We start from the raw sequence: 72,089 nt of genomic DNA, 5'->3' as shown, positions 1-72,089 counted from the left end.
AGCAGATTGCCAGGTCTCTCTCCTGAGGGGCCACTGAGTGAGTTCAAACCTCCAACCTTTCTATTAGCCATCAATTGCTAAATCGTTACACTACCAGGGCTCCTTTTGAGCCATATATTGTTTTACAAAAACTTAAATCCAATATGTCTTTCTTTTTAATCTGGAGATTTTTACTTAAAGACTGGATTTCTGGCTTCTTTTGGAAAATAAGAAATTTAGCAACAGCAGGCCACATCCCACATTACAGTGATCAGCTGAGTCTGAGTAGCCATGCCCTCTTTAGATACTGTATGCCTTTCCCAGTTCACATCGTCCCCATCATTCCCAGCCACTGCCCTACCCTGAAAGTTACATGCCATCTGTCACCCTGCCAGCATGCTATTTCTTATAGTAGAAACGTGTTTCATATCAAAATGAGAAAATAAAAGGACTGAGTGTCCATTCACACCCAGCCCATTTCACTTACTTAGGTCACTTTAAGCATTTGTGTTTGTGTTGCCCATTATAAGCCACCCTCAGATAAAACAAAGGCCTGTTTATATTTTAAAATTAGGGGGCACTTTGTAAGAGAGGAGCCTTGGTGGCACAGTGGTTAAGAGCTATGGCTGCTAACCAAAAGACCGGCAGTTGGAATCTATAAGCCACTCCTTAGAAACCCTACAGGGCAGTTTTACTCTGTCCTATATATATATTTTTTTTTATAGGGTCCTATGAGTTGGAATCGACTTGATGGCAACATTTTTTTTTTTTTTTGGATTTTGTAGGAAAACTGTAGTTCAGAACCCATGTGCACTCTCCTTCTCCCAAACAACAACCTCCCCCCCTCAAAACCAGTGTTTCTGAAACTAACTTCCTTTCTTAATTTACTTAACCTGGCTGAACTTTTGCTGGGGCGGAGGTCTCCAGCTGGAGCTGCCATTCTTTTAGCCTTCTCCTAGGTTCCCTTCAGTCCATGTCCCTCGGACAAGATTTGGAATCATTTTCCTATCTTCTGTCAACCTTTGCTTAGGTCATGGGTCTACAAAGTGCCTTGGGTGCATGCCAATGGGGTGCAGGAAGATGTTAGCTTTTCTATTTTTATCTTATAAAAAGAAAGAAATTAAGGCTAACAGGCACATAACATACAGCTTGACACATGTATCCTCATGCTATCCACATGCCAGGCTGTTCTGGGTCTAGGGACCCTCACTCATTGTCTATTTCAGTACATTGTAATGTATTGCAGTTCACATTAGTCAAGTTGATGAAGTGGTTGCCCAAGGCTTAGGGGCAGAAATGGGACCAAAGTCCACATCTTAGATGAGTAAGTCCTAATATACTATGTTGAGTCTTTCCACTTTGGGGGGTAACTATCATTTTCTCGCAGTTTTTTCAAAGGCTGTATTTTTCCCTTTCCCCTAGGAAGCTGCTGCTTTGTGCTTTCCAGTAAACAGCCTCATCTTCTAGTTTTTATTAGTTTAGAAAGATTTCTAGATATACAAATCCTTCTAGGAACCGCCCCTGTCTCTTCTGACCAGATCTGATAAGATTCCTTTTAAGGTTTCCTCCTCCTTCTTCTTAAGAAACTATTGTTTTGCTTTGTGTTCAGACAGAAACCCTAGCTTCACTAAATGTTCTTGGTCAAGTCATTTAACCTCATAAAGCTTGGGGTTTCTTTTCTAGAAAAAAATACTAATTTTGTAAGGTAATTGAGGGATTTCGTGAAGTATCTAGCACAATCACAACAATAACAACAACAACAATAAAATGGTTATTATAACCAGGCAAGATTTATCTGCTATGGTATTCTAGTATTCCTTTTATTTAGCCTTGGACATTTACCTTGTTCCCAGAATAAGAGAGAGAGAGAGAGAGAGAGAAACAGAGAGAGAAATTGGTTGATTGATTTAGACTGAGTCTAAAGAATACAGAAATACTTCTAAATATCCAGCTCTTACCTGATCAGTCATTAAAAGATTATAAAGGGTTCAGAATGGCTCTTTTCCCTGGTGGTTAAATTCTAGAGGCATTCAAATAGAATGTTAAACTTAGATTCTAGCTCCCACCTCCTGGACTTGCATCTTATTTCCTCGACAGCGCACTTAAAAGAAAGAAAGCAATGAGCAATGGAATGTCTGGGGCTGATTTTGGACACAGGAGATAAACTCCAAGTGTCTAAACTTGCACATGTATCTCCCTATATCTCTTTCTAATCTTCATAGTACAAGTACATTCCTTGGGTTTATCCCCACTCGATCTCTTCCATTTCCCCACTGAGCACGGACCAGACTCTACATCAGCCATACCATCAATAATGGGATGAATTCCATCGTGCATTTCGGTGGGGTGTCATTTGTCAACTGGAATAAGGGCTTCAATTGTGAGGGTGAAGCCCTTAATATAGATAGGCAACTCCTGGCTCTCAACGCCTCACTCTTGCCTTGTGCCTGATACCCCAGCCCAGCTAGCTAGGTGTCAGAGGTAACATTCCTCTTGGAGGGTTCAATACCCTCAGTTGTGACACTTGACTAGACCTGATGACTTCCGTGATTTATCTCTGTCTATTGAGGAAGGTGAGATTTTAAGCTTATGGGAGCGGGGTGGAGGTGGGGAGGGGGAGCAATCAATTGGATGTCATTTAGCACTCACAAAGAAATAGATTGAATGTCACCTTATTTGTTTTAATTCCTGCTACTCCACAATGAACAGCACCCTCTGGCTGGTCTTCTTGCTTTCCTGGACCTCATTTGCACTTACTTGTAAGTGATTTTACTTTTTATTGTGAAATATATCATCCACAGAAAGAGTGTATAAAGCATACATGCGCATGTTAAAGAAACAGTTGTAGAGCAAATATGGAAGCTCTCGCCTCTCGTTATGAAATAATAGAATACTGTGACTACCACAATGCTCACTCTGTGACTGCCCCTCCCCCAGATATAACCACTCTCCTGACTGTTGTGATAATCATTACCAAAAGTTCTATCATAGGCTATCCCTTCACAATGTAATTTAGTTTTGCCTGTCTTAGAATTTTACATAAATGGGCTAATACTGACTTTTTTGTGAGACTTGTTTTTTTCACTCCATATTGATATCTAGCTATAATTTGTTAATCTTCTCTGCTGTATAGAAAGCAATTGTATTACTTTATTATAACAATTTCCTACATCTATTCTACTGCCGGGGGCAGTGGTTTCTCCATATGTGCTTTGCTCAACTTCATTCTCCAAACATTGCCCAAGCCTACGAGACTCTCCTTTTTCTCCTATGTATTCATTTCCCCCAATATACTGAATATTGTTCTTCTTGTTTCTTCTTGAGACCCAAATTTGTGGCATACAATCACCATCAGTAAACCAAACCACCAAACCTGTTGCCATCGAGTTGATTTCGACTCATAGCAACCCTGTGGGACAGAGTAAAACTGCCCCATAGACTTTCCAAGAAGCACCTGGTGGATTTGAGCTGCCAGCGTTCTGGTTAGCAGCTGTAGCTCTTAACCACTACTCCACTCGTTTCCTCACCATCAGTAACCCAAAAACCCATCAGTAGGAGGTAGCAAATCCAAAATAAGATTTATGTATTAATAAGAAAAATATGATTTGCCTAACCCTAATCTGTCTCAGCACTTATGTTATCATTTTACAATGTCCACTTATCATTTTGATTATTAGAACAAATTTTGGGTGGGAAAACTCAACAGCTACTTCAAATAGGTAAATAGTGGGGTTTTCATCCTCCCCAAACTCTTCTTTCCAAATCCCTGTTTATATTTTAAATACTTATGGGTCATGTCCCTATTTCAAATTCATATTTGAAATTTTAATTTTTCTTAATCAAAATAAGTTCCTATAGTTCATGTGATCCTGAACTAAAAATAAAGTTATGGAATTTTTAGGAGATGATACCAAAAGTTTTCTAGATGATCTTTAAAATTGATGACTGATTCATATATATATATGCTGACTTGGGAAAAATAAAATAGAGCTCAAGAAATGATTCAAGCATCTAAGCTATTAAAATTCAGATGACAATTGACCCCAGTCTGCCAAATGCCAAAAGAAATAAATTGGAAAATGCTCGATGCCCATCTTCTTTCTGGAGGTTCCAAAATTTATGACTAAGTTATTTCTGTAAGTGTAGGCCCAGTTTCTGCTCTTCCCATAATGCTTAAAGCAATGCTGTCACTGTACTGGATTCAAAAGGTTTCATCTGTATTTTAAGCTATGGCTGCAATGATCTAAATTGGACTTAATAAAGTAAATATGGTGGAATAAATGAGATCCTAAGGATAAGACCTTAGAAACAGATACCTTCCTATGGCCACTTGAAATATGACAGAGGACCTATACCTCACATCATATGCAAAACTCTGTCCCAGGTGGATTCCACAGCCACGTGTGAAAGACAAAACTATAAAATTTCTAGGAGAATATTTTCATGACTTCGTGGTAGGAAAGGATTTCTTAAACAAAATGCAAAAAGCACAAATCAAAGGAACAGATTAATAAATATGACTGCTAAATTTAAGAACTTATTATCTTAAAACCGAACAATAGTTTATCTTACCTGGTAAAAAAAAAAAAAAAAAAAAGGTCTGCCTTGAGCATTATGCTCTTTTAAGAACTACCTATATGGGATCGAATCGACAACAGCAACTCAAAAGATTGGATAGGAACCTTAGGTGGCAGTGAGTTTATGTTAATGAGGGAGGAATAATTCAGAAAAGGAGGGTGAGAATGATTGTACAACTCAAAGAATATAATCAATGTCACTAAATTGTACGTGTAAAAACTGTTGAATTGGTGTATGTTTTGCTGTGTATATTTTCAACAACAACAAAATAAATAATACTTAGAAAAAAATTTAAGAATGTATGTTCATCAAAAGACCAAGGGAAAGACAAATAGCTCAAAATACAACCTACATGAAGAGAATGTTCTGCATCCTACTTTGGTGAGTAGCATCTGGGGTCTTAAAAGCTTGTAAGCAGCCATCTAAAATACTCCAATGGTCCCACCCCATCTGGAGCAAGGGAGAATGAAGAAAACCAAAGACAGAAGGGAAAGATTAGTCCAAAAGACTAATGAACCACAATTACACAGCCTATACCAGACTGAGTCTAGTTTACAACTAGATGGTGCCCAGCTACCACCACTAACTGCTCTGACAGGGATCACAATGGAGGGTCCCAGACAGAGCTGGAGAAAAATGTAGAACAAAGTTCTAACTCACAAAAAAAGACCAGAGTTACTGGTCTGACAGACACTGGAGAAACCCCTAGAGTATGGCCCTGGACACCCTTTTAATTCAGTACTGACGTCACTCCTGACGTTCACCCTTCATCCAAAGATTAGATAGGCCCATAAAACAAAATGAGACTAAATGGGCACACCAGCCCACAAGCAAGGACAAGAAGGCAAGAGGAGACAGGAAAGCTGGTAATGGGAAACCCAAGGTCAAGAAGGGGAGAGTGTTGACATGTCATGGGGTTGGCAACCAATATCACAAAACAATATGTGTATTAATTATTTATTGAGAAGCTAATTTGCTCTGTAAACCTTTATCTAAAGTACAATTGAAAAAAAAAAAAAACCTACAAAGGACCAGGTATCCACAATATATAAAGAACATTATGATTCACTTAAAAAAAGACAACCTAATAGAAAAATGGGCAAAAAAATGAATTTCACAGGAGCCAAAACAAAAGAACACAGACAACAAAATATACTCAATCTAATTGATAAACCAGGGAAGTGAAGATTAAAATCACAGTGAAATAACATTTATATCCACTAGACTGATCAAAATTTAAATGTCTGACAATACCAAGTGCTGATAAGAATGTAGAACTAAAGGAATTCTCATCCACTGCTGTTAGAATTAAAACTTGGTACAGTTACTTCATAAAACATTTTGGATTTCCTAGTAAATGTGAACAAACATAAAGACTATAACCTAGCAGTTGCTCTATTAGATATACACTAAGGTGTCTCTTGCACATGTATACACGGAGACATGTTTAAAAATATTTATAGTGGTATCGTGCTTAATAGTAAAAACCTGGGAATAATTTAACTGTCCATCATTGGTGAAATGGATAAATAATTGTGGGATATAGACACAACAGACCAGTATACAGAGTAAACCATAGCTATGTGCATTCATTTGGTCAAATCTCAAAAATCCAGTGTTGAGTAAAAAGAAATCAGTCATGAAAAAATACATATAATCTGACTTGATTTATATAAATTTCACAAACAGGCATGACCTAACAATGTATTGTTTAGTGATACATATGTTGATGGTAAAAACTGTAAAGGAACAGTTGATACAAATGTCAAAAGAGAGAGAGGTATAAATGGCAGGATCATAGAAAGCATCTGGGCTAAAATGGTGGTCTATTTCTTGACTTAGGTGATAAGTATGTAAAAATCTGTTTTATTATTGTTTTAAAACAACTCACATGCATTTTCATATACCTTTTCTTTTTCTCATATGCAATCACACATCCAGAAATTCTTTAAAAAAAAAAAAATAGAAGCAAAAAACCTGAATATAGCCATGTGTCCAGTAGAACTCTTGGTTGCAAGCAAAAGAATCTACTGCAAACAGTTCAAGCAAAAAACATGAGTTTTGTGAAGGATATTATGTGCTCACTGAATTTCTGGTAGAACCTGCCCAAATTATTCTGCTAGATGGTCCCGGTGGAGCTGCCACTTTAGCAACCACATGGTCGATATGCGGTTGGCTACACTGGCCAATGGGCATTGTTACTAGAGTCTTTGTCTCTGGAATTGCATGGCCATGCTCCCACCAGCATTGGAATGGATTTCTAGAGTGCCACCTTCTTTGTGACAGTAGTTTCAAAGTGATGGAAGCTAAGTCACAGGCTGGGCAAGTTGAATACGGTAAAACAGTGGGGCGGGAATATAAAAATTATGAAAGAGTTTCTCAAGTCAGAACAGTGATTACTTTAGAGGGGGTTTGACTGGGATGTTGGAATTGCTGTGCATCTTGATCTGGATTGTGGCTACAAAGGTGTGTGTGTGTGTGTCTGTATATGTATAAAATTTCATTGAGTGATACACTTTAGGCTTGCACACTTTACCATATGTATGTTATACCTCAAATAAAAAGTAAATTAAAGAAAACAACCTCAAAAATGCCTGGCACTGGTTTTACTGGCAAGCTTTTTTTAATTTTCAAAGAGTAGATATTTCTCAGGCTATATAACCTGTCACAGAGTTAGAAAAAGATAGAAAGTGACTGAATTAATTTTATGAAATTAGCATAATTCTGAAACTGAAACAACTGTTGACCAATTTCATTCAGGGATAAAGATTTTAAAATAATAAATAAATTATTAGCAGTACATTTCAATGGTGTACTGAAAATAAATCTTTCACAAGGACAATTCCAGGAAGGCAGAGATAGTTCACTTTTGAGAAATGTATAAAAAAAAAAAAATTTTTTTTTTTTTTTTTTACCGTACATGTCAGTAGATGTCAAACGGCATTCTACAGATTGCTGATTTTTGAAACGAATAAACAAACAATAAAGGTAGCTTTTCAAGATGAAAAAATATATGTAGGATCTTAGCCTGGGTTCTCTAGAGAAGCAAAACCAGCAAAGCACACAAATATATACAGACATTTATATCAAGGAAACAGCTCACGCTATTGTAGAGGCTAGAATGTCCCAAGTCAGAGAATCAGGATAAAGGTTTCTCCCAGTTCATGTAGCCGCAGGTGCTGGCGGACCCAAGACCAGCAGGTCAGGGGACCAGGCTCTGGCTCACAGGCTGTAAAGATCCACTAATCCCAAGATCTGGCAGGCAAGCCCTCAAGGCTTCACCTGATTCACATAGCTGCAGGGGCTGGCAAACCCAAGACTGGCAGGTCGGAGAGCAGGGCTCTTGCTCATGGGCTGTGAAGATCGAAGAATCCCAAGATTGGCAGGTAAACTGCTAGCTCAAGTCCCAAGAACTGGAGGTCAGACTAACAGGAGGCAGCTGCAGGACCCAGAGACGGCAAAAGCCAGAACGTCCACTTACATTCGGATGCAGGCCACAAACCCAAGGAAACTCCCTTTCAACTGACTGGCTACTCACAGCAGATCCCACTATGTGGGTGATCACATATAAGTACCGAGAATCATGGCGCAGCCAGGTTGACACACAATTTTAACCATGACGTGTAGTAAAATCAGGCAACTGAAAGGATGCCCACTATCATCACTATTGGTTGACGTTGCATCGATTAGAGATCCCAGAACAATGAGAGATAAAACAAAAATAAAAGTTGGAAAAGGGCCTATACACTATTGTAAATAATATAATTATATATGCTTAGAAAGCTAATGAGAATTAACTTCAAAGGGTCCTAAAATTCATTTTTTAGGTTTTCAGCAAAGAGAATAGAAGTTCAATGTGCTAAATAGCTGTTCTTTCAATCAGCTAAAAAAAAAAAAAAAGGAACGATTTCATTGCCCTACAAGCAGAAACATAAAATAATTTTAATAGAAATTATGTAGGGCTCATGTGACAAAATTATATCACTTTACTTATATAAAATCAGATTTGAGTAGAGAAACTCACCATGTTCCTGAATGGGCAAGCTAATTTTGCAAAGGTGTCTTTTCTTCCCTAGTTACCGTAATAAAACTAGAAGAAAGACAGGTGTGTGTAGCTTTGTAATGTGTCAACTTTACGTTTCTTGTTAAGAGTGGATAAGAGAGATTCTTAAGGGAGATTTGGAGGGTGGAAGTAAAGCAGCAGCCATTTGTAGCTCACATGCATTGTGAGTTATCTGCTGGATCATCTCAGGATGTAAGGTAGAACTCCAGCCTGCAACAGTTCATTCTACCTTCCCCTGAATCCTCTTTCAGCTGCTTTGACTCCTGGGCCATGTGTGTGTGTTTAGCCTCTTGACTAAAGGCTCTGGGGTATAGACATCCACATCGCCAAGGTCAGAGGCAACAAGAACTAGCACAGGTTTCACTATGTCCTTGTGGAGCTGTGGTTCCATCTTGTCCTTGCTCTTCCCTACTTTACCTTTCCTTCCCAACTGCCTGTCCCGTGATCTTTAAGTTCCAGCATCAGAGGCTGCTTAACCAGATCCTAAAATTGTATAAATCAAATCCCTGTAATAAATACTTTGTCTGTGTGAGTGTGTGTGTGTCTATCTTCTAGTGGTTCTGCTTCTGTGATTGAATCTTTGCTGATACAAGGTGAACATACCCGTGATCAAGAAGATAGCACAAGACCAGGCAACATTTTGTTCTGTTATACATAAGGTTGTCATGACTTGGAGCCAATTCAACAGCTACTAACAACCACAGCTGAGGAAGGATTGGTGTAAAGGACTTTTTAAAAGAATAATGGCAATGGAAGGAATCACGAAGTCTGAGAATTATGACTACATACAAATTAAAACTTCTGAATGTCACAAATAAATAAATCAATGTAAAAAGCCCATTGCCATTGAGTCGATTCCGGATCACAGCAACCCTAAAGGACTGCCCCATAGAGTTTCCAAGAAGCAGCTGGTGGATTCTAACTGCTAACCTCTTGGTTAGCAGCTGAGCTCTTAACCGCTGTGTCGCAATGAAAAAAACAGTAAAGAAGTTCTTGTGATGTGTGATAGATTAAAGCTTCAACATACTTAATAGAGAATTTCTATGAGAAATGTAATTAGCCATTCGACATATGAAATCAATATGGAATTACTTTATTTAAAGAAATACAAATTAAAATTTAAAAGTGGCTGCTAACCAAAAAGTCAGTGGTTCAAATCTACCACTCACTCCTTGGAAAGTCTATGCGGCAGTTCTGCTCTGTCTTATAGGGTCGCTATGATTGGAATCAACTCTACGGCAATAAGTTATATTGTGTTTTACATAATATACCAGTGATAACTTACCAAATTATTAAAAACCAAGGTCCAACCTCACATAATGATAGCGAGAAAGTAAATTGATACATGGTTTTCAGATGTCAATTTGGTCAGACATTTCAAGAGCCTTGGGGGAATTACTAATTCTGCTTCTAGAAACCTAACCTAAGAAAGTGCGAATATTTGAACAATTAATAATATACAGAAATGTTCATTGCAGTGCCACCTAAACTAACAAAGCATTGCACAACATAATTAAACCATGAATTAAAAAAAGAAAAAACCAAAAACCCACTGCTGTCAAGTTGATTCTGACTCATAGCGACCACATAGGTCAGAGAAGAACTTCCATAGGGTTTCCAAGGCTGAAAATCTTTATGGAGGGAAACTGCCACATCTTTCTCTCGCAGAGCCTCTGTGGTTTCCAACTGTTGACCTTTTGGTTGGCAGTCAAGCACTTTCACCTCTGTGCCACCAGGGATCCTTATTCATAAATAGGAGATTGATTAAATAAATTATAGTACATTTATAAGATGAAGTAATTAGTCTCTATTAAAAATTACATATTTGTTTTTTTAAAGGTTAAAAATTTTAATTAAAAAATTACGTATTTAAAATATTAAAATGAAGTAATGTCCATCCATAATATAATGCTATGTGAAAGGAAAGGCCTATATAACTTGGTAAAGTATGGGCCTTAGTTTGATTACAAATTATAAATCCACAGGAAAATATAAGACTGGAAGAAAAAATACATCAAAATATAAACGGTGATAATACAGAGGATTATGAATTATTTTTTTACTTTTGTCTTTTACTTATGTTTGATTTTCTCTTTTTTATATTTAAATGTTCTATTATATTAGTTTTATAATATAAAAATAGATGCTATTAGTATACTAAGTTGTTAAAAATGGTAGTCACTGGGTAATATAATTAGGGCCATGTTTCTGGTTTTAATTGCAGTTTTTAATGTATTAGCTTTATGCGTTTTTATAAAAATTGGCCTTTTCACATTATAGCCTCATCTCAAGGGTCAAGTGAACACTCTTGAAGATTCCCAACATTCTTGGAAAAAAAATGAGCTACCTGTCCTTTCCCTGAAGGTGTGAGATCTCTAAACTGGAAGATGATTAGAAATAGTTTAAACCTCATTAATAAAAACTGGTCGTAATTTCTCAGAATGACCTTTCCATGGTGAAATAGCTTTAATTGTTAGAAGTTCTCATCTAATTGCTTCCAACAAATGGTTCTAATTCTAGCCTCTTGGGCCACACAGAGTATATCTAATCCTTCCTTTATGTGCAAACCCTTCAAATATTTGAAAAGTTTTTATTTCCCCTGTGTCTTCTCGAGAGTAAATATCTCCATATTCTTCAACCATTTCTCATAGGTCATGATTTTGAGACTCCTCAACACAGAATGCTCCTTCGAAGTGAGGATGGTGAGACTATGTCTCACACATTTTGGATGTGTTATCAGGAGGGACCAGTCCCCGGAGGACATCATGCTTGGTAAAGTAAAGGGTCGGTGAAAAAGAGGAAGACCCTCAATGAGATGGATTGACACAGTGGCTGCAATAATGGGCTCAAACATACAATGATTGTGAGGATGGCACATGACTGGGTAGTGTTTTGTTCTGTTGTACATAAGGTTGCTATGAGTTAGAACCAATTCAATGACACCTAACAACAACAACCCAAATGCGATCCTTCAGACACATTCCCTTTTATCAGACAATCAACAAATGTGAAAACATTATTGACCATCCATGAAAACAGAAGAAAAGTCGATGGTAAGATTTCTTTTCAGATTCAGTACTATGTACCAAGGAAGAGTTTTTTTCTCTTTTAAAGGGTATATTTCCAGGAACTATTCTTCATTTTAAGTCAAGTACCCAGAATATTCTAGGTTAAGGACATACTTCACTGAATTATTTAGGTTATTCCTAGAAGCAGAGACTAGGCTCTGGAATCAGACTGTCCATGTTCAAATCCTTGCTCTACTTACTAGCTGTATGACCTTGAGCATGGTGTTTAAACTCTATGTCTCTGTTTTCCTTCTCTGTAAAATGGATGGTATTAATAGTAAACATCTCATATGTTATCCTTAAAAAGAATAATATATGTAAAGAACATAAGTCACAGTGCCAGGCACATGGTAAAATCTTGATAATTTTTAAAGTAAAACAGTTTATAAATGTTCTCAAAATCATTTATAAGTGTACTTCAAAGTAGATCTAAATGTGATCACAAATCAAAAGCATAATAGCCATTAACAGCAGTATTTGCAATATTTCACTTCCTAATCCTAAATGTATGAAGGAAATTCTGGTGGTGTAGCGGGTAAATGCTACCGCTGTTAACCAAAAGGTCAGCAGTTCGAATCCACCAGGTGCTCCTTGGAACTGTATTTTTACAAATTCAAGTCAATGGATACATAAATTTAGGATGAAGGACACAGATAAATAGGGCATGGAGAACAATTAGCTAGATATGGTATTCCAGGGGAGAAATGGTGACGGCTTAATTAAGGACAGTGGGGAGGAGGAGACAGTTTTATAACAATGAAAACTACCATTTCATTGAGTGCCTATCTTGAACCAAACACTATCTTGAAGAAGATAAGGAGGAGGAGGACTGAAAGGAAAGGGAAGGGAAAGGGAGGCGGGGAGGAGAGGGAAGAGAAAAGAGTGGGAAGAGAAGGGATGGGAAAGAGTGAGCGGTGGCTAACGTATATTGAGAGCAAAGCACTGTATTAAATGCTTTACGTGGATTGTTTCATTTAATGCCATAACCCTACGAAGTAGTTACTGGAAACAGAGAAGTTCAGTAGCTTGCCCAAGGCCATACAATTCATAATTGGCAAACAAGATTCAAACCCACTTCTTAACCGCTAAGTTATTGTTGAAAACAAAACAAAACAGTGTATGTGACTGTTTAGATAAGGGGAGTAAAAGGGCAGGGAAGGAAAGACCAACTTTCAATGTCTAAGTGACAGAATCAATGGTGGTAAGAAATATAGATTAGAATGGGATTGGGAGGTGGAATAAAAAGAGTAGAAAAATGATGTTTTGGGTGTTTAAACATCTTAAAGCAATAGCCATGATACTCTAAAGTAAAGAAAATTGAGACATTTAGGTTACAAGAAATCAATTTCCCATCACAAAAGAATGGAATGCTAAAGGCCAATAACATTTAAAAGACTGGGTAACATTTTCAGTTCTCCCTTTTACTTAATTTTGATTTCCGGGAAAATTTAAATGAAACGTGGAAGATAACGAAAACACTTTTTTTTCCAAGGTAATTTTTTAATTTGATAAATTTAGGAAGGGTCATGTTTGTCTCCATCTGGTAAAATAAAGTTTAGAAATGGCAAATAACTTCAACCATTATTTCCTTAAATTCATATACCATGGGAGACCTGGCAGGACCCAGCAGCACATTTTAGTCATGCCATGTTCACTCTCAGGAGATTCAGAGAGTCTGGCTGATGAGATTGCAATCCCCACCCTTTCTCCTCATTGATACACACCTGATTAAAAGCTACAGGATCAAAGAGCAAACCACTTACAGCAAAGTGCTGCAGACCCAAAAGCTCATCTGTGAATGGAATCACTTAAAACTATTTTAAAGGGTCATCACAAAGAGGGTGCTTATTTTTAGAAAAGAGTTTTCTTTTGATACAAAGAAAAATGTTGGCCATTTCCCTTATGTTTATAACAACATTCCAATTTAATCTTCAGTTTAAAAATTCTTTAATTATTGCACAACAGTACTTTGTTGGTTGCACAACACCCACATCTCTGTTTGACACTAAAATCTAGACTTTTCTATGAGGGTGTGTGTGTGTGTGAGGGTGTGTGTGTGTGTGTACACGCATGTGTTCTTTTTCTTTTGGGGAAGGATATATGTTAAAGCTATGGTTTAAAGTTTTAACTCTGTACTCAGGGGAAAGCTATAAACATGAATGATAGAAACAAAGTCTTAAAAAAGATTATATTGGTCCTTTTACTTTTTTTTTTTTTTTTTACCAATTTCATTATTATACATCCAAATTTTTTTTTCTGGTAGCAGCAATGGAGCTGGAAAGGAGCGTGGTGTTATGTAGGTATCATTTGACTTGTGTTATAAAAGTTTATTCTTCTCAGTGTCCTAGTTCTCTACCACTAAAAATCACCAACATGTACATACACATAAGGTCTTCAAAACAAAGTAACTACGAGGCGTTGGAATTTTCCTTAGGGTGATAATCAGAATCTTCACACCGAAAAAAGCTTTCCAACCTAAATTTCCTCTGTTGGTTATCATCAGTATCACTGAAAATCTGGAAGATTTTTGCCAAAACACACAACCGCATGTTTTTTGTCCAGGCATACATAAGAACCCAGCATAATTATTCTTGAATTAAAATCAAAAGCAAGTTTATAAAGAGATCTATGTTATTTTAAATGCTGAGGCCTGATTTGCTATTCTGTTGATAATCTTTGTTTACTTCACTTTTGTTTAGAGTCAAATTAAAAGTTAAAAGACAAAAAAAATCCACCAATTTAAATAAATTATAAAAAAAAAACCACTGCATACTACTTCATACCTTTATATGCCTTTGGCTTTTCTATTTTGAGCAAATACATTGGTCTAATACAGTATAACTTTTAAAATTTTTTTTCCTTGTCTTGTTGTTTTATAAAATGTAAGGGTAAACTTTTAAAACAAACAAGCAAATAAACAAAAAACAAAAGGAGTTTGTTCACTCCTAGAAGACAGAAAAAAAACACTGGGTGAATTTAAAACACACACACACACATTACTTTTTCTTCTCTACAATTTAGTCATTATAACAGAATATAACTTTCAAACACACAAAACCTCGAGTCTCCTGGTGCATCTTGTATTACCATCTCTTGTTCCATTGGCATTCCTACATTGGAGCAGAGTGTTCTTAGGATAATTTAGCCAAAAAAAAAAAAAAAAAAGCTACAGATCTTCTTTATTGTCTATTCAAATATCCAGAGATGCTGAAAGAAGTTTTTACTTTTTTTTCTCTTAAAGCTCTAGAAGGAAGCAAAATGTTTTGTTTCATTTTTTTCCTGTGATGAATGGTGCTTCACCTAAACTCTTATTCTGTTATTTCGGTGAGAGAATGTATTATCTAATAAAAGAAATAATTTTGTTAGCATGTGACTATGTATCTTCTTTATTTTATAATCAACTGTTCTTCTCAAAGTTCCTTAAGCCATTAATGGTTAGACAAATCAAGGCTGCCAAATGATCAACTGAGTAAAACCAAAGAACAATGTCCAACTTATATTACAGGGTTAAATGAAGGGGTTACAGGTGAATGTTGAGTAAAAGTGAAAATATAAAGCAAATAAGAGACATTATAATTGAGTGTTGATGAAATCTCGTTTGAGTCTACAAATCCTCAAAGATCTAGGCCTCAAATCCCAGGGCAAGGTAGTTACTGCCAGACAGCTAAGAACATTGTCTAACTTTGCTATCCAGTAAAACATGTGGTGTACTGGTTTTGGAGAGTTCTAGATAATTTCTGAATCAATGAGATTACCCACATTTCACCCAGTATTCTCTAGGACTTATTATACAAACTTACTAACAGAAATTTATTTTCTAAGTAAAAATGATAACCAACGTTGCAATATTCAAGTTTGTCACGGCCTCTTAATTTTTGTTCCTATCAGATACTGTTGACACTGACAGCAGCACGTGGTGCCAATGTACTGACCTCTGACTATAGACAAAGATAAAGCTGATCTGCCATGAAGGGATTCATACTTTATGTTTTGTTTTGTTTTAGAACATTGTGATGATTTTCAGCTGATTTCTTTTCAGGTCTCCCTCACAGCCAATGACACGCATTTAGGAAATAGTTGACAAAGGTTCAAGATGCAAATCTGTACTAGGAATGAAGAAATCCTAACTGGCTTATGGAGAGATGGACCAAGAGCTCCGGCCTGATTAGGCAAACGAGCAAAGACACAGCTAACCATGTGCTTCCTTTCTGTGCAGACCATTTATCTTTAAAACGAAGTGAGAAGTTGCTTACTTCCTCACAGTAGAGGAAGTCAGAGGGACTCACAGCAAACTTCTGTCAGAATGCTGCTTTAATAGTCCCCAAACATCACCTGTCTACTTGAATGACTCAGTGACTAATGAACTAGTGAATATCTACTAAGTATCTACTACAATGCCTACTGGTTGGGGAGTACAAAGATGAACAAATCCTGGTTACCGTGCTTAAAGGGCAAAGTAGAAGGCAAGAAAAAAAAATCCCCAAATAATGCAGGCCAGTAGTGTTTTATTCCTCTAGGAGAGCTGCCAGATTTCAAGTCCTGATTAAATAAGAGTGTCTTTCCATGATGCAATTGTTTTGTCTTTTTTTTTTTCAGGGCATTCTGCATACAAGCCATTCCTCTGGTCCTCAAAACAGCCACCGACAAATGTGGAATCTTAGACATGTACCTTTAAGCAATTTTACTTAAATTTTATACACACAGAGGGGAGCCCTGGTGCGCAGTGGTTAAGCGTTCAGCTGCTAAGCAAAAGGTCAGCAATTCGAATCCACCAGCTGCTCCCCGGAAATTCTATGGAGCAGTTCTACCCTGTCCTGTAAGGTCACTATGAATTGGAGTCAACTGGACCACAACGGTTTTTTTTATACACACATAAGCATACTTACCTTATTTACCTGGAATTGTGCCTAAGTGGCCAAGCTTTTCCCGGTTGAAAATGTTAACTTCTAACAACATTCTCCTCACCCCTAAATTGTCCTCAAAACACTTAAAAACAAAATTAATCAATCTGGCATTGTTCTCCCAGTCTCATCAGACTAAATGGAAGTCAGCACAAGAGTCACAGTTTTAGAACCAAAATAGGAGATGCCTTAGATTAATGTTATTTCTTGCAGATTCTAAAAGTCAAACAGTTTATTAAATACATGAGATGAAAAATTAACAAAACATAACAGTGTTTGTGCTACCTCTCCAGGAAGTTAGCACTTTCCCAGAGGATGGCTTGATCTCTGAAAGAATTAAAACTGCATGGGAGTAAATTATGCATGGGAAACACACAAAACGGTTTACCAGTGAGCTATTTTCTCTAACTGTCTAATTAAAGCCTCATTGGCAGCTTTAAACAGTTCACTCTAGCAGATAGTTTGGCCCTGAACTTGGCTACTTTTCTTACGCTAGTCTTTACTGCTCAGTGTTTTACTACTGGAGGCAGTAGTGGACTAGTGGTAGAATTCTTGCCTTCCCTACCAGAAACCCAGGTTCAATTCCCAGCCAATGCACCTCAAATGCAGCCACTACCCATTTGTCAGCGCAGGCATGTGTGTTGGTGTGATGCTGAACAGGTTCAACATAGCTTCCAGACTAAGACCAACTAGAAAGGCCTGTGATCTATGGAAATTGGACATCTTTTCATTTTGTTGTGCATCGGGTCCCTATGAATTGAACACCAACTCAACTGCAGTTAATGGTTTTACTACTGGCCTTTATTGCTGAGGTGGGCCTGGCTTAGGCTTTTAGTTGCTCCTGTGTAAGCAGGGTCACTATAATAAAAATTTACTTGCCAAATGACCTCTTCAAGGTACCTGAAGATATTTGAGGCTACCTTTATCACTTTCCTTTGTCCACACATCCATCTGCTGGAAAGCAAAACAGCAGCCATACGCAGGGATCACAACAGATGTTGTCAAATCTGGAAGTCAACAGCTTTGTATGCTGTCCAGTTGTTTCCCTGGTCACTGGGAAGTTGAGAGCAAGGAAAACATCTGAAATCATTAGTGGATCTGGCACTCTCCATTTTTACTTCCAGCATTACCAAGACAGAGCCATGGCCAAGAAGATGAATTTAGAGACTTTTCATAAATTATATACCCTGATGATTTTAACAAATCTTTGAATTATGTAAAAATTTTTTTTAATGTATCTTGATAGCGGCACTTCGTAAGTCTGTGTTTTCACATAAATTAGTACTTACTATATTGTATTATGTGGAAACCCTGGTGGCGTAGTGGTTAAGTGCAAATGGCTGCTTGGTCGTCAGTTTGAATCCGCCAGGAGCTCCTTGGAAACTCTATGGGGCAGTTCTACTCTATTCTATAGGGTCACTGTGAGTCAGAATCCACTCGACGGCAGTGGGTTTGGTTTTTTGGTTTATATTGTATTATGTTTGTGTGTCTGTGCCCCAGACTTAAATTGTGAACTCATGGAAAGAAGGGCTGTGGCAGTCTCTTGTTTTGAATCTCAAGTAGCCAGGCACACAAAGCAGTTAATATTGCCATTAGACATATTAGGAAATCAGAATAAGCAGCAAATAATTTTGCTCAAAATCACCTGACAATAGCAGAATGAGAGTTAAGGCTTTTTGACAGGTATGTTTATTTTTCAGCCTATATTTCCCCTTCAAAACCACATTTCCCCCCATATATACCATTCTGAACAACAATCATTCGCTCATTCCATCATTCCATAATTTACTGATGGCCTAATGTGAACCAGGCATTAGAGTCTGTAGTGAACAAGACAAATATCATCCCTAAACAAATGAAAATGACAGTCAAGAACAGATAGTAACAAATTAACTATAAAATTAATAATGTAACTACAAGTGGGATTAATGAGACTAACACCATAACTGAAGAACCCAGTCTGGGGTTAAGGGAAGTACTGTTTGAGAGAAGAAATACCAAGTTTTCCTTGACATCTGAATTGAGTTTGTAGGATAAATAAAAAACGAAGCACATGTGTGCATAACTTTTGCATCAGCTAAATATGTATATTTAGGAGGATTGGTCATGATGTATAATGTCTTTCTTACTCTGCAGCAGTCAGAAGAGCTTGAAGCCACTGTTGTGGAACACTGAGAGCAAGACAGCATGACTTGATACTGTCATAAAGTGAGCCTGGTGCAGCAAGCAGATGCCAAATAATGAGAGCCACATTACGGATTAAGTCATTCGGCTAAGAACAATGGGGAGCCACTGCCGGATTTTAACCAGAGGAAAAAAACAATCAGATTTAAATTTGAAAAGATCACTCTAATTCTATAATACAGAGAATGGGGTGGGGAGTAGGCCAAGAATAGTTACAGTGAGACTAGTTCAGAAGCTATTGTACTCATTTAAATGACAGATGATAGCTTGGCAAGAATGGTGGCAGAGAAGTCAAAACACAAAATATATTTTAAAAACACAAGTGGGCATTGAAAGTATGATAAGAACAAAATAAGACTGTGAAAGATGAAAATATAATTGAAAGGCGAAATTTCAATGGATAGTTAAGAGCAAATTGGACACAGCTGAAGAGATCATTAGTGAGTGCAAGACAGAGTTGAAGAAATTACCCAAAATGCTGTGCAGCACAGATGAGAGATGAAAAATATCAAAGGAGTGAAGTTCTTCTGGAGTGAGGAAAACAAAACCTGAAGAACCAGGGAGAAGAAATATCCAAAGACAGAATTTTCCAGAATTACTGAAAGATAAAATTCATCTTCAGAATAAAGGCCCAGTCAATCCCAATCAGTATAAATAAAAATTCAATTTAGATATGACATAGTGAAAGTCCAGAATATCAATAAAAAGGAGATCCTAAAAGCAACCGAAGAAAAAAGTCAAATTACAAAAAGAATGAGCAAGAGAAGTGGTATTGTATAAAACAATGTCTTAATTTTTGAGTTTATAAACAAAAACGATAGAATACGGACAACAATAACATAAGCTGGGAGGGATATGATTGCAGTAATTGGCTTCCTCATATTGCTGTAGGAGGCAGAGATATTAATTTTAAGATTGTAAGTTAAAAATACATATTAAAATTTCTAGGGTAACCACTTTAAGAATAGACGGAGTGTTTAACTGTTCAACTAGGAGAAGGGAGGAAAATGGAATTGAGGGGATGATCAATCCTTAAGAAGTCAAGAAATTAGGAAAAGCAAACAAAATATGACAAATAGAAAGCTCATAAAATGGTAGCAATAAACCCACATATATCAGTAATCATAAGCAGAAACAGACTTTAACTCTCCAGTTAAAAGACAGATAGTTAGTTTGGTTCAGAAATTATAGACAAGAAGCTGGAAGCAATCCGTGTGCACCAACACTTGAATGAGCAAATTATAGTACATTCACACAATGGAATAATACAAAACAGCGAAAAAGAACGCATTGCTGAGTATGTCAATAAGGATAAATCAACATGGATGAGTCTGAGTTATTGAGAAAAGCCACAGGATACCAAGCATGATTTCAACTAAATGCAGGTTGAAAACATGTAAAGCTGAACATCTTTGTTAGGGAAATACACACACACACACATATATAGGAGATACAATAATAAGTAAAAGCAAAGGAACTTTTAACACAGGAGTCCCAGTAGTCGTTACTTTGCAGGAGCAAAGAGGAAACTACAACTAGCGAGGAGTCCACAGGCTCCTCAAAGTTGCTGGGACCATTCTATTTCTTAAACTGGATAGCAGGTAAGAGGTATTGTAACCAATGAGAATTGTTTTTTCTTTAAAATGTACATTTACATATATCTTAATATATGTACATATATACATACTTTTGTCTCTTCATATAAACAAACACACATCCTTGCGCATGCACAGAAATTATGAAAAGACACATAACCAACTATTAACGTAAGCTTTGATGTGTTCCCAGTGCCTATAAAAATGGATGATACATAGAAGGCTCTCCTCGATATTGACTAGGAAAAAAAAAAGCGCAATTAAGCTGTGCTTACTGGGACAGTTTACCTGGTATCTAAACTTAAGGTTAAATCCAGAACCATGTATTGTTTTTATGCAAACCTCAAGGATGCATTTCAACAACAGATGTTGGTGATGTCTAAAAACGGCCATGAGTTATATACAGCTTATTTTTTCCTATTGACCCTAACGATCAAGTGCATCATCCTTCAAGGTCAAAGGGCGGCAACACGTGAAAAGCAAAAAAGTAGGAAAAGCAACTACAGTCAACATTAATTATTCATATAATGGATAACCTTGAAGCAGAGCATAAATAGGAAGAAAATCAATGTCCATCAAAGTCTGTATGTTTTTAATAGGTTTTTCGGTGGGGCCACTACTATCCAATGATTATACTGGTAGAAAAAAGATAACCCTTTGTTCCCATTTGAATGCTTAGACTTGCATAATTTTTTTAAGAGCAAGACCCTTTCATTCACAATCTACTAAACATATATCCCTTAAACCTCTGCAATTTTAATTTGAAAGGATTATCAGGTAATGATGATGCAATGAGGGGCAGTGTGATATAACAGAAACACCTGCTCTCGGTTCTTTGTGTTAACATTTACTAAATGACCTAGAACAATCATGTTTCTCATCAATAATGTACAAATTATACCACCTAAAGTTCAGTGTTTCCAGGCACTCAAATGCTAAGTATCTTTTCTTTTCCTTAGGGTTATTTAGAAAAATAGAGGTTGTGAAAATACCTGAAATGTAGTGAATGCTTAATAGCCTTCTTTTATCTCTAGGGATTTTAGTGATCCAGCAGGGCATGCTTAACTGTTGAACTTGGTGGTAACCGCTAGCTATGTAATCACCTAGAAGTCTTTGCCTGCTGTTGATGTGATTTGCTTGAGCTGAATCAGAACTGACTCAGGCACACAACAGGCACTGGTAAGAAGGGAAAACATGGTCTCTTAACACCCTTCTTATTTTTCATATCCTGAGTATCTAATTTTACAGTTTTGGATAACTATTGCTGGTAACAGATCTGAACTTTTGATTCAAGGGATCAGCTCACACACGTGACCTAGGGTCTCTACGTTACTGGTATGTTACTTCTTGATACTTTTTCTATAAACCTAGACCATTTTGTACTATAATCTATCCTCAATTTTCCAGTCTTCTTGTCCCATACTTGGCTTTTTTCACAACACTGGTCAGAAACTCTCACTAAACTCGCTGCCATTGAGTCGATTCCGACTCATAGTGACCCTATAGGACAGAGTAGAACTGCCCCATAGAGTTTCCAAGGACTGCCTGGTGGATTTGAACTGCCAACCTTTTGGTTAGCAGCCATAACACTTAACCACTACCCCACCAGGGTACACCAGTCATAGGCAAATAAAAAAGGTATTTGGCTTAAACTGATCAGTACTCCTAGCTTCAGCACCTTTGGACTACAGCTTAGAAGTACCAATAACCCCAAGTCAAGGGTTGCAAACTATGGCACATGGGCCAAATCTGGCCCTCTGCCTGTTTTTGTAAATAAATCGTACTGGAACATAGCCGTACCATTTGCTTACATATAAGGCTGTGTTTGTACTGTAAGGACAGTTGAGTAGAAGCAACAGACAGCATCCGGCTCACAAAGCCAATTTACTCTCTGGCCCAAAGTTTAACAGTAGGAGGAGCTTTGTATGCTGTTTAAGTGGCAGGTGTAATTTGACTACCCTAGTCTCCAAACCTAATTGCATATTGAGTGGCCTGGTCAAATGTCAGCTAATAAGAATAATATGTACCTGTCTTTTATTTTTTGTACTACCCCATGAAAGTAGAAATTAAAATTTTTTATCTGACCGGGTTTTAGTTTGGAAACCTTGTTGGTGTAGTGGTTAAGAGCTATGGCTGCTAACCAAAAGGTCGGCAGTTCAAATCCACCAGGCACTTCTTGGAAACCCTATGAGGGAGTTCTACTCTGTCCTACAGGACTGCTATGAGTCGGAATCAACTTGACGGCAACGGGTTTGGGTTCTAGTTCAAAAACCAAAGTGAAACTCAAAGCACTTCTATGTAAAAGAGACCCAGCAAGGGCTTTATATAACTTCTTGGAACTTCCTGTGAATTTGTAATTATTCCCAACATACACTTGCGTACACAAGAAAATTCACAGTAAGATAAAATGAAGCACAACCAATTTTATTCAAACTCTCCAAAATTTATACTCAAATTGTTGTTTCTAAAATGTACATCACATTTTACATAATGGTTTTATTGTCACATCTTTCTTTTTAGTTTTTTCATCTTTTTTTTAAAACCAGTTCATCAGTAGAAGCCAGAGTCCTGAGTTGCCCAGTTAGGAGCCTAAAATATACAAACAAGAGATCAACAAGGTGAAAAGAAAATTTCTAAAATAACTAACATGGAAAAACTGATACTATCATTTACTTTAGCAAGTAAAGCATTTTACATTTGACTAGTCCTGACAAACCATTCTCTGAAGACTTTAGCAATCTCTACAAGTACTAAATGTCAGATGTCCCACTTAGAACAAAACAAACATATCAAAATGCAGTATTTTCACACAAATAACACGCACCTTCTACATTTGTTTGCCAATCGCACCCTCCTCCCACAAGGTGTTTTCGTAAGCACGCTATGCTAATTTTTTCTTATAGAAACATGCAAATAAAAATAGGCATAGTGGTGCTCATGAAAGTACTTCATGGTGGCAGGGGGGTAGCCACAATTAGCAAACACATAGAATGCACGCATTATTTGCATAAAAGTACGGTATCATTCAAGGTAACTTTTGGCTAATTATAAAGGATAACAATGACAATATCACGAACACTGTTTCAATACTCTTAACATAAATTAATCCTGAAGCACAAAGAAAAAAAGTTATTATATAAAAGTTGTTTTTAGGTTCAGTCATTCTAGACTTGGTTGTAACAGGCATGGGCAACAATTTTCTAATTCTTTCTTCACTTTTAAAACTGAATTGACTATTCTAAGGCCATAAACCTGTTCCTAATACTTCAATCAAATGAGTCCTTGAATGTCCCACAACAGCTTCCTAATGACTTCCTACCCTCCCTAGGTAATCATAATAGTTAGAGAACCTTAAAGGCAGCTTGGGATTCCATTATAACAAAGCCATTCAAGTTCCTTCAAAAGATTTCCACCGAAAATTGAGATACATTTTTTGACAGTTAAATATGAACATCAGCTAAAGAGAAAATGAAATCTGTATAAGAACAGCACTAACTGATGGAGTAAGAGCAACATTTTTACAGATATTTCTTTAGATTTAGAAAGAAAACACATTTCAAAGCAATTGAAAGAGGGTTACACATGTAAGTTATCATCTGCTAGTATCAAAATTATGTGTTAAAGAAAACCCCGAGGAAATGAGTTAATGAAGTCACACAGGACGAGTAAAAGGAAAAGAAAAATAGTTATAATAAACTAGGAACACTGAATTTGTTTCAGTTTCCTTGACTAATTAACATGTTCTCAAATGAAGTCCATGTAACAACTGTGTTATACTGTTGCTAGATCTCAGACAGAGTAGAAAACCTGTGATTCTTACCTCTGACCTACTATTCTGATTAAGTTTCTTCTCAATATTCATGGCCAACATCTGGCTTCTAAATGAAAGGCTTTTGGTCTTTTCAATCACTTGCTGATAGGGTGACACTGCATTGTTACCCATAACCACGTGACCCTGAAATGAAACAGAGGGAAAGTGAATTTCACAGGTAAGTCATGAGGATGATATAATACTACTACATGATTGATAGTACATCTTTTTAAATACTGTATAGAGATAACAATATTCACCCAGCAAAAGAAAAAAAGGATGTTGCTATTGCTTTCAAAGAACTATTATACACAACTCACACACACATATTCTACTAAGAACAGAACAAAATATCTTAAAAATTCTCAAAAAAGGGTAATATATTCAGCAACTAGTATCTATTTTTTTTTTTGTATGTAGCATTAACTAAATAACACTCACTAATTTAGAATCAATCTTGGCATCCAGTCTTGCATTTCTAATCAAATTCACAATCCATCTTTCAGCTTCCTCTGGGGTCATGTTCAGTTTATCTGCCAACATGCTAATGAAAAAAATAAAACCGGCAATGTTAAATGAGTCTAAAAACTTACTGTTATGTATGTAATGTGTTTAACCTACACTCAGCATAAACTTTTAGGTAATTCTGGGGCACTCTCTGAAATACTAAGACAATTACTATGTGCATATTTTCTTGTACTATGCACCATCTATCTCATTTCACCAACCAGACTGTAAGAACCTTGAGAGAAAGGCACCATACTCTGCATTTACAGAAATACCTCTAGCTTCTCAGACAGCACCTTACACTCAGCAGGTGTTCAACAAATAATGACCTGTAGGGTGGGGGTAGAGAGGGAGTTGTATACGTTGTATAATAATTACACAGACTAAATTTACTACAAGGAACATCAATAGCCATAATAAAATACAAAACATAAACTCAGGACTGCTGTGTGTAACTATGCTACAAAACTCGGGGGGGGCACTCCCTCCCTGGAGTTGTGTGCTACATAACCTACATGTCCACTGAATTTAAGAGAGGACAGAGAGAGACAGAACAGAGAGAGTGTGAGTGAACTCATGAGCGTAAGAAAGAGGCCAAGCAAAAAAGAGACACACCCTGATCTTTTTGAAATCAACCAATCTTCATTTTACACTATTCCAATTTATGATCAGGCCAAAGAGGCCATGGTAGTGTTTCATTTATTAAAGCAAACAGCAACCTTCAAAGTAGGTAAGTCAATCCATCAGCTGATGGAAAAGTATCTATGTATGCATGTATACAATATTTCAAAGTATACAGTGTACAGTTCATCAACCATGCCACGCTCTCTACCACTTCAGGGCCTTTGCACATGCTACACCTTCTGCTTAAAGGCACACCCACCATTTTCTTCACTTAGCTATTTGCTACATGGGTCTCAGCTAGAACAGCACTCACATGAGCCTTCTAAGACATTCCCAATTGTGATATATCTGCTTGATGCTTTCATAACCCACTATATTTTTTCACTGCATTCCTAACAGCTGCAGTTGATTTGTTAAACATCTGTTCATGTAAGATGCAAAACGGTTTACCAGTTTTAGTCTGGGGGTTTGAGGACAGCTTAACCTTAGGAAATATTTATTCTCGGATTTTAAGATAAAAGAAAGAAAAAGAAAATCCCATCATGTATAATAACTATACATAGAAGTTCTCTGTCCTTTCTCTAAGGCTCATATTCCGGCGTGGCTGGGCAAATAGGCAACATGGCCCTGGACCTATGAATGTCTGTATGCTCTAACCTATAATCCTACTTTGGGTGTATTTATTGTTTGCCATTATGCTTGCTGATCCTTTAAATTAAGTCAGAGAAAAACTTGAAATAAGGTCCAGGAAGTATTAGTAAATTATTGATGGCATCTCAGGTCATCTATTGTCAAGTCAATTCCAACCCATGGTGACACCATGTGTGCCAGAGTAGAACTGCACTCCACAGGGTTTTCAATGGTTGTAATTTTGCATAAAGAACCCTACATGGCACAAATTTGCTCTCAACTACTACCCTACAAGGTTGGCAGTTCGAACCCATTCAGTGGCACCATGGAAAAAAGGCCCGGCAATCTGCTTCCATAAAGATTAAAGCCAGGAAAATGCTATAAAGCAGTTCTACTCTGTAACACGCAGGGTCGTCATGAGTTGGAATAGACTCAACAGCAATAGGTTTGGTTTTTTTTTTTTTTTTTGGTTTTAACCTTACAGAAGTAGATCATCAGGCTTTTCTTCCACAGTGCCAGTGGGTAGGTTCAACCTACTGAGCAGATTGCTGTTTGACCGCTGATCACCCTGAAAGTGAGCTGAGGAATGTGGCAATAGTTCAGTTTAAGTAACAGGAAAATATATAAAGTAAAAGAGATTAAACAATTAATAGAACAAATCCTCAAAGTCTACAATTCTCTTCCACTCTAGTGATTTCATGTAAAAAGTAAATATTTAAAAATAAAAAGTAATATCAAATCAAACGCACAAAGTTGGCTTAAGCTATCCTAGGCCATGTTATCTGAATGCTATTTGAAATAACTCAGTTCATCAATAAAGGAAAATACAAAAGACAAAATGCGTCAAATGTGTAATTTGAGAAAAATATCTAACTCAATCTAGATTTTAAAAACAAAAATAATTTCTGGGTTATTTAGGTTACATTAAAAATCTCAACCTTGTCTGTATGGGCAGCTTAGACATTTTACTATTTTGTGTAAATGCCGTATACACATCTTTAGGTTGACTAGCTTGCCTACTCAATTACACATAAACATAATATTGAATATGTTAAATAAAAATATACATGGAAGCCTTAGGTGCTATTTCCAAAGACACAGCAAAAATAAGTACTTTTCTGTCAGTTCAATTTCCTTCTTTAAACATGTTCATGCTTCCAGCATAAAACCAGGTACTTTTGTTTCTGGGCTGTAATTAATACCAATGGTCCTACTTAAAATCAAATATATAAATCTAACTCTAGGGAACCGATTAGGGTTTCATAACACAAAGTTGATTTTCTAAATGGTGGTCAATGCTAATCTTTTTGATGGGCCCCCTTTCCTGAACCCTGCCAACCGCCCTCCTACCAAGACATATCTTGACAAATAAGGATTTAGGAAAATAAAGATTTTGGGGCTCAGCATTTCACTTCTTTAAAATTAATTTCCTCTTTTAAAAACCTGGGTTTCTAAATTTTACTTAAAAAAAAAAAAATTTTACTTATAAGCATAATTTATTTCAAATGCAACTGACTTAAGCATTGAGATACAGGAACCTGTGGTCTGGATTTCACTGTGGCCAACTATTCAGCCTACTCAAAGAAATGTACTCCATTCTTTTATGAGGGTATGGTATTACAACTAATTAAAGAAAAAATGTTAAGTGTAAACTATGTTTAAATGTAAAATTAGGATGAAGTAGAGGAAATCAAAAAATGCTAAAATATACGCTGTAACAACTGAAAATTCTGAGTTTTTTAACATCTCGGTAATTACAGATAAGAGCATATTACTGTATATTTTATATTTAACATACACATGCAATAATACTGAACTTTGACACTACTTTCTCTCCATCTGGAAATGGATCTTTTCTCTCTAGTATCAATATAATCCTAAATATAAACTGACGTACAGTAATAACTTTAAGAAAATATTAAGACCTTAAATGTCACTTACTAAAATAGGCAAAGCAGAATGACTTCATAACTTAACGACATGCAAGACTAGCTGGCAAATATCACCGTCTTTTGTGAAAAGCCAAAACTAACCCCCTTTAGGGAAATTATATTAACGTATGCTCCAACATGTTTATCATACACATTCAAAATATTACTTCCATATTTTGTTTTTATCTACAGTTGAAAACACGTCCAAGAATTATTTAGAACAGCTTTTAAATTTCAGAGACACCATATCTGATAAACTATTCAGTTATACTAAATTAAATCCCACCACAGTAATTTTTCTTGACAGATGTTGCATACTTTATGGTAAACAGATTTGTAACTTATCCTACGAATCTGTAGGGTTATATGTAAACTGATAAAAACATTTTTAATATGCATTTTTACAAAGATATGACTATCACATGTGCTCATAGCCATTTTGTTAAGAAACCTATTAACAGGGAATGCTCCAAATCCCCAATGGAAAAAGCTGTTTAATAAACAACCATGGTTTTACAGTACTATTCTATTCAGCATTTGAAATATGTCCATTGAGGAAGGAAAGGAGGCCAGAGACAACCCCTCCACCACCACCAAATCAAATAATAACTTTAGATTAAACAGATACCAAACCCAGTGCCGTCGAGTCGATTCCGACTCATAGCGACCCTATAGGACAGAGTAGAACTGCCCCACAGAGTTTCCACAGAGCGCCTGGCAGATCTGAACTGCCGACCTCTTGGTTAGCAGCCACAGCACTTAACCGCTACGCCACCAGGAGGCAAGAATAGGTCAGCATAAACCAGTGAATGGAATAATTTGTCATAATTAGTAAAAAAGTTTAGTTTGAGGCTTAACGACACTACATTTAAGGAGTTGTCAGGGTTCACTGAAACTTTAGTCTAAATTACTTCTCTGATTTTCCAATACATAAATTATGTCCATGTCATTCTCTCTTATCACTCTGTATTTTCTTCAAAACACCTACCATCATTTGTAATTTTATATTTATTTGTTCATTTATTTAATATCTTTTTTCCTCTGGATTTTAAGCTCTGTGAGGGTGTGCTCCCTGCCTCCTATGAAGAAGAGGCAACCATTAACATTTGTAATGTTTTCTTCTTTGAACAGCAAATACTACTAGTTATGCTGCTATTAATTAACCACGATAAATAACATTTTTGTTCTCTTTTAAAAAAAAAAGCTAAAACACTACCTTTAAAAACAGTTTTGCAGATTCTGAAATGATGGAATTATAGAAATGGAGAACAGATTAATGGTTGCTAACAGTAAAGGAGTAGTAGAAGCGGGTGCGCTTGGCTATAAAAGGGCAACACCAGGGGTCTTTGTGGTGACAGAAATATTTTGTATCTTGAATACATCAATGTCAATATCCTGGCTGTGGTATTTTACTGTAGTTTTGCAAGATGTTACCACTGGCAGAAACGACATCAAGGGCTGAGGGAATCCCTCTGCATTATATCTCACAACTACATGTGCATCTACGATCATCTCAAAATAAAAAGTTTAATTAAAAACAAAAAGGTTTCACATGAGAATCACTAGGACAGCCTTTTAAAAATACAGATGCCAGGGTTTCCCCTCAGAGATTGTTTTCACTTTTTTAGGGTTGGGCTCAGTCATCCATTATTTTTATTTCTTCTTAAAGATGCCCACTTGATTCTTATATACAATCAAGATTACAAATCACTTGGTTCAGAGTGATGGTTCACCAAGGCTGACTACAAAAGAAATAACTGGGATGCTTAAAACTCAGATTCTTAAGCTTTCATCCTAGGGATTTTTAATTCAGAAGGTCTGGGGAGGAGACTGGAGATCTTTTTCTTTTTTAAGCTCTCCAGATGATCTGTTGTACAACTCGGTTTAAAAACCTCTGAATTAGTGAACCATTAATTTTTTTTCCTATGTACTGCTTAAAGGTAAACTTTAGCTCTGCTGGTCATTTATCATGGATTCCAAATCCTCGGCATCAGAATTAAGACATTTGCTGTATTTACAAAGCCCAGCTTAAATGGTTAGCATTATTTCCAGCCCAATAAACTAGCTTTAAAAACATGAAGAAGTGTACCCCCTGGACGGAGTCCTACTGGGTCACACCCTTTCCCCTTGAACTTTACAACTTTAGATCACATTGTTGCTCTAAGAAGGGTATTCCCTTCTCACCTAAAACTACTTTCACCCTACCTTCTTAATTCATTATATACTAAAAATATTACATCATTGGGTTTTCACGCCATTACTTTAACCTGTTTTGCCATTGAGTCCAGTTAATAAAGGGAAAGAGCTAGAACTACACAAACCTTCTTAACTCTCAAGGTACCTCAGAAGAAAACACTTAAGTAAAAAAGCATCATCATTGACAAAAAATGCAAGTTCATTGATGCAAAAGACAGAAGACGTTCATTAATTTAACAAATATCTACTGAGCATATATTCTGTGTAAAGTTAGTACACTAGGTGATAAAAGATAAAGGAGAGTCTGTTTTCAAAAGTCTTACAACAGAGGCAGTTAACTAATTTCCTGACCAAAAAAAAAAAAAAAAAACACCACCCAAGTGCACAGATTCTAATGAGCAATGGGGAAAGGAAACCCAAATACTAACCTCTGCCATTCACAAACCCTAATCATAAATGTTAAAAACAAAACAAAAAGTAAGGCAAGGATTTAGTTATGTCACCCACTAGAGCACCACATATGATGGACCTACTTCTTTATTTCATAAGCAACTACATTTATAAATTTACGGGTACTAAGAGTAATATATTAAGAGTAACAGATTTTTAGAATTGTATGTCTGCTAGCTATAGCAAATCAATAAAACTGGAGTCAGACTCAATTCCCATAGGAAAGCCCCATGATCCCACTATACTTCTAACTCTGGAAAGCTACTTCAATGACAACCCACTAAAACCTGGCAGCAAGTATGGATGCCTTAGCAAAAACAAACGGCATTAAAGAAAGAGAATCTGGCCTTCACACAATCCCTTACAGACAAACATTAAAGTAGTAAGTTTATAAACATTTACGAAGCATTTACTGTTTGACTTCATCTGCAGCCAAAGGGCACTAGTTATTTTTCAAACCCTAATATGTAAAATTAATTTCTAATAGGTTATATAAGTTTCACAATTTTTTTCCCAATAATTTTCTCACACAACAGAGAAAATTGTAACCAAAATTCACAATAATTTTTTCCATGTTTCAACATTTTAGTATGTCACAGGAGTTTACTATATGGGAATTCAAATATGTAATTAAATAAAACAAACTCAATTAGATGAAATTATTACCAAATGTGGTGGTCTCTCAACAGAATTTCTGATTTATTAAGGACTAACTCCTTATTTGAACTCCTATTAAAAACCACTTAAAACTAGTTAGTTCAATTTCTCCATAAATAATAGCATAATACTATTTATTCTTAAAAAAGGTAACCAACAGTCAAGGTTATTTTTAAAAATCATCATGCTATGCTACACATATAGAAGCTAAAAAGGAAAACTGAGTCTGCAGCATCCCATAATTCAACCAAGTTAGGATTTTTAATAAATCACTATTAGATTGCTTCCGTCTTCTTCTAAAAAGCAAAGGGAAATAAGATTTAATTAACTGGAATCCTATTAGTATAACTTTACAGTAGACGGAAACTTCTAGGAACTTAAAAGTAGAAAATATAAATCAAATCAGGGTGTTCTTACTTAATGCTGATACACTGATGGATGCGACAAAAAGTCTCAAATATGAAAAGACGGGCATTTTCAATGAAATCCTCAAGACAAGCCACCAAGAAAAAGTCATTCACAAGAACCTGTGTATACAAAATATAAAAGGCCAAAATTTAATGACACTGACATGCAATTTTCAAAAACGAAACTCAAATATTTTGTCTGCTTTACTCACTATTCCATTCATTTAGCACAATTCCCCAACCTAACATCATAGGAGTTCTATACCACAGCACTTTCTAAAACACTATGTTCAAGCCTCTAGAAATTTATACAAGCAGTAAAAGAATGCTGCAGGAAAAAGGCCTAACAACTGGAATATTTGCTTGTTGCACTGGTGACTTTAAATTATCAGTGAAAACTTCTCACAAGGTAGTTTTGTCCTGTCCACTATGCTACATAAATGTTCTGAAGATAACATGTCTTTACCAGCTATTTAAAATAAACAGACAAGAATGGACTAAAGATGAGTATTTCTGTGACAGCAGATAGACTTGGAAACATACAAAGGAAAAAAAAATACAAGGAGTCAATTCTGACTCATGGTGACACCATGTGTGCCACAGCAGAACTGCATGCCGTAGGGTTTTCAACAGTTGTGATCTTGTGGAAAGAACCGTGGGTGGCACAAACAATTTGTGTTCAACTACTAACCCAAAGGTTGGCAGTTCAAACCCACCCAGTGGTGCCACGGAAGAAGGCCTGGCAATCTGCTCCCATAAAGATTACAGCCAAGAAAACCCTAAAGAGCAGTTCTACTCTGTAACACATGGGGTCACTATGAGTTGGAATCAACTGGACAGCAATGGGTTTGGTTTCTTTTTTTGTTTGTTTTAATCTTACAGAATTAGATCGTAAGGCCTTCTTTTCATAGTGCCACTGGGTGGATTCAAACTGTCTTTGAGTTAGCAGTCAAGTGCAAACCTTTTATGTCACCCAGGGACTTTGGTCATAGCAAGGGTCTATATACTTCTTTTAACAAATGTACACCAATATTTACTTCAATATGGCTACACGAACAGAAATTATCAGACCGGGATTCTAATTTTATATCTTATCTAATGGCTGAAAACTACCTCTGAACTTGTATTTGCATGATAATTTTTTTCCTCTTAGAAAAATAAGATCTCACTGCTTCAACAAACTTTGCACATTTTGTGCCAGCATTTGGATTCAAAACATGAAGCTGACAGCTAGTAATGTGAATTTGGTAAATGCAACTATAACAGAGAAGTTCTTAGTTCAACTTTTCAAAACGTGCAAGCTAACTTACTTTTAAAAACCTATAAATCTAAGTCTAAAAGACTCTGAAGGTACTTCAGTTTTTGCTAAACAACAGAAGACCGTGTAGTTGTAAAATTCATGCTCTTGGTCTGACTGGTTTATATAGCAAGTAACAAAAGAGATACGTAATGTCAACAAAATTCAAAATGTCTTTCATTCAGCACGTTCCTAAACAATCTGCCATCTTAAAATTAACAAACATATTTCTGATATAATTACTTTGTTATTTTAATTAAATCACTGCAAGGTTAACTCTTAAAATATCCAAGAATTTGATATTATTATTAATTTATAAGTAAAAATTCATACTTACTGATTCACATTCCCTCAGCTTTTTCTGAGCCCCATCAAAGTCAAAGTTAACATATAAGCATTCAACAAACTCTGTAATTGGGTCTTTATATGTGTAAGATTCCTGTAAAATTAAGTCAAAGGTGAAGCTGGGTCTGATTTAACACTGTTTAACAAATTGCCTCTTGAGTAGCACAATATTCCTGTTTTCTCTTTCCTTACCATTCATTTCTAGCAAATTACCCACTATTACCTACTCAAAGCAATTAATTACTCCTACTGGATTCCAGACCACAGCTTAAGCTTATAATGTCTTCCAGACCAAGGTCTCTAAATTCTCATTACAGAGCCATTCTAAAAGCCTTTCAAATTCCCATACTTCCAAAAGTCTCCCTTAGTCAATAAAGAACAGTGATGAACCTCCCCATATATAAGGGTATTCAGACCCTACTGAATGACAGTTACTTCTTTGTATTTAATTTACTGCTACATCAAATATTTAGTTTTTTCTAATCCATAATTATTACTGAGAAGCTTGCTGAAGAGCAATCAGTAAGGCTGCAGCTTTTGCACAACTTGGGGACTGTTAATATTGTATTCTGTGAAAAGGTCATCTCTCGGGAATTATGCAGTTAGTTTTTTTTTTCAACCCATCAACAATAGGCTCCAGATCTCTTTCAGCCCTTGCAACAAGAGCAACACAAATATATAATGTAAAGTAAACGAATAATTTCTTTTATAAGGATCAGCACCTAGCAGAGAGCAATATGAATTCATACCTCATCTAACATAAGTAGATCTTGGACTTAAAGATAGTAAATGGCCATTTGAGACTCTCCTTTAAACTTCATGTATACTTGCTGCCTATTTTTTAAATGTTTTTATCTTAAGTACTAAGAGTCAGTTAAAACAGAAAAGTCAGACTTTAAATTTAGGCATTAAAAAAAATACACCAATAAAGATTTTAGTTTTTACCTGTTGAATAACCTTGACTAGGTCTTTTAGCACCTGCCGGCGTTTTCGAACATCTTTGTTTGTTATGACTGCTGTAGTCAAATAGCGGAGAATATGTGGACACATTGTCTGAATTGCATTAAGATACCTAAGGAAAAAATATAAAAGTTATTTAATATTTAAAAATAGTTTTTCTAGATCTATAATCATATATAACTTAAAACACTTAAACAGACCATCAGATTGTACTGTTTCAGTAAACTAAGATTTCAAACACTTAAGCATGGATATTATAAGTGCGTCTCCTCCAGGTAAATGAAACAGAATCCAACCTTAAAAATCAAAACTGGTGAGAAAGCCAGTCAGCTGGTATTACTTAGTTATGAGTGCAAAGCATGATTCTTTTAAGAGTTTCATAATCCTATTCCCATGTTAACTAACACATCTCTTACTTGAACATTTAAGCCCAAACTATCTGTCCAGCTCCATCTCCCATAAGAACACGCCAATGACTGCGTCCTATTTCCTCATTTCTTAAAGCTCTCTCCAAATGGATTGTTCTCCCAAACACATACCCTTGAAGGCCTAAATCCTTGGCATCCTTCAATTTCCAGCTCAGATATCCTATCTTCCAAGTTCTCCATAGTGTTAATCAATGTTTATATTTTTTTACACTGTAGATTTCTCATAAAATGTTGCTTGAACCTTTTAGGGGACTCCAGAATCTGATAATCACCTAACACTCAAATACTATCTAGCCCCACTTAGCCTCCTTAAAAATCCTTTCTAAACTAGGCAATGTAGAAAAGGATTCAGTACTCACACAAAAAATTAAACAATTTCTATGAAAACATACTTAAAACACATCAGCTAGAAGTTGTATCATCTAAAAAAATTAAGCCTGAGTTTCAGATGGAAATTTTTAAGTTGCAATACTCTTTAGAAACAATGGTTTGTCCCAACATTCTCTGAGAGACCTCATGTATAAGCACAGAAGAGAATGACTATTTTCCTTAATATCATCTCTGAAGTAGGTAATTTCAGTAAGCATTTATGAGACTCATTCATAAATTTATGTAAAATTAGATAGGAATAAAAAATTCAAACCGACTACATCTGTGGAAAAAGACAATGGAGAAGCTCAGTATCATTGATCAGAACAAGGCCAGGGGCCAACTGCAAACAGACCATCAACTGTTCATATGCAAGTTCAAGGTGAAGCTGAAGAAAATTACAACAAGTCCACCAGGGCCCAAGCATGACCTTGAGTATAGCCCACCTGAATTGAGAGACTATCTCAGGAGTAGATTTGACTCACTAAACACTAATGACTGAAGACCAGATGAGTTGTGGGACAATGTCAAGGACATCATACATGAAGAAAAAGGTCACTAAAAAAGAGAGGAAAGAAAGAAAAGACCAAAATAGATGTCCCTTTCTCTTGGACGTACAGTAGCTAAAGCAAATGGAAGAAATGATGAAGAAAAAGGGTTGAACAGATGATTTCAAAGGGTGGCTGGAGAAGACAAAGTATTATGATGACATATGCAAAAACCTGGAGTTAGAAAACCAAGAGGTAAGAACATGCTCGGCATTTGTTAAGCTGCAAGAACTGAAGAAAAAAATTCAAGCCTCAAGTTGCAATACTGAAGGATTCTCCAGGCAAAAAACTGAACACAGTAAGCACCAAAAGAAGATAGAAGGCTTACACAAAGTCACTGTACCAAAAAAAAACTGGCCCCAACACCAATAGGCTCCAGATCTCCTTCAGCCCTTGCAACAAGAGCAACACAAATATATAATGTATAATAAGTACACGAATCGTTTCCTTTGTAAGGATCAGCATGTAGCAGAAAGCAATATGCATTCAGATCTCATCTAATGTAAGTATATATTGGACTTAAAGATAGTAAATGGCCATTTGAGTCTTTCCTCTAAACTGCATGTATATTTGCCGCCTATTTTTAAAAAGTGTTTACCTTAAGAACTAAGAGTTGGTTTAAACAGAAAAGTTAGGCCATTTCAGGAGGTAGCATATGATCAAGAACCAACGGTATTAAAGGAAGAAGTCCAAGTTCCATTGAAGGCATTGATGAAAAACAAGGTTCCAGGAATTGACAGAATACCAACTGAGATGTTTCAACAAACAGATGCAATACTGGAACTGCTCACTCTTCCATGCCAAGAAATTTGGAAGACAGCTGCCTGGCCAACTGACTGGAAGAGATTCTTATTTGTGCCCAATCCAAAGAAAGGTGATCCAATAGAATGCAGAAATTACTGTACAGTATCATTAATATCACACGCAAATAAAATTTCACTGACTATGCAAAGGCATTCGACTCTGTGAATTATAGCAATTTACAGATAACATTACGAAGAATGGGAATTCCTGAACATTTATTGTTCTCATGAGGAACTTGAGACTGAGAGGTAGTCATTCGAACAGAACAAGGCGTGGTTTACAAACAAGAGTGTGAGTCAAGGGCTATATACTTTCACCATACTTCATCTGTATGCTGAGCAAATAATCTGAGAAGCTGGACCATATGAAGAAGAACACTGCATCAGGATTGAAAGATTCATTAACATCTGCGATATGCAGATGATACAACTTTGCTTCCTGAAAGCTAAGAGGACTAGAAGCACTTACTGATGAAGATTAAAGACTACAGCCTGTAGCATGGATCACACCTTACCATCAAAAAAAAAAAAAATCCTCACAACTGGACTAATGAGCAACATCATGATACTGAGAGAAAACAATAAAGTCGTCAACAATTTCATTTTACTTGGATTCACAATCAACACCCATGGAAGCAGCAGCCAGGAAATCAAATGATGTATCGCACTGGGAAAATCCGCTGCCAAAGACCTCTTTAAAGTGTTAAAAAGCAAAGATGTCACCTTGAGGGGTGTGCCTGATCCAAGCTATGGTATTTTTTATTGCCTGATATGCACGTGAAAGCTGGACAATGAATATGGAAGACTGAATTATGATGTTGGTGAAGAATAATGAATACACCATAGACTGTCAGAAGAATGAACAAATCTGTCTTGGAAGAACTACGGCCAGAAAATGCTCCTCAGAAGCAAGGATGGCGAGACTTTGTCTCACATACTTTAGACATGTTATCATACTTGGTAAAGCAGAGGGTCAGTGAAAAAGTGGAAGACTCTCAATGAGATGGACTGACACAGTGGCTGCAACAATGTGCTCAAACACAGCAACCACTGTGAGGATGGCGCAGGACCAGGCAGTGTTTCATTCTGTTGTACACAGGGCTGCTATGAGTCGAACCAACTTCAAAGCACCTAACATGTTTATTGTATATGATGTTAAACTTGTTATTTCTTTTTACTTTTCCTAACTTTGTATCACTGCACTACGTATTTTCATTACTTTTATTGGGGGATGGCTTCCTTGGAAAATCACCTCCCTGTTTCTGGCAAACTATGGTAGGGGTTGGCGAAATTTTAGTAAAAGGCCAGATGGTATATATCTTAAGCTTTGCAGGCCAAGAGTCAAAACCAAGACTATTATAGAGGCAAAACTGAGAATATTATGTAGCTATATACACACACATAAAGAGAGAAAACCAATCTGCACAATATTTTTATTGACAAAATTAAAATACCAGTACAATATTTTTATAACACAGGTCTATTACTAAAAAGGATGGAATTCATTTACTGGGGATAACTTGGCTTAATTGGGTTCAGAGTTGGAGTCTCTGTAATTAAAACTGATTATAAATATTCATCTATTGATGCTTATGTGTAATAAGATTTTACACATTTCACCTTTGAAAATGTTTTCACAGATAGGTACTACCAAATACATCAATCGACAAGCATATGATTTTCATAGAGCATATTTATTGCTTGAAAGGCAGTTGTAGAATTCAACTAGATTTTTCTTTTATCTGGCAGCTGCTTTCCTTGGGAATATTGTGATTAGTGCTTATAGCTGGATAATGTTAATGTTAACATTTTTAGCACAGCAAATCCACCAGCCGCTCATTGGAAACCCTATGAGGCAGTTCTACTCTGTCCTACAGGGTTGCTATGAGTCAGAATTGCCTTGAAAGCAACGGGACACTATAAGTACATAAATACAATGCTTTACTTTCTAATTTGATACAAAATAATTGCCATTCCACCTTGCCTTAATGACACATTTGAAGTCCACCTTTTTTGTTTTGTTTTGACATGAGGGCTATGACATGGGACAATTGCATTTCCGCATGCAAATGAATGAAGTTGGACCTCCACCTCACACCAAATAAAAAATTAACTCAAAATGGTTCAATGATTTACTTATAACAGCTAATATCATAAAACTCTTAGAAGAAAAACACAGGGATGTAAATCTTCATGGCCCTGGATTTGGCAATGGATTGTTATATATTTTATCAAAAGCATGCACAACAAATGAAAAAAAAAAAACAGATAAATTGGACTTAATCAAAACTAAAAAGGGTATCATCAAGAAAAAGACAACCTATAGGAAAAAATCTTGCAAATCATGTATCTGATAAAGATTAATATCCAGAATACATCAAAGAACTCTTATAATTCAACTACAAATAGACAAATAACCCAACCAAAAAATGAGCAAAGAACTTGAACAGGCATTTCTCCAAAGAAGGTATACAAATGGTCAGTAAGTACATTAAGAATACTTAACATCACCAGTCATTATGAAAATGTGAATCAAAACCACAAAGAAATACCACTTCATCCCCACTAGGACAGCTAGTATAAAACGGAAAATAACAAGTTTTGGAGAGGATGTGGAGAAATTAGAACCCTCATCCATCACTGGTGAGTGCAGAATGGTGCAGCTGTTGTGGAAAACAGTTTGGCAGTTCCTCAAAGAGTTAAACATAGAACTACCATATGGCCCAGCAATTCTACTTCCAAAAGACTTGGAAGCAGGAATGCAAGCAGATACTTACACACCAAAGTTCACTGTAGCATTATTCACAACAGTCAAAAGGTGGAAACAACCCAAGAGACCATCGATGGATAAACAAAATGTTGTATATACATACAATGGAATATTATTCAGCCATAAAGAGAGCTTAATTTCTGAGACATGCTACGACATGGCTGAGCCTGGAAAACATTATGCTAAGTGAAATAACCCAGGCAGAAGGACAAATACTGAATGACTCCATTTATATGAAATATCTACAATAAGAAAATGCATAGCCATAAAAATTTATTAGTTGTACCAGGGGCAAGGGGAATGGGAATTATTGCTTAAGGGATAATGAATTTCCACCTGGGGTGATGAAAAAGTTTTAGAAATAAATAGTGGTCACAGTTGTGCAACATGGTGAATGTATTAATATGAATGAATTGTACACTTAAAAATGGCAATCTTTATGTATTTTACCACAAATAAAAGAAGGGAAGTGTGAGGACGACGAACGGAGAGCCTAAAAAAAATGAATTCTGTGATCATACAGGAGATGACTGGAAACAAGCAGAAACTGGAGTCATAAAAACCATGTAATTCTCCACGCAAGAACTGTAGGCTTCAACAGAGGCAATTATGCAGGATAAAAAAAGAGACAAATAAGGGAACGACTTCAAGGAACAATTTACAAAACATTCTAATTAGGTATTACGGAGAAGGGAGTCAAGAACCTGATACAATCTCATGTTTCAAGCTTGGATTTTGCCACAGAGAACAAAAACAGCAAGTTTTAGGGGAAGAGATTGTTTAAGTTCACTTTTTTATTAAGACGCTTTCAAGGTCTCTACAGGATATCCAAGTGGAGACATCAGGTCTTCAGCTCAGGACAAAGTTGGGTTCTGGAGATGGTCGTGTCCAATGTAAATGAATGTGAAGTGAAGCTAAGAGAATGATTTATCATTGTCTCTCTTCTTTGGCAATCTAAACAAAGGGTCAACTGAATTTTCATCTTCAATGGATTATTCTAACTTCTCCAAGTCTCACTGATGCACCTACAGTGTGTTCAGCATGAAAATTCAGATGTACATAAATACATTCTCAGGCTACTTGTGTAATCAGTTTGGACTGTAAACTATTAAGCATATCGCTTCTTTTTAGAAATCCAGCTTTATTCGTTTTTTAAAAAATTGAGAGCCTTAGTATTCATTGTGCTTTGAAGTGTAATTTCATGATGGAAAAAAAAGAACCATTGCCGCTGAGTCAATTTTGACTCGCAGTGACCCTACAGGACAGAACAGAACTGCCCCACAGGGTTTCCAAGGAGCGGCTGGTGGATTTGTACTGCTGACCTTTTGGTTAGCAGTCGAGTTCTTAACTACTGCGTGACCAGGGCTCCAATGTCATGGTAGGTAAGAAAAACATTTTAGAAAACATTTTCAGTGTAGCACAACCCTATTTCAATGGTATAATTTTCTAGAATTTTTTTGTAGAGTATTTCATAATTATAAGTCAGAAAATTTAGTAATCAAAATATAAAATATGCCTCCAAATTAAAAATATTTAAGTATTTATTATGTAAAGGATGCTCCAAGAATATAAAACATGAAAACCCTGACCTCAAGTATGCTCATAATTTAGTTGGGGAGATGAGGCAATTTTAAGTTTTGGTTTTTTTTTTTTTCATTTCAGTGGCATTAATTACAGGAATGACTTCATAAAGGAAGTAAACCTGAGCTTGACCCTGAAAAATGAAAGGCTTTTGAGAGGTAGAAAAGGAGAGCATTCCTGGAAGGGCAGGAAAGATCTGCCTGGACAAATTCTGGATACCATCTAGTTGACCTGTTAATGGTAAAACTTGAAATTTCTTAGGAAATTCACATTATTTTTATTTAGAAAACAAATTAAGCACACATTTGCTAGCTGAATTTTGAACCTTTCTTTTTATAACTGGAGGGTAACTACAGCATTGTATTACAAATGCATTCTTTCCCCCTAATAACCCCTAATAGCATCTACATTTAGTGGCAAAGCCTCATCTCTAATAACCGATGAACACTGCTCTATCTCACACCTGATACCTTATCTTGCATATTATGTTACATTTAAAAGTTCAACATTTTTCAAAGGTGTAAATCATCTCCATTTTAGATTCAGAATTAATTATGGCAGAAATGGTAATATATATGGTGTAAGAGACCTTAACCTGCATTAGCATCTAAATTTTCACTTCAAGGACAAATGCACAAATTATCTCCAAAGTACTTCTATATTATAAAAACAAAAAATTGAAATTCACAGCCTATATAAAGTATCAATTTAACATGTACTCAATCAACCTCATTTAACTGTATTCCTGTGCTATCAGAACTTAAAAACAGAAAGAATATGATACTTTCTCCATTAACCTCTTCTAACAGAAACAATTGAAAAAGACACACTGATTGTGGACATGCAAATTACATGTCTGAACAGACAGTAGCTATCCCACTTAAAGAATATCCTAGCAGTCACTGTATTTTTCACCAAAACATGCTTGAAGTAGGACAAAATGCCAGTTTCACTTAAAAATTTCCTTGATTAGGCAGTTAAAAGTATCAATTTTTAAATATCTCAACCCTTGAATGTACATCATTCTGTATGACTAAATGGGACGTATGCACAAAGCTTTTCTGCTATATACTTCAGCGTCATGGTTGTTTTAAGGAAAAACACTTGTGTGATTGAGCTGCCAACTCAATGAGCTGCTTTTTGCACAGAATACCATTTTTACTTGACAGACAAACCACTGCTATTAAGACTTGGTTATCTGGCAGATATTTTTCTATAAAATGAATGTATGGAGTCTGTCATTTCAAGAAGAACAACTGCAGATGCTGCCAATGATAAAATTAGAGCTTTCAAGAAAAACTAGACTTTTGGAAAGCTTTTATCTGCCACTAGGAGCTTGACTGCCTTCTAATACTTAAAGCCTCTTCTAAGAAGTTTGGTAGTGATATTAATAAATGATTGCTAGTATTATACGAAGTAATGTGTCAACACATTTGGATGATATGCCTAACTCACTGAACCAGTATTTTCTATACAACCAATGCATCCTGCTATAAAATCATGCATGGGTAAAAGGTCCGCTCAAAGTACAAGACAGACTAATACAGTTTAATATATCAGAATACAAAAAGTTCACTGATAGGATTCAGATTCCAAATTACAAATAACCTTTAAAAAATTACTTGTTGCATTTTGGTGTATCATCAAAGAAAAATATTCACAATTATCTGAAAACACCTGTTTTCCATCTACAGGTATGTGAGGCTAGAGTTTCTTCATATAAGCCCACTTCTCCCTTACCAACTATCTCATTATCCAACATTTCACATCTACTGACAAGAGTAAAACATCTACTATTCCACTATTTTGCACATTAATGAGGCAATGTGCATGGAAGCAACAGTTGCATAGCATCCCCTCCCTCGAGGAGGGTCTCCAGGTAGCCTCCGGAGGTGCACATCCAGCTGCCACACAGAACTGGCCTCCTCCATGACCACTGCCACAGGGTGGGGAGGCAAGCAGTAAAGAGCCAGTGGGCACCTGTTCTGGGTTCCCAGCTCCTATGTGGCCTGAGGTCCTGCAGCTTAAAACTGCTGTGGCACAGTAAGGGAGGAAAGAAAGAGGCATCAAAGAGGTTATCTGCAAGAAATGCCTGCAAGTTTGAAAAACGAAAAACCAAACTGGCTTCCGTTAAATCAATTCCATCTCATAGCGACCCTGTAGGACAGAGAACTGCCCCATAGGGGTTTCCAAGGAGCGCCTGGTGGATTCAAACTGCCGACCTTTTGGTTAGCAGAAGTAGCTCTTAACCACTATGCCAGCAGGGTTTCCAATGACAGCTCAAAGTGAGCAGAACTAGGCCTGAAGCCTTGACCTCAGTAAGCCCCTAGGTACTTTCCAGGCCCAGAGGGCAGGGCAGGCTCTGGCATTAGGAATGCAGGGCTTGCAGGGGTGGGGGTAGAGACCTGGAGACGGCTCAGCAAAGGAAGCCTAATCCAGCACAGAAGGAAAAAAAAAAAAAGTTATGTAGCCTAGCTTTATCCAGCTTTGTCTCCTCCAAGCCTCCTTCTCTACAAAGGAATAAATTGTAACTGGACTCGCTACAATGATGAGCACAACAGTAAATCTTAGCTGACATTATTTCTATGATTGTATTTTGTAAATTAAAAAAAAAAAATCAGACAAATGGATAGTCTGAAAACAGGAAAAAAAAAAAAAAACTCATTTTTGCATAATGCCAATTTTCACATACAGGCCTGGTCTTTGGAACCTAGCCAAAGTGAGGAGTGGGTGTACTTTGACCAAAATAAAACACCACAGAGACTGAATGAAATTCAGGTATAGATGCAGGTATTAATATTCAGCTGTCAATTAAGCCAGAAATTGATGAGGTCTCATCTAATTTTTCTCATTTTAAAACTACAGTTATTTTTCATAAAAAAAAAATCACGTCAGATCTGATCATTTTACTAATACGTATTAAATCAATTAATAAATATTTTAAAGTTTGTTTTAATTTCTAATATAGTATATATCAATATACACAGCCAACATAAAATAACACTCAATAATTTTTAATAGTTGTAAAGGGATTCCAAGACAAAAAGTTTAAAAACCATTGCCATGTAACAATAATATTGTCAAAGGTATTTCTGATGTTATTTTTCTTCCAAAAAATTTAAATCAATAAAAATAAAGCCATTCTCATTTCTAATTTTGTTTTCATCTTTCTTCATTTATTATTGGCTACCTAAAACGACCAGTTTTAAAAATACTAATTTCAAAATTTTCTAATACATTGCTAATTTTATTTTCATTATCTCCGTTAATGCTTTTCTTTGATTTTAATAAAGGTTTTAGCCAAGCCCTCATAGGATTTGGTTCCTTGATTTGGAGGTTTAGGGTAATGGTTTCACAGCTCATCACAATTAATTGGCCTAGTAACATGTTTAGTGCTTCTGTTCTACCTCCTGGTTCATCGTGTACTGCCTGGGGTCTTAAAAGCCAACAAGAACCATCCAAGGCAGGTGCAACCACTGGTCTCCATTTGTCTGGGGCAAGAGGAAGGAGAGTCAGGAATAGGGCGAAAATATGGAATGCATGGCTAATTGCTTCCATGAACTGCTGCCTCCTTTGTCATGTGAGCAGAAGAACTGGATGGTGCCTGGCTACCGTTATTGAACATTTTGATCAAAGATTCTACAGATAAATCCTGATCAAAGGGAGGAAAATGCAGAACAGAATTTCAAATTCTCAAGGACTCCAGACTTTCTGGAGCCATGGGGGCTGGATGAACCCCTGAAACTATTGCTCTGAGATAATCTTTATAACTTTAACCAAAAATATCCCCTGAAGTCTTCTTAAAGCCAAACAAGAGTTTAGCTTAACTAGTAAAATATGTCTGCCTTGAGCATTTTGCTCTTTTAAGAACTATCTGTATGGGTTCTATAGGGTTGCTATGAGTCAGAATCGACTCAACAGCACTGGGTTCTGGGTATATGGGTTCAAAGTGACAACAGCAACTTGGCAGACAAGACAGGAACCTTAGGGGGCAGTGAGTTTACGTTAAGAGAGGAGGAACAGCTCAGAAAAGGATAATGAGCATGGAGGCACAACTTGAATATAATCAATACCACTGAATTGTACACGTAGAACTGGTTGGATTGGTGTATGTTTTGCAAAAATTTTCTAGGATCTCAGTTACGCTATTTAGTATTTCTAATGCCCATAACAAATGATTCTACTAGAGAATTAAACATGTTCTGCTTAATTTCATATCAGCCATAAAATTGACAGGAATTAATCCAGAGTTTTCCCTTTATTTGCATTATAGAATTTTCACAGTAGGGTTGAATACTGTTATTTCTCTTATTTTTCATACAACCTTTCATTACTGAAAATCTTCAAAGAGCCAGTTGAATTTAATGTTGTTTTTTGGATACATATATAACTAAAAAATTTGGAGAGCAGGACTACCAGTGAGTGGCAGCATGGAAAGCCATTCCCTAGTGATTCCTATGGCCGAGTGCAGCAAAAGCTTTCCTTATTCTTAATCCATTCAACAGGCCTCACGTTTGGAAGTAGTCACAGGCTTCAATATTAGCGTTAACACTGCTCATCAAGGAGCCCTGGTGGTACAATGGTTAGTGCAAGGAGCCACTGGGTGGCTAATCGAAAGGTTGATGGTTCAAACCACAGGTGGCTCTTTGGGAGAAAAGACTTGGCAATCTGCTTGCATAAAGATTATAACCTAGGAAACCCTATTGGGTAATTCTACTTTATCTTACAGAGGCACTATAAGTCAGAATTGACTCAATGGCACACAACAACTGCTCATTCAGGGTAAGCTCATCTTCTCACTCCTGATTTTGGGGGTGTCAATCAGTACTTCTAACAATCTCACAGGTTTTATTTAGGAGAAAGGTGAAATAGTAAATGTTAGTTATTATTTTTCAATCTTTTCTCATTTGAAAGCATGTTTAATTAATCTCTATAAATATTGAGAAATATATCCTTAATTCTTAGCATGAGATTGAAATTTTCATAAAACATCTTTTTTTATAAGATACATGGATAGTTTAATATTAAAGACTATTATTTACCTATTTCACTCATCAAATCCCCAAATATCTTGCAATGATTTATCAGTCATCCTTCTGTATACTCCAGATTCATCCAAAGTTGGTATGTCTCAGCTACTGCATGAAACTGTAATCATAACTATCACAAAGTAATAAAACTATAATATCTTCATTTAGATTAACAAATGACAAAAGTATGGCTCGATGGTATTTATGTGAAATTTAGCTAATTATATAGTTAATATAAGCCATACTGTGATGTAACTGCTGAAATATATTATTGTAATCTTGAGCTGTATTAACAGCTAGTAGGAGCTAATAGTGCCACTGTAATCTTAGAAAGCTTAGATAATAACCTTAGAATAAGGAGTTCAATTTTGAAGATCCAAAATTTAAGGAGAAGGATAAACTGGAGAATATCTAAGGAAGGCAACCACAATACTAAAGAGTCTGAAAAAAATATGCTAAAACCAAGGATATTTAGTCTGGAGGAAGAAGAGAACGAAAAATCATCTTCAAATATCCAAAGTGTTTACATAAGGCCATCTTGTTTTGTGTTGTTCTAGCCAAATAAGAAAATAATGGGCAGAAGTTTCAGAGCACTTGATCTCAATTGGAAAATTAAAAAAAAAAAAAAAAAAAAACACATCTCTAGCCAACCGTAGAATGGTTTAATTTATAGCAATGAATGTCTTACGATTTTAAGATTAAACAGAGCTGGATGGTGGAGCAAAGATGATATTAAATAGGATTCTGATGCGGGATGTACATATTCCTTCCAAATAATATGGCCTAGAGCCATATTTCTAAAACTTTAATATGCACATGAACTACCTCCAATCTTATTAAAATTCAGATTCTGATTCAGTTCTTCCAGGATGAGGCCTGAGATTCTGCATGCCTACATTGCTGGCCCAGGGACTATACTCTAAATAGCATAGGCCTACATTTATCAAATAACTTACTTAAGAGTTACACTAAGCATCAATTAAAAAACAAATCTACCATACAAAAAGGAAAAAAAATGAGTGACAACAAATCCAAACGTTAAAGAATACAAATTAAGCTTTAAAAAATTCTATGTAATTTCACATAATTAAAGCCAAAATCATATCGTGAAATAACTTACTGTGGCTGGTAAAGGAAGAGATCAATAATGTTATCACGGCCTTTGGGGTGGTTGAAGAAAACAAACAGAGACCAATGAATGAGCCATGTTCGCTGCTGAAGAGACTGGAGTGGAGAACTCACAGACTAAAGGGTTTAAAAATGTACATAAGAGAAATATGAGTATATGAAAAAGCGGAAAAGGAATAAAAACAAACATTGCTGATTGCGAGATTTTAACTAAAAACTAGCACCTTCACTAAGGTCATTATTGTTGAAATGTGATTTTCTGTACTTCCTACTCTCTACATAATCTCCAATGTTCAAAACTATCATACTGTTCTCAAAGACAGATTCAGTAACATCTGCTAAACCATTCTTACAGAAGCTGTAAATTACACTCATTTCAGAAAACGTTTTAAAATGGACTGAACTAAACATTCCCTAGGTAGTAATTTTACCGGACATTAACTGTGGATGAAAACTGTCCTCTTCTGCATAAACCAAACCAAACCCATTGTTACTGAGTCAATTCTGACTCATAACGATCCTATAGGACAGGGTAGAACTGCCCCATAGGGTTTCCAAGGCTGTAAATCCAAGGAAGCAGACTCCCACATCTTTTTCCTGCAGAGGGGCTGGTGGGTTCAAACTGCTGCAGTTCCGTTAGCAGCCAAGCACTTAACCACTGTGTCACCAAGGCTCCTATCTTCTGCATAGGACTGTCAATAATACCTGGCACTGACAGTATTGTGTCATTTTCACGGGCATTAAAAAAAGGAACACAGCCGTAACAGAAATGAAAATTGGCTTCTTTTCTCTAAGAACCAAAAGAAGTTTCACGGTTTCCTTCAAGGACCTTCAGTGAAACTAGTCAACCCGCTGATCCACTATAATTTTTATGTCAGGTCAACGAAAGCTAATCTGAACATATTGGCTTATTTAAGTACATAGTGTTTTCCTTATCAGAAACTATGAAAGACACAAAATTGGTAGAAGATGGTAAATCCACAAATGACTCCAGTGTAACTCACATTATTATCTATGGTCTCTTTTAACCGTGTAAGGTCTTCCATGGCTGCATCCCAATTCTGCATTAAGATTTCAGAGGCCAGTTTTCCCCAAAGTGAACTCAGCGCATTTCTATCTGTTGCTGGAACCTGTTTAAGTAATCATAATTATTTTCTGAATACTCTGGAGGAAAAAAGATAATGTAAAATTTATACCTTACACAGCCATACAGTCTACTACAGACCTATAGCTACCTGCCCAAAACTCTAGTTACCTAAGCCCTTACTGGATACACACTTTGGTTAAAATGATTCAAATATCTTCCATTCAACTAATTTTATTGAAAATACTCAGTCTTTAATATTCAACCTAGACCAAAAAATGAAGGTTAGCTTTTAAGACTTTCAGAACAGGAATGCTATTTAATTTTGGTGTAACCTATTTCAGATAATTTATACACAACTAGGTAAACTTTTTTAGATAAACTTTAGGCACCTAAAACTTTGAGAACTAAGTTAGATTCAGAGAGCATCTGTTGCTAAAATCAGCGGAAAAATGTGGGTAATTAAGACGTGTAGACTCTTTCAAAATGTAATGAGAAATTACTTCCACAACAATTTACAAATTATGACACTGATATAGGATTACTGGGGGGGGGGGACTCAAGTCCATCATTTAATAACAACAATTAATAGTTATCGAGGAATTAAGTACCAAGCAATAAAGGTTTGTTTTCTCATATTATCTTACCAAAACAATATTTTTATCCTTATTTTACAGTGGGGAACTGATACATGGACAGTAAATGACTTGTCCAAAATTACATTCCTAGTAAATAACTGCTGGATCCAGATTCAAACACGTTGTGCTTACTGCTGTTAGTTGCTGTTGATTCCAACTCATGGCAAACCCGTGTGTGCAGAGTATAACTGCTCCATAGGGTTTCAATAGCTTGACCTTTTAAAAGCAGATCGTCAGGCCTGTCTTCCGAGGTGACTCTGGGTGGGTCTGACAGCCAACCTTTCAGCTACCAGCGCAGTAATTAGTCATTTGCGCCACCCAGGGACTCCTGACTCAGAAACAGGCAACTTGATGTTAGAGCAATAGAAGCTACAAATTTTATAGCATAGTCTTAGTCTACAAAAAAGGAGAATTGAGGGCCATCCCCATCTCATTTCTCCACTGGTGGAAGAAGGTCAAAAAAATCAAAACACTTACAAAGAACCAGGCTAATAACAAATATGAGTAAAGCACGACTCCCTTAGAACAAGGCAATGGAACTACGCAGAATGACACTGAATTTATCATATGTGCTAAAGCACCAGAAGCAAATGATGAGTGTTGGAGGGAGACAAATATATTTCTATACCCCAAGGTGAAATTTACCATTTTTTTAAAGCACTTACATGGTAGTATAATTGTAAGACGCTATTAGCATATATAATAATTACAAGTTAAATTGCATGGGCAGGATCTGAAATCTAGATACCAAGTATTCTCAGTCTACCACTTATTATACATATACAGGCCAACTGGGTGGTGCCAATGGTTAAGCACTATTAGCTGAAACGTTGGCAGCTGAAACCCATCCAGTGGTGCCTCAGAAGACAGGCCTGACGATCTACTTCTGGAAGGTCACTGCCTTGGAAACACTATACAGCAGTTCCACTCTGCACACATGGGGTTGCCATGAGTCAGAACTGACTCAACTGCAACTGTGCTTTAGCTTCCTCATCTATAAAATAGGAACAGTAATAGGCTCTACCTCAGTTGTTGTGAAATTAAATTTTTAAAGATAGCCACAAAATCAGTGGTTCCTATTATATCACAAAGCATGTCTATAAAATAAGCTATACATGAATATTCATGACACCTTTATTTATAATAAATAAAAACTGGAAGTAGTCCAAATGTTCATCAACAGGCATAGTTAAACAAATTGTGATATGTTCACAGAATGGACTACTACTCAGCAATACAAAGAAACTAACTTCTGATACACATAATAACATGAGCGAATCTCAAAAACTTACTGTTCAATCTTGCAATGCTATAATATACTATCATAACCAGGATACTGACACTGGTACAATCAAGATACAGAACATTTCTATCACCACAAGGACTTCTCATGTTGCCCTTTTATAGCCACACCCACTTCTTTCCCCACCAGTCCCTTCATTAGCTGCTGGTTACCTCTAATCTGTTCTCCATTTCTATAATTTTGTCTTTCCAAGAATGCTAAATACAGCCATCTAAGATACCCCACTGGTCTCACCCTGTCTGGAGCAAGCGAGAATGAAGAAAACCAAAGATACAAAGGAAAGATCAGTATATGTGACTAATGGACCACAAGTACCACAGCCTCCACAAGACTTAGTCCAGCACAACTAGATGGTGCCCGGCTACCATTACCGAATATTCTGACAGGGATCACAATAGACAGTCATGGACAGAGCTGGAGAAAAATGTAGAACAAAATTCTAACACACACACAAAAAGACCAGGCTTACTGGTCTAACATACTGGAGAAATCCTGAGAGTATGGCCCCCAGACACTCTTTTAGCTCAGTAATGAAGTCACTCCTGAGGTTCGCCCTTCAGCCAAAGATTAGACATGGCCATAAAACAAAAGGAGACTAAACTGGCACACCAGCCCAGGGGCATGGATGAGAAGACAGGAGGGGTCAGGAAAGCTGGTACTAGGGAACCCAGGGTCAAGAAGGGGAGTGTTGACATGCCGTGAGGTTGGCAACCAATGTCACAAAACAATATGTGTACTAATTGTTTAATGAGAAGCTAACTTGTTCTGTAAAACCTTCATCGAAATTAAAAAGAATGCTAAATAAATGAAATCACGGAGCAAAAAAACGCTGTTTTAAATAAGCCAGACATAAGCATACATACCATATCATTCCATTTACATCAAATTCCAGAATAAGCAAAACTAATCTACAGGAACAAAGAGGGACAGATTACCCAATAAACAAGGTATGCATGGGCTTACTTATTGTTAAGGATTGAACTGTGTCCCCCCAACATGTGTGTCAACTTGGCTAGGACATGATTCCCTGTACTGTATAACTGTCTATCATTTTGTCATCCGATGTGATTTTCCTATGTGTTGTAAATCCTATCTCTTTGATGTTAATAAGGCAGGATTAGAGGCAGTTATGTTAATGAGGCAGGACTCAATCTTCAAGATCAGGTTGTATCTTGAGTCAATCTCTTTTGAGATATAAAAGAGAGAAGGGAGCAGAGAGACAGGGGACCCCATGTCACCAAGAATGAAGAACCAGGAGGGGAGCATGTCTTTTGGACCCAGGGTCTCTGCACTGAGAAGCTCCTAGACCAGGCAAAGACTGATGACAAGGGCCTTCCCCCAGGGCTAATACAGAAAGCCTTCCCCTGGAGCCAGCACCCTGAATTTTTAGCCCCCTAGACTGTGAGACAATTTTTCTTTCTTAAAGCCATCCACTAGCAGCACTAGATAACTAAGACACTAATCAACAGTGCACAATTTCACCTGTTTTTTTTACCACATCAAAAATGTGGTGAAACCCATGTGAAATTGTATGCTACAGATTAGTAGGTAAGCACAAGCAAGCCTGTGCATACCTTGCTTACTGGTTAACTCGTCCCCAGGAACAGAAAGAAAATCAACAGATGCCTAGGGCAGGAATAAGAAATGAACGGAGAGGAACATAAAGGGTCTTTTGAGGTGACAGATACATTGTCTCAATTTGGGTGGGTTACACAGGTATATATACATTTGTCAAAACTCACTGATATTAAAATGTTGACTTTTAAAAATCCATGAAATAACTGTTCTAATTATGAAGGATAAAATGTTTGATCCTTAAAAGAAAGGAAATCTGAGTATTAACATATTTTGTTGAAGCTACAATGCCATCAAATTTAAGATACACTATTATTTTGTTTCCAAAACCAAACACAATCCTATAATTAACGTATCACCAGTTTTTAAAACACGCTCCAATTTCAGATGTTAAAATATGAGAACCTGTGTATCTGAGAATCAGGATGAAACAGACATTTTTATGCTGATATTATCAAACTAGATACATCAGACCCAAAACTCCAGCCAAGACCCTAAAGCTTCCAAAAGTCATCTTTGCTCAAGTTGGCTTGAGCCTCAAATATCTTTAAACCCAAAGTACACACTTCACAGTAAAGAAATTTTAAATGCTGAGTTGGGGGGAAGCTACCAATAAATAAATATATGTGCTCACCAACAGTGCTAGCACCTAAAGATCACTTTTATTTCAAAAAGCTGCTGGATCGGTGAAGGGGCTATACTTTGGAGCCAGACCAAAGGCCACAGTGAGGGCAGATTTTAACAAAATAATTAACTAACAGTATTAATAACTTCCGAAACAAAAATGTTCAAATATTCCTACCAAACCTGTTCCAACATTTCATTTGAAATTAACTCATTTCCCAGAGCATAAATCAAAGGAAGAAGTTTCACAATCAAACACAGTACACCTAAACACTCTTGATGGATACTAAAAGTCACCAAATCTTTTTAAAAATAGATTCTAGGGTCACACAGCTTTAAGTTATACAACACCGAGCTACAATAGGTCACTCAGAGAGTCAAATTCTAATCTCAGATCACAGTTACAATGGTCCTTTCATAGCTTATGTTTCCCTAACCATAGGGAATAACCAACCACCAGAAAAGAATGGAGAAATGAAAAAGGGTACTACAAAAAGATAAAACTAAATAAATCAGTAAGCAAAACACTGACATTTTCCACCTCAAAATCCAAAAACAGGATTTTTATCTTTGTTAACAAATGCATAGGTTTTATAATAATGACTATCTAAATGCAAAAGACGTAAAATAATCTATTGCTTTAAACTTAGATTTGTTAGCCTCTCCCAATATATCAATGGGAAGTAACAAACTCCCTCTTACTTAAAATGTTTTGAGGCACAACACGAGATAAACATACAAAAATGAATTAAAACTAAATTGCACGTAACTTCTAAGCACTATCTAATCACTGCATAAATCACTACTCTTAACATAAAACAATTTTGTGTTCAGATCATGGTATTCAATCACTTAACCAAAATATCCTAACACCACAGTTTGAGTTCCAGCACAAGAGTATATTAGGGGCAATGCAAAAGCTCAAAACCAACCCAGAGATTTTTAAACACAGGAATCTAACTTGGATTTATTATATATACATAAAAGTAAACTCAAAAACTCCCCAAACCTTTAAGTATATACCTACCACTTGTAGAAATTTTTTAGTCTAATTATAAAACCATACAACATAATGTTGCTAGTAAAACTAGAATATGTTATATATGTCAGGATAAAAGGTTTTTGTAGCAGTGCAGCAGATTTTTCAATCCCCAAAAGGTTCATGTGTACTGGTGCTCTGGCTCAGCTCCATGTCATTACAGTTGGCTCTTCATACCAACCTGCTTTCAAGGGTGGATATGCTAGAAGAGTTTCAATATCTGGATTTTCCAGCAGTTACCTTAAGTTTCCATGTCTTAGCAAAATGGCACATTCACTCACTGACCAGCAACAATAAATTTACTGTGCTGAAACTCTAACACGACACTAAATCTTCATTCTCAAAATTCACTCCCAGCATTAACAAATGATATGAATAACCAACTCTTTTCATGTACCTGTAATCATATCAGGCTTCTGATTTTACAATCCTGGTTTAAGCTGTTTACAGTCCCAAAGTAATCAACTTTTGCTCTCCTAAATCCTTCATAATATTCGAAGTAAGACTGATGGAATTTTCTGATAAGCCACTACAAGTTTAGCATCACTGATTACCTTCAATGCTCTTGCAAGCTAACCACTGCTAATGCGTAAGAATTCACTTACAAATGGGAGTAGGAAAAAAATTAACATTTTCAAACCAAATTTCAAAATAGACCAAGAAGTCTTTACTTCTTTAAAGAAGGATAGTAGTCAGTCCTAAAAAAAGAGATTAATTTTTTAAGTGTCAGAATTACCTAAGTCAATGACAACAATCCCTCCCCTCCTCCCAAAAAAGGGAAAATTTCATTTCCTAAAAAACAACCGACGATAACAGTCACAAAACGCCTTTTCTTTGTAGCATGTAGTTGGAGAAGTTATGAAACATGCACCAGAAAACAAAGGTAAAAGAAACTAATCTTTCCAAGGTTGGAAGAGAAAAAGTCCCTGTCATAAGTGGTCTTTTCCCAACTTCTAGGATTACCTAGAGAAATCAGAGACTTAAGTACTTCCTTACTAACCCTAAATGAGCAACAAATTACAGTATTTCAAAAGAGAGGGTAGTTAAAACAAGCATTTTGATAAATCTAGAAGGAATTTATTAATACAGTTACCTAAACAGAAGATAGAAAGAAAAAGTAATCTGTCAATCTGAAGGCTTGATTTTTCCCTTTGATTTCATACAACTCTCCTTCCCTAACAAAAGCAATGAATCCAGGAACTTGTCAAAGAGACAAATGACAATACCAGGGTACTTAACGGTTAGCAATTATTCCTTTTGCTGTAATAGTGCCATTTAAATTCCTCTACCCACTACATATCAAACAAATCATTGACCTTTATAATATTTTAATCACTAAGGACAGGGGGAAAAAAAACCCGTCACTGTCGATTCGTACTCATATCAACCCTATAAGACAGAGTAGAACTGTACTACAGAGTTTCCAAGGAGCGCCTGGTGGATTCGAACTGCCGACCTTTTGGTTAGCAGCTGTAGCACTTAACCATTATGTCACCAGGGTTTCCAAAACCAAAAAAAAAAAAAAAAAAAAACCCAAACCCGTCGCCATCTAGTCTATTTTGACTCATAGCAACCCTCTAAGACAGACTAGAACAGCCCCATAGGGTTCCCAAGGAACACAGGGTGGACTCGAACTGCTGATCTTCTGGTTAGCAGCTTTATCTCTTAACCACTACACCACTAGGGTCTCCAAAGTAAATGGAAAGAAGTTAATATTGAGGCATAATATTTTTTAAATATCACGAGAACTTCACAATTGTTTAGAACAAACTCAAGGAATACACATAGCACAGAATATTGAATTAAAATTAGGAATAATGGATTTGTTCAATAAATATTTATTAAGCACCTACAACGTACCACTCACTGTGCTATAATAATACCAAATCCATTACATGACAGAATTCTGCTAATGCTAAAATTATAGAATTATACGAAATAAGACACCAAATCAGTAGTTCCTAATTTTGGATTTCAAAGATGAGTTAAATCTCCCTATAAATTTTAAGGTCCTGTTTTCTGTTTGCTGGGGAGTATTTTTGTTTTTTCTCCATTTGCCAACAACTGTCGAAAACTTAATGGACAGACCCCAATCTACAGATGTTTTGGACAACCACAAGAATCCTACAAAAGAGGTGACAAAAAAAAAATTAAAATACTTACCAGCACTCTAAAAAAGTAAAGATATTCTGCTGCTCCTGAGTAATTTCCACATTCATACTGGAATTTTGCATACCTGTAGAGAGTGTCTAAATATTCCTGCCTAAACTAAAAAGAAAAGATTATGCTTTACTTTTTATTCTGAGTTTTAAAATAGAATCCATTTACTTTTTTAAAACCTCCAGAAGTAATTCTTTCAAACTCTTTCAAAGGTTACCCCCCAAAATAAATATCACGGTCAGAGAATCATTTGACCTTTAAAGTGTGCATTAGAAAACAGGTGGATCTAACATTTGCAGTTTTGACCTCAAAGAGTTATGAATCATAATGATACTGAATTTGTTGTGATAATCCAAAACCCAAAATTGATACAAACTTGAACTGCAGCTAAAGGTCTAGGGAGTGAGTCCTAGAGCTGGTAACTGAACTTAGCCAACTACCAAGCATATACGACCCTGCAAAGGTTTGTAGTTCTGGATGAATAATATGTAAACTTATGGTCTCTGTGAAAATGGTCCCAAAATAATAACTTTCACAGTTAATGATGCAAGCAAAGTACAAGTGAAGAAATCTAAAAGAAAGGCTTAGAATTAAAACATTAACAAATCCATTGAACAATCTATACAGAAACCAGAAGGGGCAATTTGCACAGTGGTCAGCAAGTCTCTCATTACAGCTTGTTAAGTGAGAGATTAAACTTCAATGCAAGTTAAAGAATTAAATAAAAGCAAAGCTTCAAATTTAGGGTTAACACAAGGGAAAAGAGATTGTGAGATGGTTAAAAATGGGCCTATAAGAACATTTCTGTATTTGTGAATATGGAGGTTTACGAAGGCCTTGATAACGCCAAGGGCTACTGTATTCCACATGGTAGCCAGGTATTACTTAATTCTGTTGTTGAACACATTACTAATTCAAATGTAATTTTGTCCTTACTTGTTAACCCGTAAGAAAATACCCAATATAAAATGCTATTATATGATTATTGTGAAAAAAAATTTTGAGAATTTCTGCAGAACTAGTGGCGAATTAAGTACATATATGGTCCTATCGGAAACAGCATCGATTTTTTAAAAAGTTTCAAAAACATACCATATATTATACTTAATAAGTTAACCTGGAAATTACATTACTGTTAAGTTGTGAACCTACCTGTATGGCACTAGTCTTTAATTAGCCTTATTACAACACAGTAGCTGTAAGGTATTTTAAAAACAACACTTACACCATGCTTGTCCGCCAGGTAGTCAAATAACATCCGACCATCCCTTAATAACAAACACAATTATTGTATTTTATAGGCCAGAGGAAATAAAATAAGCACATCCAACTTTGAAGTAACTGCACACATAAAATCACTTTAAATGTGTTAATATTTCAGCACTAGAAATAAGACTTCCAGAATAAAATAAATAAAATATTACATGTTTTGAACACAAGGAATAAGAATACAGAGAATTAAAAGCTTTAAAACACACTTTCACATTTTTCTAGTTCTAACTGAAAATCAAATGAACTGTTTTACCAGAACATGAAATGCGACAAGATTCTGACAATTTTTATACTGCGGTCAATAGCTTACATAGGTGGTAACCCAATGGGAAAGTTATTTGTTCTCTGAGGTTAGATTTCTGACAGATTATATATTTTTATTATATAATAGAAACTAAAATAAATACTATACAAAATAGTAGGGATTAATCTTACTAATAAATCTTGTCCCCTTCAAAATCTGTTAATATTTTTCACAATGACAGTGATTTAGAAAATTTATAAGATTAATGAATCCTTCCTAACTTACATACTACCTGTGCTACATGCCCAGTATAATTAATATTATCCACACCAAAGTATCAAACATAACAATTTAACTTATGCCCACCTTCCAGGCATTTTTTAAAAATGAAAACATTTTCTTATGCTTCTCCTAAGGACTATGCCAGGGAGTGTCTTTTGGGAGCATAATCTAACTTGAAGATTTGAGGAGGAGGAGATATCAGTAAAAATAACATTTTAATATTGAATATATAACATGCATGAAATTTTAACATAAATTTTTTTCAAAGAAATGTGACACCTGCTATGCATCACAGACTCACTTTGTATAATATTCCTTACATCCCCCAGGTATATAATCACTGTCCTTTGCTAATAGGACATTTCTTGGAAAGCCTTAGAAGTACAATACTATGTTCTGTAACATTTTAAAAAGGGAGAATTGGTGAGAGGAAGTCACTATTTTGTAGTTAAGTAGCTTATAAGTATACTTAGGTTACAAGTTTATAATCCATTAATTCCAGCTTTTTTTGCATCACCAATTTAATGCCTATTAAGCTAAAAGGAGTCCCCTTTCTAGTATTTGGTAAGCACATCTGTATTCATCTTATTCATAGCCTAGTCACATTATTTCCCAGTATTTAAGTGACTACACTAAGCCAACCTAAGCTTGCTGTTAGCCTCAAATACCTAAATCATTTCCACTGTCTCTTTGTGGGCAATTATATGTGGCTTGAAGGTCTGTAATTTCTAAGAAACAAGTAGTATATACAGACACACACACACAACTGTGTGTGTGCGCACATATACATATATAGTATAGTATAATATGGTGTAGTAATCATGTAATATTTGCTCCTTTTCAAATATATGTGGTAATACTTCCCCAAATTACAAATGAAAACTTAGAGCCAATCTCTCTAAATATTTGGTTGATCACAGAGTAGAACCGCCCCAGAGTTTTCAAGGAGCACCTGGAGGATTTGAACTGCCAAACTTTTTGTTATCAGCCATAGTTCTTAACCACTACAGCACCAGGGTTTCCTGATCAAATATCCCACTGCCGTCGAGTCGATTCTGACTCAGCACTAAAAATGCAAGGACAAAATCTTCAGCAATTCTTCAAGAGGATATATTAGCAACAAAAAATTTATCACAATGGCAATATCCAATTTTAGTAGATTTTACTTTTACATATTTCTAATAACCCAAAGGGCTTCAACTGGTGATATGTATTAAGTCAGGCTAAGGCAACATGCTTTCTTTGGAAACCAAACAATAAGTCTATTTCTAGCTAAGGGGAAGTTAGGAGTAAAATAACCTTATCAGCTCTCCACTACCCTCCTTGGGCTGGGCATCGAGGTTGGAAGGATATGAGAGAATGCAGCAAAGTGATAAAGTGAGCTCTAGTTTCACTTGCAGCAAGCAATCCATTTGCTCTAGGTGTTGGCCTAACGCAGGGATTCTAAACCTCTAGACTACTGACATTTTGGCTGCATAATTCTTTGTTTGAGGGTTGGGCGGGCAGTTGTCCTGTGCACTGTAAGATCTTTAGCAGCATTCCTGGCCGCCACTCACTAGGTGCCAACAGCACTCCTACAACTGTCTCCAGATACTGCCAACCGTTCCTGGGGTGGGGGTGGGGGTGGGGATGGGGGGTAAGGGCAGAGCTGCCCTAGCATAATCAGGTGTGCATGACCAGTAAAAAAATTTTTAAAAATTAGTATTAACATGTATCACTAAGGACTGCTGCCCCAACTCAATAAGCATAAATGAAAATAACCAAATATATAAAGCTATAATTTAAATTATGAATTTTTACTATGAGATACTAAGTAAAAGTTTAAATTAACATTTGTATTAATACAGAAAAGATTTTAGGATTCAAATTAAAAAGAGATTACCTGGTTGACTGCATTTGCCTTGTAGTTTCTGGATCTTCAAACATCTTCACAATTGGTTCTGTTTCTGCCTGAAGCTGTTTCAGTTGTGCAACAACTGTGGTTCTTTTTTCTCTTAAAGCTAATTAGGGACACAAAGTAGCACTATAATGTGAAGGAATGTTAAGCTACAAGGTTCATCCTGAAGATGTCTCTAGAAATTATAAAAATTTATTTAAATCACACATATACCGTTATATATTTACCCCCCATACAGTCACATGTCAGGAACCACCAACTCAGTAATTTCTCCCTGATTCACAATTTCTTCTTTCTAGCACTGCAAGGGTACAGAAAGGAAGGAGGAATCCTCTTCCTACTCTTAAAGGTAACGGGAAATTGGAGAAGTGGCGGTGTGAAGAGGGTAGGAAATTATTTGATTCTGGGTTTCAAGGGCTTCATTCTAAGTGTGTTTATATTTGTTCTCATTTAATTCTCTCAAGTGAGTATCATTCCAGTGCTAAAGGTCAAAAACAGAAGGCCGGGGGGTTATATATTATTACTACAGGTATTCTGCCAGGTTATGAGGAATTTAAACTCAGTCCATAATTGCTTTTCACTACGAATCCAGTTCTGTAATCTCTCAAACCCAATTCTATAATCTCTCTTTTTACTACATCATTAAGAGTCAGAGAAAGCTTGCACATAGCCTGCCCTGCTAATGTGCGTTAGATTAAGGTTTCATTAAAAAATAAGTTTATTTTTTTGATCACAAACTAAAATTTAAAGATTTAAAAGAGAAGTTACAAGAGCTCCTGTTACTACAGGGAACTGCAATATAAATAAAATGATGATTATGTTAGTGCAGTAACTTATGCATTATACATTATAAAGTATATTATTAGAACAGTGTTTCTAAAACACAGAAAGGGATTTATGATCAAATTTCAAAAAATGTCAATTTAAACAAAATAAATCCCATTTCTCTACTGCCAGAGTTCTTAGAATCTTTAAAATGCCGTGCACATGGAAGGGTATACGGTAATTTCCTAAATTTATGGGACTTTTTTTCTTTTAGGAACATCTACTACCACAAAGGAGACCCTGGAGGTCACAAACAATTAAGCGCTTGTCTATTAACTGAAAGGTTGGCAGTTCATACCTACCCAGAGGTGCCTCAGAAGAAAGGCCTGGTGATTTGCTTCCGAAAGGTTTGAAAACCCTATGGAACAGTTCTACTCTGCAACATGTGGGGTCACCATGAGTTAGAATCCACTCGACAGCACCGGTAACTGCCGCACAAAAGAAGGGTTTGGAATATACTATACCACAGTAGTATTCCAACTGGAGCGCTGGGCCTCACCAGACAGCTTCTGATTAAATAAGTACAGAGTATGAAGACTCTGCAATTCTAACGAGCTCTCACAGGGCAGCTAATGTTGGTCCTAAGGACTGTATTTTAAGAACCATAGCTATACCAGATGCTTCAACATGAAAAGAAAATCTCTAAGGCAAACAAAAAGCTAACTGGACAAGTTGGCAACCAAAAAGTTGCAGCACTCTCAGAAAATTACAATCTGAATCATAAATACAACTTCGATGATACATACTAATAAGAACTGAAGGTATCTGACAAAAATGTTTTAAAGTATTTTCATGTCTTTTACAGGGAGAAAATAACATACTTCTGTAACACCTGTAACCAGCACATTACCTTTCATCCAAAGAACTTTAAATCATTCAAATAATAATTAAGACTTTCGGCTAATTTCTTTTATAAATCACAAAACCTTAAAACACATATCCACAGTTTACAAGATGACAAACCTTACCGTGAGGAATATCATCGGAATAAAGGTTTTTGTATACATCCATAGCAAAGTCCACCATGTTGGTATCACTAAGAAGATCCAACTTCCCTTGTAGTAATTCTTTTTCATTATATATCTGCAAGAGAAAATTCCTTTTAATGAATATATTAAAGCTCCTCAAATAAACTAAGATTAGTTTACTTACTGAGACACTATTTTTTTCTATAAACTATTATAACCTATTATTTCACTTCTTTTAAGAATAAAGTGAAGCAATACAGGAGGGTTGGTGGTGCAGTGGTTAAGCGTTAGGCTACTAACCAAAAGGCAGGCATTTCGAATCCCAACAGTCACTCCTTGGAAACCCTACAGGGCAGTTCTACTCTGTTCTATAGTATTGCTACGAGTCAGAATTAACTTGGCAGTCGATTTGGTTTGTTTCTGGTCAAAGCAATATAGCAATCAATGTAGAGAGACATTAAGAACATTTTGCTTACCTGAAAATGTAAAAATGAAGGCAAATTACACACTGCGAAGTCATTTCCATCTTCAAATTTATATTACCTTACTTTATACTATCTTATTTACATTTTCTTGTGTCCCTACAAGCCACTTTTTATCCTTTCTGGAAGGCTACGCATAAATAAACAAAAAACCACAGTCTCCACTGCAAAGCATATAGAGTTGTCCCCTCTCCACATCCAAGTAATTAGGAAACAATTCTGAAAAATTTTACCTTCTTATATTCCTCATACTCACGTGATGTCTACCTGCCTCTTCTTGAGGTGTCCTCTCCTTTACCTCGTACATTTCCCTTCATTAATAGTTTTAATCTTTCATAACGTTTTCCCATCACTACACCCATAAAACTAGCAGCCATTTTATAAGCTAATCCTATCATATCAGGATTTTTGCTTTGCTAACGGTTTAAGAAACATAATTTAACCTATAGTCCAGGATCGAAACAGATACATACGCAAATTTCATATAAAGCGTACTGACCAATATATACGGATTCTACCAAATTAACACTCAGAAATACAGATTATAGTTGAGAAAATATCAACTTTTATTTTAACCGAATCTTTTTTTTTTAATCAAATGGATACTAAAAATAAAAGTACCAAAAGAAAAGATTTCTATATTGAATTAAATTTTTCCAAAGAAAGAAAAATCCAAGAAGTTGTATCAACATTTCATTGCCTATAAAAAGGAAAGATAAAGGTATCAAATGACTTAAGACATAAAATTCAAATCGAACCTTGCAAAACATATAAAGAACTCCTACACAACAGTAAAAGACAAGCTGTTGAAAAATGGACTTTAGTAGGCACTTTACAAAAGGCAATATCCAAATGGCCAATAAACACATGAAAAAGTTCTCAACCTCATTAATCCTCAAGGAAATGCAAATTAAAACCACACTACAAACTAGAACAAAAACAAAAACAAAAATCTCCTGACAATACCAAGTATTGTTGTGGATGTAGAATAACTGAAACACATAATACTCTGCTAGCTTACGTACAACCACTTTGATAAATTGCTTCTAGCTTCTAAAGCCAAACCTCCTTTTTGACCCAGCAGTTCCGCTTCTAGGTACCTGTTATGGATTGACCGTATCCCCCTGCAAAATGTGTTGTAAAGCCTAACCTCTATGCTTGTGGTTATAATCCCATTTGGGAATGGGTTTTCTGAGTTATGTTAATGAGACAGGGTTGGTGTTGGGTGTGTGTTAAATCAACCTCTTTTGAGATATAAAAGAGAACAGACAAGCAAGCAGAGATGGGGGAAGAGAGATGCCTAGCCACATGAAGACGGCCCAGGAACAGGAGCTCAAAAGAAACAAGGACCTTCCTTCAGAGCCAACAGTTTTCCCCTACAGCCTGTACCCTGAATTTGGACTTAAAAAAAAAAAAAACCAAAACCCACTGCCATCAAGTTGATTTTGACTCATAGTGACCCTATGGGACAGAGGAGAACTAACCCATAGAGTTTCCAAGGAGTGCCTTCGGTTAGCAGCCGTAGCACCTAACCACTACGCCATCAGGGGAATTCAGACTTCTAGCCTCCTAAACTGTGAGAAAATAAATTTCTGTGTGTTAAAGCCAACCATTTGTGCTATTTCTGTTACAGCGGCACTATATAACAACAACAACAAAATTTTTTTTATATAACTACGACAGAATTTGGTACTGAGAAGTACTAGCAGACATCTAAAACGTGGAAGCGGTTTTGGGATTGGGTAATGTGTACAAGCTGAAAGAGTTTTAAGTTGCCTAACAGTAAAAGCCTAGATTGCCTTGAAGAGACTGTTGGTAGAATTCTGGCCGTCACAGGTGATTCTGGCGAGGGCTCAGAAGGAAGCGAGGAGAGCTCCACACAGAGGAGTTTCTACTGTCTTAGAAAATATACACGGCACCGGCAACAGAATGTGGCCAGAAACATGGACAGTAACGGTGCTTCCAGTGACACTGTAAAGGAAGATGATGAGCATGGGATTGGACAACAGAGGAAGGGCAGTGCTTTTCATGCAGTGGCAGATAACTTGTCTGAATTATGTTCAAGTGTCTGGTGGAAGGCAGAACTTGTTTAAGTGATTAACTTGTAGCAAGATCTTAAAGAGGCTGCATGGTTTTACTTGCCATTTATAGTAAAACGCAAGTGGAAAAAGATGGACTTAAAAATGAACTGTGCGAAATGAAAACAGACCTTAAAAGATTTGGCAAATTCTGCTGTACAAACCTGTCCTAGAATGTTCACCAAGGACACGGCTATAGGATCTACTGTTGAAGAGATTAAGCCTGTGACTGACGGATCTAACCAACTACCACAGCAGAAAACCCAACAGCTTAAACCAAAGGGGACAGACAGCAAAAGGAAAGAATGCTGTCTGCCTCTTAGAATTCTACAGGCAGAAAACAGGCCAAAGGGGATACATCTATTGTCTTCCAAGAAAAGAACCACTCCTTGGAGCAGCTGGGAGATCAGCAGAACTACTGGAAGGAGTATGGGAAGCAGGGGCTTCTTGGCTTCAAAGGTGGGGCCAGGGTCTCCTGGATTTCAAAGGGTGGGGTCACACACTCCTAGGTTTCAAAGAGTCAGATCTTCACCAACTGAGTTCCAGTGTGTGGTGTTGCCATTGAGGTGTGCTGGGGGCATGGGGCCGCCACCCAAAGGTAAGGGAGTGGGGCTGCCATGCCCAAAGGACAGAAGAATGGGGCCTAACAAGGCCAAGGGGATGTGGCTGTCGCTCAAGAGGACTGGGAGAACGGGACCACCTAAAGCTGAGGGATCAGAGTTGCAGCGCCAGTGGGCCCAGAATGGGGAGCTGGAGCTCACAGGCCAACAGGCTTCCACCCACAATCCAGACGGCATGGCCAACACCCAGATTCTGGAGGGCGGGGCCATTGCCCAGATGGTTTCAGAGAACAGAGGATTATTTTCAAGGGTTGAGAGCTAATGAAAACTGTTCTGTTGGGTTTTGTACTGCTTGGTGCCTATCATCCCTTCTTTCCCTCCAATTTCTCCCATTGGTAATGGAAATGTCTGCCTTGTGCCTGTTCCACCATTGTACTTCAGAAACAGATAATCTGTAGTCCAAATTTCAAAGATTCACGGATGAAGAGGAATTTTGCCCCAGAATGGAATACGCCTAAAGTCTTACCCATATTTGATTTAGATAATTCAGAAGATGAAATTTTGAACTTCGAGCTGATTTAAGACTTTTGAGACAATGTGATGGAATGAATGTCTTCTGCATGTGTCTTGAGCCAATCTCTTCTGAAATACAAACAAACCAGACAGCAGAGATGGGGGAAGAGAGATGCCAAGAGAGGAAGCTCGCCCAGGAGCAGAAGCCCAGAACAAACAAGGACCTTGTTCTAGAGCCTACAGAGCCAACACCTTGAATTTGAACTTCTAGCCTCCTGAACTGTGAGAAAATAAATGTTTGTTACAGCCACCCATTGGTGGTATTTCTATTGTAACAGCACTAGATAACTAAAACAGCACCCAAGAGAAATGGGTACACATATTCAAAAACCAAAACCAAACCAAACCCATTGCTGTCCAGTCAATTTTGACTCATAGGAACCCTACAGGACAGAGCAGAACTGCCCCATAGGGCTTCCAAGGAATAGCTGTTGGATTCGAACTGCCAACCTTGTGATTAGAAGCTGTAACTCAAAGACATCTCTAAATGTTCATACCAGCACCATTTGTAACAGCCAAAATTATCAATACTGGAATGGATAAATAAATTGTGGTTATTTATTTATTCATAAAATAAGTAACATTTGGCACTGAAAATCAAAACACTACTGCAGTCCTAACAGCTTGGATCATTCTCGCAAACTACGCTGTGTAAAAAATGTACGGTTTCCAATTTCATCTGGACTCTCTGCACTTACCAATCCTGAACGTGTCTTTGGTCAGTTTCCTAGGCTACCATTTCCAGTCTTTACCTCACTCCTCAAAATCACAGCTGGCTGCCCCATATCACTAATCACTCTCTCATACCAAATGGCCTAGCCTCTTAATAGCAAACTTTTTAGGAATACTTATTCTGTCCCAGGAGACTAGGTGCTTTATATGCACTGTTGTTTTCAGAAGCTTTCTTCGAGTCAGCCCCCAATTTATGGAGACCCCATGCACAACGGGATTGAATGGTTATGATCCACAGGGCTTTCACTGGCTGATTTTTTAGAAGTTCATCGCCAGGTCTCTGTTCCTAATCTGGAAGCTGTGCTGAAACCTGTTCAGCATCGTAGTAACACACAAGCCTCCACAGACAGATGGTGGCCACAAATGAAGTACATTGGTTAGGAATCGAATCCAGCTCCCCCATATGGTTGGTAAACCAAAAACCAAATCCACTGCTGGTGAGCTGATACCAACTCATAGCAACCCTATACGACAGAGTAGAACTACTCCTTAGGGTTTCCAAGGAGTGGCTGATGGATTTGAACTGCCAACCTTTTGGTTAGCAGCCCAGCTCTTAACCACTGTGTCTCCAGGGCTCTACATGGTTGGTAGTATCATCATTTTATGCAGGCTTAATTAGAGAAGGAACTTGCTCTTAAGCACACAGTTCATTTATTTGAATCCAGAACCCAGGATCCTAAACACTGCACTATCTAGCCTTTCACTGTACAAGAGAATAGAGAGTAGTTAAGACATAAATAAGTATCCATTCACGCATTTACTAAATACTCATTAAAACTTATGTGCTGAGATCACAGTAGAGAACAAATCTCTCCTCTCCTGGAGCTTATATTCTCCAAGACACTACAAATATATAAAATTGTTTTTCTTTCATTGCTATGCCCTTATGTATCATGATCACTGTGACTATAACCTAACCATCCAGCCTTTAAGATTCAATGTAAAGCCTCACCTCCCAAAGTCCTTTTTGCCTACTAAGATAACCAAAACCAAAAACCAAACCCACTGCCATCAAGTTGATTCCGACTCATAACGACCCTACAGGGCAGGGTAGAACTGCCCCAGAGAGTTTCCAAGGAGTGTGTGGATTCAAACTGCCAACCTTTTGGTTAGCAGCTACAGCACTTAACCATTATGCCACGAGCTTCCACTAAGATAACAGTATCTCCTAATTTTCATGGCAACTACTGGTATCTCTCTGACATTTAACTTTTTGCCTCATATTATAGACATTTATCTCCTCTAAAGAACAGACTGACTCCAGGTTTGTTTGTTAAAAAACAGGTAGACCTACTAACCCACTGCCGTCAAATTGATTCTGACTCATAGCGACCCTACAGGATAGAGTAGAACTGCCCCACAGGGTTTCCAGGAAGCGCCTGGTGGAGTCAAACGCCAACTTTTTGGTTAGCAGCTGTAGCTCTTAACCACTACACCACTTGGAGATTTCTGGGTTTTATCTTGGATTTCTCACAATTCTATGGCCATCCGATACTTAGTAATCACTAAATATTCCAGGATCTGTCTTCCTCTTGGTGTATTACAGCCATTTCACCAGCATGCTCTACAAGTAGAAACCAAACGACGTACTGCACAGGGCAAACATGCTGCAAAAGATCTCTTTAAAGTATTAAAAAACAAAGAAAGATGTCACTTTGAGGACTATGATGCACCTGACCCAAGCCATGGTGTTTTCAATCACCTCATATTCATGCGGAAGCTGGACAATAAGGAAGATCGAAGCAGAATAGATGCTTTTGAGTTACAGTGTTGGTGAAGAATATTGAATATAATGGACTGTCAGAAGAACGAACAGATCTGTCTCGGAAGAAGTACAGCCAGAATGCTTCTTAGAAGCAAGGATGGTGAGACTTTGTCTCACTTACTTTGGACATGTTATCAGGAGGGACCACTTTCTAGAGAAAGACATCATGCCTGGTAAGGCAGAGGGTCAGCTAAAAATAGGAAGACCCTCAACAAGATGGACTGACACAACAGCTGCAACAATGGGCTCAAACACAGTAACGATTGTGAGGATGGGCAGTGCTTCATTCTGTTGTATGTAGGGTCGCTATGAGTTGGAATTGACTCAATTGCACCTAACAACAGTAGCCTTTTCTCACTGACTTTCAGCTGCAATACACAGTTTTGTCTTGCCCTATGAAAAACTAATCTACACTTATATTCCTCCTTTTCTTCTGTCTACCTTGAAAAAGAAAGAGTAAAGAACATATCAGAAAAATGAAGTTTAACTAGTTTAGAAGCAAGCATTTCTACAAGTAGCTGGTAAAGGATTTCAAAATATGGCATTTTGTCTTCCTTGATCTGTGGTGAATCATCTTACCTAAGCCTTTGGTACAAATGTTAAACACTAGACTGCTCATCAAAAGGCCGGCTGTTTGAACTCACCTACAGACTCTGTGAGAGAAAGATCTGCTGCCCTAAAGATTAAAAAAAAACCTAAAGATTACAGCAAAGAAAACCCTATGGGGCAGTTCTACCCTGTCACATGTGGTCACTATGAATTGCAACTGACTCCGAGGCAGTAACAAGTTCTAAAAAACAGTACACCCTACATAAACATCAAGGCAAAAATACATTCTTTAAAGATAAAGCTTTATGTAGCAGGACATTTGTTGAAATTAACTTTGTTGTTCCCTAACGTCATCAACTTAAGTCCACATGTGTTTATAAAAAGTTAATGGTATGGATTTGAGGACGATAGCTCTCTAATAAACCATACCCACCTGGAAGCTCTGAAGAGTTTTCAGAACAAATTAATGTTTATTTTCACGACCTTTTTTTTTTTTTTTATTGCTATTGGAACATCCACAAAAAGCCCCCAAATTCTGTCCCCTCAATAGATCTATGCAGTAATCTGCTTCCAGAAATAACTTATTTTTCTGGTCAAAATTCGAATCCCCTCATCATAGTAATATTACTTTATGATGATTAAAATGCACCAATTTCCCAATAAACTGTAGCTATAACTAAGCCCAACATTTCAAAACTTTTAGGACAGAAGTATATTTTAAAATGAGATCCCGGAACTACAGCTACGTGAAAATTAACTACCAATTCAAATCACTTGACGAAATCTGTACATCTATCTAAAAAAAAAAAAAAATCTATCTACACATTAGAAAATAAACAATAAGTTAAAAGTTTTTGTTATTATTTCTGGTGCTCTTGCCCATCCGATAAAATATGCTACGCTTCTAGAAAGTAACTACTTATCAAAAGACCAGGGAAACTGCACGCAAAAAGCTCACAACTTCTTGGAAAAAATGCTAGATATTTAAGTGTAAGAAAAACATTCTAAACGATCCGGCGAACAAAAGCACAAAGTCAAGCCCACTCTTCCCACGGTTCCGTAAAGAAAATCAAAACTTCGAACACTGCAATTTGCTTTTTAGAAGCCGTCCTGGGATAAAGGTCAAACGTTATAGTTTAGCCAGTTAAGCGTCAACTTCCGAGAGCTGACGCAGACGTCCCCCGGGTGCCGGCACCTCAAGAAGCGATACACAGACCTCTTTGTCACCCAGTTTCATTCCTTCACCTCACTCCTTCCCACAGCCGAACTCTGCTGTGCTAACTAACCAGGTCAATGCTAAACTACCAGTACACCTCCTGCCCGGGCTGGGGCCAAACGCCCGTCTGCCTCACACGTGCGTCAGGCCTAAGACTAAACGCACCGCCCTTCGGCACCCCCGGCACCTCACGCGCTCCGACGCGTTCCGCCGGCTCAAAGCCGCCCTTACCTCCTTTACCGACAGAAACTCAAGCAGCGGAAACACTAGATGCCGATCCAAAAAGTGTGCGATTCGAGTAGTCAAGTCGTACTCCGCCATCTTGCCAAGGAAAAGGGAGTCTGTACTCATCAAAACTTTATTGATAGCGGTGACAAGGGAACGGACAAAACCAGTATTGCGCATGTGCAATGCTTACACCCGGGAAGGAAAAGGGGAGGGGTTCAGCCAGGCGCGCGCCGAGAGGAATGGCGCATGCGCACGAGTCCTCCCTTTACCTGGGCAGGACGTGAGCGGCGGGCCCGGTCTCTTCTATTTGCCGATTGGTTAGTATCCGCCTCCTGTTGCAGGCCTACGATTTACAAATCAATGACCTGAAATCCGTTTGTTAATAAAATTATTGAAAACTCGGGATTGGTTGCTGAGACGCTGTTTCACTGGGATGCGGCAGAGGACAAGGAAGTTACATGCAAGAAGGAATATCTGAGCTAATATTTGACATATGGTAATCGTTTTGTAGGAACCTTGGTGGCGCAATGGTTAAGGGCTGGGCTGCTAACTGAAAGGTGGAGTTGGGGGAAGGGGGGTTCTGGCGATATGTTCCCGTAAAAATTATAGCCTAGGAAACTTTATGGAGCAGTTCTACCCTCATATAGGGTTGCTATGAGTCGGAATCAACTCAACACGCAAAACAACAATCATATTGTAAGCTTCATATAAAAACTGAAGTTTTCTGGGCAGAAAACAAGTGAAATTATTTCACACTCTAAAAAAAAAAAAAAAGAAGGGCTAAAACTTTGTGATGGATGGTTGGGCTGGACCTATTAAGGTGGTTAGCAAAAACTGAGATGGGGTAACAATTTATCTGAGAGTTGGAGTAAGAGAAAGAGTTTTTTAAAATGAGAGCCGGGGTAAAAATATTCCTGGTGGAAGGCACAGGAAAGACAAAGACCATGAGAGGAGAGGACTTGGTGTGTTTAAAAAACTGAGAAGCCTCTGTGACTGAAGAGTGAGTTAAAGAGGTTGAGAGAGACCAAGTCAGAATTACGGTAAGGCATTTGGATTTTATTCTCCTTTACTGATTACTTCTCATCGTTCAAACCCCTGGATGCCAAGTTCATGCCAACTCCTACCAACTCTATAGGACAGAGTAGAACTGCCTGCTAGGGTTCCCAAGGAGCAGCTGGTGGATTCAAACTGCTGACCTTTTGGTTAGCAGCAGAGCTCTTAACCACCGGGCCACCAGGGCTCCTCTCATTCAAGCATCATTCAAGCATCTTCATTTTGGAGTGCCCCAGGGGGTCTTGCACATCTTCTCCAACTACACCAGTGCCCTTAGTGATAGCATCCACCAAAAAACCAAACCCATTGCCATTACATCATTTCTTACTCAGCAACTAGAGGACAGAGTAGAACTGCTTCATAGAGTTTGCAAGGAGCAGCTGGTGGATTAGAACTGCTGACCTTTTGGTTAGCAGCGGAGCTCTTAACCACTGTGCAACCAGGGCTCCAATATCATCCAATCTGGCTTTAAATTCCATCTACACATTGACAGTGTTCCACTGCTATTCATAAGGTTTTTATTGGCCAATTTTTTAGAAGTAGATCGCCAGGTCCTTTTTCCTAGTCTGTTTTAGTCTGGAAGGTCTACTGAAACCTGTCCACCGTGGGTGACCCTGCTGGTATTTGAAATACTGGTGGCATAGCTACCAGCATCACATAAGCCACCACAGTATGACAAACAGACAGATATTGTGAAGAATGGGGATTCCAGAACACACAATAGTGCTCATGCGGAACCTGTACATAGACCAAGAGGCAGGTATTCAAACATAACAAGGGGATACTGAGTGGTTTAAAATCAGAAAAGGTGTGTGTGTCAGGGTTGCATCCTTTCACCATATATATTCAATCTGTATGCTTAGTAAATAATCAGAGAAGCTGGACTATGTGAAGAAATGTGGCATCAGGATTGGAGGAAGACTCATTAACAGCCTGCTTGATATGCAGATAACACAACCTTGCTTGTTGAAAGAGGACTTGAAGCACTTATTGATGAAGATCAAAGACTCAAGCCTTCAGTATGAATTACACCTCAACATAACAAAAAACAATGACTCTCACAACTGGACCAATAAGCAACATCATGATAAATGGAGAAAATAGTGAAGTTGTCAAAGATTTCATTTTACTTGGATCCACAGTCAATGCCGTGGAAGCAGCAGTCAGGAAATCAAATGACTTATCGCGTTGGGTAAATCTGCTGCAAAGGACCCCTTTAAAGTGTTAAAAAGCAAAGATGTCACTTTGAAGACTAAGGTGCACCTGGCCCAAGCCATGGTATTTTCACTTGTCTCATGCATTACAAAAACTGGGTAATGAATAAGGAAGACCGAAGAAGAGTTGATGCCTTTGAATTTTGGTGTTGATGAAGAATATTGAATATACTGTGGCCTGCCAGAGGAATTAACAAGTCTGTCTTGAAAGAAGTACAGCCAGAATGCACCTTAGAAGCAAGGATGGCGAGACTTTGTCTCACATACTTTGGATGTGTTATCAGGAGGGACTAGTCCATGTAGAAAGACATCATATTTGATAAAGGAGATGGTCAATGGAAAAGAAGAAGACCCTCAGTGAGATGGATTGACACAGTGGCTGAAACAATGGGCTCTAGGATAACAACAATTGTGAGAATGGTGCAGGACCAGACAGTCTTTCATTCTGTTGTGCATACAGTCATTATGAGTCAGAATCGGCTCGATGGCACCTAACAACAACAACAAGATACTCTACGGTCTCACCCCATCTGGAGCAAGGGAGAATGAAGAAAACCAAAGATACAAGGAAAAGATTAGTCCATGTGACTAATGGACCACAGGTACTACACCCTCCACCAGACTTAGTCCAGCACAACTAGATGGTGCCCAGCTACCACTACTGACTGCTCTGATAGGGATTACCATAGAGGGTCCTGGACAGAGCTGGAGAAAAATGTAGAACAAAATTCTAACTCACTCACACACACACACACACACAAAAGACCAAACCTAGTGGTCTGACAGAGACTGGAGAAACCCCGAGAGCATGCCCCCCAGGCACACTTTTAGCTCAATAATGTAGTCGCTCCTGAAGTGGCACCTAACAACAACACATTGACAACTCAC

General features: G+C 37.1%; 1 protein-coding gene across 1 annotated transcript; it reads right to left on the bottom strand.

The window, feature by feature from the left end:
- Positions 1 to 22,776: 22,776 nt before the first annotated feature.
- EIF3E (eukaryotic translation initiation factor 3 subunit E) lies at positions 22,777 to 69,060 on the bottom strand. The gene is made up of 13 exons (XM_049853813.1): positions 68,938 to 69,060; positions 60,752 to 60,866; positions 58,944 to 59,061; positions 56,489 to 56,531; positions 55,267 to 55,371; positions 47,845 to 47,970; positions 46,833 to 46,957; positions 34,169 to 34,295; positions 33,216 to 33,317; positions 31,592 to 31,701; positions 24,621 to 24,723; positions 24,189 to 24,323; positions 22,777 to 22,957 (listed from the first exon to the last, which is right to left on the bottom strand). The coding sequence occupies exons 1-13, from the start codon at positions 69,055 to 69,057 to the stop codon at positions 22,919 to 22,921; spliced, it is 1,368 nt and encodes a 455-aa protein (XP_049709770.1). The 5' UTR covers positions 69,058 to 69,060; the 3' UTR covers positions 22,777 to 22,918.
- Between the last annotated feature and the right edge of the window lie 3,029 nt (positions 69,061 to 72,089).

The sequence above is a fragment of the Elephas maximus genome, chromosome 15 (assembly GCF_024166365.1).
Source record: "Elephas maximus indicus isolate mEleMax1 chromosome 15, mEleMax1 primary haplotype, whole genome shotgun sequence".
Taxonomy (NCBI): domain Eukaryota; kingdom Metazoa; phylum Chordata; class Mammalia; order Proboscidea; family Elephantidae; genus Elephas; species Elephas maximus.
Note: the sequence above shows the minus strand (reverse complement) of the source record. Positions and strands in the feature narration are given on the sequence as shown.

What these genes read in the sequence shown, in the direction of transcription:
- EIF3E (XM_049853813.1), bottom strand. Translation starts at nt 69,057, where the DNA reads ATGAGTACAGACTCCCTTTTCCTTGGCAAGATGGCGGAGTACGACTTG. An exon ending in ACCTGGCGGACAAGCATGGT is followed by an intron (nt 55,372 to 56,488) that starts GTAAGTGTTGTT and finishes TTTTCTTTTTAG; the next exon opens with TTTAGGCAGGAATATTTAGA. An exon ending in CCAAGATTGATTCTAAATTA is followed by an intron (nt 24,324 to 24,620) that starts GTGAGTGTTATT and finishes GTTTCATTTCAG; the next exon opens with GGTCACGTGGTTATGGGTAA.